The sequence below is a fragment of the Pleurodeles waltl genome, chromosome 12 (assembly GCF_031143425.1).
Source record: "Pleurodeles waltl isolate 20211129_DDA chromosome 12, aPleWal1.hap1.20221129, whole genome shotgun sequence".
Taxonomy (NCBI): domain Eukaryota; kingdom Metazoa; phylum Chordata; class Amphibia; order Caudata; family Salamandridae; genus Pleurodeles; species Pleurodeles waltl.
The window spans coordinates 15,850,246-15,922,334 of NC_090451.1; the positions used below are offsets into that span (position 1 = coordinate 15,850,246).

At 47.6% G+C, this 72,089-nt stretch overlaps 1 protein-coding gene across 2 annotated transcripts; it reads right to left on the reverse strand.

Moving 5' to 3' along the window:
* Window positions 1-8,474: 8,474 nt before the first annotated feature.
* Window positions 8,475-40,402, reverse strand: LOC138267777 (cold-inducible RNA-binding protein B-like). 2 transcript variants are annotated; one of them, XM_069216976.1, is made up of 7 exons: window positions 40,251-40,402; window positions 32,748-32,858; window positions 32,378-32,484; window positions 31,638-31,761; window positions 31,337-31,436; window positions 11,521-11,580; window positions 8,475-9,040 (listed from the first exon to the last, which is right to left on the reverse strand). In XM_069216976.1, exons 2-6 carry the CDS (start codon window positions 32,848-32,850, stop codon window positions 11,523-11,525), a joined length of 492 nt encoding a protein of 163 aa, XP_069073077.1. In that variant the 5' UTR covers window positions 32,851-32,858; window positions 40,251-40,402; the 3' UTR covers window positions 8,475-9,040; window positions 11,521-11,522. The 2 variants fall into 2 exon arrangements, with proteins under 2 accessions (XP_069073077.1, XP_069073078.1); XM_069216977.1 differs by lacking the exon at window positions 40,251-40,402 and adding an exon at window positions 39,877-40,076.
* Between the last annotated feature and the right edge of the window lie 31,687 nt (window positions 40,403-72,089).

A 72,089-nucleotide genomic window follows, 5' to 3' on the forward strand; every position in this document is an offset into this window, starting at 1 on the left:
AGGAGTCCCTCTCCCTTGCCCAAGTGGAGGTTTCCCCGAGGAATCCCCCCCTTGCCTGCCTGCAGCGCTGAAGAGATCCCGAGATCTCTCATAGACTAACATTGCGAACCCGACGTTTGTCTCTACACTGCACCCGGCCGCCCCCGCGCCGCTGAGGGTGAGATTTCTGTGTGGACTTGTGTCCCCCCCGGTGCCCTACAAAACCCCCCTGGTCTGCCCTCCGAAGACGCGGGTACTTACCTGCAAGCAGACCGGAACCGGGGCACCCCCTTCTCTCCATTATAGCCTATGCGTTTTGGGCACCACTTTGAACTCTGCACCTGACCGGCCCTGAGCTGCTGGTGTGGTGACTTTGGGGTTGCTCTGAACCCCCAACGGTGGGCTACCTTGGACCAAGAACTAAGCCCTGTAAGTGTCTTACTTACCTGGTTAACCTAACAAATACTTACCTCCCCTAGGAACTGTGAAAATTGCACTAAGTGTCCACTTTTAAAACAGCTATTTGTGAATAACTTGAAAAGTATACATGCAATTTTGATGATTTGAAGTTCCTAAAGTACTTACCTGCAATACCTTTCGAATGAGATATTACATGTAGAATTTGAACCTGTGGTTCTTAAAATAAACTAAGAAAATATATTTTTCTATATAAAAACCTATTGGCTGGATTTGTCTCTGAGTGTGTGTACCTCATTTATTGTCTATGTGTATGTACAACAAATGCTTAACACTACTCCTTGGATAAGCCTACTGCTCGACCACACTACCACAAAATAGAGCATTAGTATTATCTCTTTTTGCCACTATCGTACCTCTAAGGGGAACCCTTGGACTCTGTGCATGCTATTCCTTACTTTGAAATAGCACATACAGAGCCAACGTTCTACAACTTGTCTCTGTTAGAAAGCCGCCGAACTTGCCATCTTCCATACTGTGCAGGAATAAGAGGCCAGCAGGCATTAGCTTTTAGTAGACCCTCCAGACCCAAAAGCCTGATACAAACACTTTCCAACCAAGGCTGTCCAGCTTCTGCCCATTTCGGGGGCACCAACAAGAAGGCCTCTGTTTTTATCCCAACAGGACTGGACAGCCATGTTCTCTGGGATGGGCACTTGGGAGCTTCAACACAAGTATGCCACTATGTGCTATCTAAACCCCACCATCCAGAGCGGCTTCAGCTGCACTGATAAAGCTGAGGTCTAATCAGGAGATCTTGAAAGGGAGTATTGTATGCCAGATGCTTGGAAAGCGCAAATATCTCCAAAAGCAGATATTGGTTCTTCTCTGTGGAAAGCAAAGAGAAAAAAAGTTTCCAAAGCTTAAAAATGAAAATGTCACTTACCCAGTACACATCTGTTAGTGGCATTAGTTGCTGCAGATTCACATGTTTAGCACAGTCCGCTGCCTGGTGTTGGGGTCGGAGTATTACAAGTTGTTTTTCTTCGAAGAAGTCTTTTTTGGTCACGGGACCGAAGGACTCCTCCCTCTTCGGCTCCATTGCGCATGGGCGTCGACTCCATCTTAGATTGTTTTCCCCGCAGAGGGTGAGGATGGAGTTGTTTGCTATAAATAGTGCCCATGCAATGGAGTGAATACGTATGTACATAAAAAGTTTATAATAATTATTTACAAATGTTTAAGATTTAAGATCTACTTCTAAACGGCTACAGGCTTCCCGGGGAGGCGGGAGGGCACATGTGAATCTGCAGCGACTAATGCCACGAACAGATGTACACTGGGTAAGTGACATTTTCAGTTCGATGGCATATGTTGCTGCAGATACACATGTTTAGCATAGACTATAAAGCAGTTACCTCCCCTAAAAGCGGTGGTTTAGCCTGTAGGAGTTGAAGTAGTTTGGAATAATGTTCTTAGTACAGCTTGGCCCACTGTAGCTTGTTGTGCATTTAGTACGTCTACACAGTAGTGTTTAGTAAATGTATGAGGCGTAGACCAGGTTGCAGCCTTACATATTTCACTCATAGGAATGTTTCCTAGAAAGGCCATTGTAGCACCTTTCTTTCTGGTTGAGTGTGCCTTTGGTGTAATAGGCAATTCTCTCTTGGCTTTAAGATAGCATGTTTGAATACATCTGACTATCCATCTAGCAATGCCTTGTTTAGAGATTGGATTTCCTATGTGTGGTTTTTGAAAAGCTATGAACAGTTGTTTTGTTTTCCTGATTAGCTTTGTTCTGTCAATGTAGTACATTAGTGCTCTTTTGATGTCTAATGTATGTAGTGCCCTTTCATCCACGGAATCTGGTTGTGGGAAGAACACTGGCAATTCTACTGTTTGATTTAAATGGAATGGTGAGATTACTTTTGGTAGAAATTTTGGATTTGTTCTTAGAACTATTTTATTTTTGTGTATTTGAATAAATGGTTCTTGTATGGTAAATGCCTGTATTTCACTTACTCTTCTGAGGGATGTGATTGCAATGAGAAATGCGACTTTCCACGTTAGATATTGCATTTCACAGGAATGCATGGGTTCGAAAGGTGGACCCATGAGTCTTGTTAAGACGATGTTAAGGTTCCATGAAGGAACTGGTGGTGTTCTTGGTGGTATAATTCTTTTTAGCCCTTCCATGAATGCTTTAATAACTGGTATTCTAAATAGAGACGATGAATGAGTAGTTTGTAGGTAAGCAGATATTGCTGCGAGGTGTATTTTTATAGATGAAAAAGCGAGGTTCGCTTTTTGCAAATGTAGTAAGTATCCCACTATGTCCTTTGTAGAGGCATGCAATGGTTGGATTTGATTGGTATGGCAGTAGCAAACAAATCTTTTCCACTTAGATGCATAGCAGTGTCTAGTGGAAGCTTTTCTAGCTTGTTTTATGACCTCCATACATTCTTGTGTGAGGTCTAAGTGCCCGAATTCTAGGATTTCAGGAGCCAAATTGCTAGATTCAATGATGCTGGGTTTGGATGCCTGATCTGTTGTTTGTGTTGTGTTAACAGATCTGGTCTGTTGGGTAGTTTGACATGCGGTACTAGTGAAAGGTCTAGTAGAGTTGTATACCAAGGTTGTCTTGCCCATGTGGGTGCTATCAGTATGAGTTTGAGTTGGTTTTGACTCAACTTGTTTACTAGATATGGAAGGAGAGGGAGAGGGGGAGGGGGAAAAGCGTATGCAAATATCCCTGACCAACTCATCCATAGAGCATTGCCTTGTGATTCGCGGTGTGGGTACCTGGATGCGAAGTTTTGGCATTTTGCGTTTTCTTTTGTTGCGAACAAATCTATCTGGGGTGTTCCCCAAATTTGAAAGTACTTGTTCAGAACTTGGGGGTGAATTTCCCATTCGTGGACTTGTTGGTGATCTCGCGAAAGGTTGTCTGCTAGTTGGTTTTGGATCCCTGGAATAAATTGTGCTATTAGGCGACTGTGGTTGTGAATCGCCCACTGCCATATTTTTTGTGTTAGGAGACACAATTGTGTTGAGTGTGTTCCTCCTTGTTTGTTTAAATAATACATTGTTGTCATGTTGTCTGTTTTGACAAGAATGTATTTGTGTGTTATTATGGGTTGAAAGGCTTTTAACGCTAGAAATACTGCTAACAGTTCTAGGTAATTTATATGAAATTTTGTTTGGTGTACGTCCCATTGTCCTTGAATGCTGTGGTGATTGAGGTGTGCTCCCCACCCGGTCATGGAAGCATCTGTTGTTATAACGTATTGAGGCACTGGGTCCTGAAATGTCCGCCCTTTGTTTAAATTGTTGCTGTTCCACCATAGAAGCGAGAGGTATGTTTGGCGGTCTACCAACACCAGATCTAGAAGTTGACCCTGTGCTTGTGACCATTGTGATGCTAGGCACTGTTGTAAGGGTCGCATGTGTAGTCTTGCGTTTGGGACAATGGCTATGCATGATGACATCATGCCTAGAAGTTTTAGCACAAATTTTGCTTGTATCTTTTGGTTTGGAAACATAGCACTTATTACCTTGTGGAATGCTTGAACTCTTTGTGGACTTGGAGTGGCAATTCCTTTTGATGTGTTGATGGTTGCCCCTAGATATTGTTGTGTCTGACACGGTTCGAGGTGTGACTTTGTATAGTTGATGGAGAAACCCAGTTTGTGAAGGGTTTGTATGACATGTGGTGTTGTTTGTGCACTTTCTTACTGTGTTGGTCTTGATTAGCCAATCGTCTAGGTAAGGAAACACATGTATTTGTTGTCTTCTGATATGTGCTGCTACTACTGCTAGACATTTTGTGAATACTCTTGGTGCAGTTGTTATTCCGAATGGCAACACCTTGAATTGGTAATGTATTCCTTTGAATACGAACCTTAGGTACTTTCTGTGAGAAGGGTGTATCGGTATATGAAAGTACGCATCTTTTAGGTCTAATGTGGTCATGTAATCTTGCTGTTTGAGCAGTGGAATGATGTCTTGTAGTGTGACCATGTGAAAGTGGTCCGATATGATGTAGGTATTTAGTGTCCCGAGATCTAATATTGGTCTTAATGTTTTGTCTTTTTTTGGAATTAGAAAGTACAGGGAGTAAACTCCTGTGTTTTTTTGTTGTACTGGTACTAACTCTATTGCATCCTTTTGCAGTAGTGCTTGAACTTCTAGTCCTAAAAGTTCTAAATGTTGTGGTGACATTTTGCGTGTTTTTGGAGGGATGTTTGGTGGGAATTTGTGGAATTCTATGCAATAGCCATGTTGGATTATTGCTAATACCCAATTGTCTGTTGTAATCTGCTGCCAAGATTGGTAGAATTGGCTTAGTCTTCCCCCCCACTGGTGTTGAGTGAAGGGGTTGTGTGACTTGAAAGTCACTGTTTAGGTGGAGGTGTTTTTGGAGTCTGGAATCTTCCCCTACTCCTTGGGAATTGACCCCCTCTATATCCCCTGAAACCTCCCCTTTGGAATGAGCCCTGATATGGTGTGGTTCTTGTTTGTTGGCTGGTGGTGTCTGTGGGTTGGCCACGAAACCCCCCTCTAAATGGAGTTTTTCTAAAAGAGCCTCTGCTCTCCGGGGAGTAGAGTGCGCCCATGGCTTTGGCCGTGTCTGTGTCCTTTTTAAGTTTTTCAATGGCTGTGTCCACTTCAGGGCCAAAAAGTTGTTTCTCGTTGAAGGGCATATTAAGGACAGCCTGCTGGATTTCAGGTTTGAAGCCTGAAGTGCGGAGCCAAGCGTGTCTCCTTATGGTGACAGCAGTGTTGACTGTTCTCGCTGCAGTATCGGCTGCGTCCATTGAAGAGCGGATTTGATTGTTTGAGATAGTTTGTCCCTCTTCAACTATTTGCTGCGCCCTTTTTTGGTATTCCTGGGGAAGATGGTCTATGAGAAGTTGCATCTCATCCCAGTGTGCGCAGTCATATCGGGCCAGCAGCGCTTGAGAATTTGCGATGCGCCACTGGTTGGCTGCCTGTGATGCTACTCTTTTTCCTGCCGCATCAAATTTTCGGCTTTCTTTGTCCGGAGGTGGGGCGTCGCCAGATGTATGGGAATTTGCTCTTTTGCGAGCTGCCCCTACTACTACGGAGTCAGGTGGTAACTGCGAAGTAATAAACACTGGGTCTGTGGGTGGTGGTTTGTATTTCTTATCCACCCTTGGGGTGATGGCTCTTGATTTTACGGGCTCTTCAAAAATTTGTTTTGCGTGCCGTAACATCCTTGGTAGCATTGGGAGACATTGATATTGGCTATGTGTAGCCGAGAGGGTGTTAAATAAAAAATCATCCTCTATAGGATCAGAATGCAGTTGGACATTGTGGAATTCTGCTGCCCTAGCCACCAGTTGCGAGTATGAGGTACTGTCCTCTGGCGGTGACGGCTTTGTGGGGTATGAATCGGGATCATTGTCCGGCACTGGGGTGTCATATAGGTCCCAAGCGTCTTGATCCTGATTATCTTGACTTATGGTAGTTTGCGCTGGTGAGTGCATTTGTGGCGGTGTTTGTGCCGGCGATGCCTGTTGTGGTGGAGAGGGCGGAGGCGTGACTTTTTTTAACCACTTTGGCTTGTGGTTGTGCGTCATCCTTGAGAAATCCGATCCTTCTTTTTCTCATTATTGGGGGAAGGGTTGATATCTTCCCTGTGTCTTGCTGGATGTACAGTCTCTTTTGTGTGTAGTCTGATTCTACACTTTGGAGCTCTTGTCCAAATCTGTGCATCTGGCCACTTATTCCTTGTTCCTCTGTGTAGGAAGGAGGTGTGGAACTTTTCGGCGCCGAGAGAGAATCTTTTTTCGGTTTCGGTACCGACAGAATTTTTGTGGCTTTCGGCAGTGTGTCTCAGTGCCGATGTTTTTCGGTGCCAGCATCTTGTTTTTGCTTCTCGGAGCCGCTATCTTGGCTCCGAGGTTGCTCCATGGCGGTCCCTCGACCGGAGTCGGGTGTCTTCGCTATGGGTGTGCCCTTTTTCGGCGCCTTCGACGGGTCGCCGGTTTTATGGGTCGAGCCATGGCCTGTCGGCAGTGGCGTCCCCGGGGCTTTTGTTTTTTCGATGGTTTTTATTTTCGACGTCTTACTCACTGTTTGTTGTTCGACGTCGGAGTCTCCGGATTCTGAGTCCGGAACCGAGAAGGTTTCCTCTTCGTCGTCGAAACGTTGTTTTGTCGGCGTGGACGCCATTTGTAGACGCCTGGCTCTTCGGTCCCGGAGTGTTTTTCTGGACCGGAAGGCTCGACAGGCCTCACAGGTATCCTCCTTGTGCTCGGGGGACAAGCACAAGTTACAGACCAAGTGCTGATCTGTATAAGGATACTTACTGTGACATTTTGGGCAGAAACGGAACGGGGTCCGTTCCATCGGCTTCGATGTCGCACGCGGTCGGGCCGACCAGGCCCCGATGGGGGATCGAAGCTACCCCAAAGTCTTCCGATGATCGGTGTCGATGTACCTAACTATCCCGATACCGAACGGAACAATACCGACGCTTTCTTCCGAGATTCTGACTAACTTTCCGAACCGAAACACGGAGCGAAAAGGAATACGTCCGAACCTGACAGCGGAAAAAAACAATCTAAGATGGAGTCGACGCCCATGCGCAATGGAGCCGAAGAGGGAGGAGTCCTTCGGTCCCGTGACCAAAAAAGACTTCTTCGAAGAAAAACAACTTGTAATACTCCGAGCCCAACACCAGGCAGCGGACTGTGCTAAACATGTGTATCTGCAGCAACATATGCCATCGAACAATATACACCTCCAACTACAAGTAGTATTCTTTGAAAGCCCCTTCAGACAAAGTAATACTACCAGAATATTTGAAATCCTCAGTCAATAAGACCAAAGTCCCACCCATCAGACTGCAGGGTCACTGAACGCTAACCTGAGATGCGAATGTACAACTACAATAACTTTGACAACTATGTAAAGGTCTCCCTCGTGCACCATAGAATTTTCGTATGGTGCCAACATTTACAGCAGTCTTCACCACTTTGAGGTTCATTTAATGCTTAAATGGGCAAATATAAACAAACAGTAATTGAGAGGACGGAGGGCCCCTAGCTGACAGCATCAGCAGCACAGAAGCCAGGAGAGTGGAGCAAGTGACCACCCCAAAGCTTCCAGTGTTCAGAGTATGCCTCACAGGCTCCTGTTCTATTTCACAGAAGGACCCAAGTACAGCAGCCAAACACAGAAGTTGGACATCGTGAGAAGCGAAAAGGTCAAGAAGCAGAACTCAGAATGGGAAATAGAAAACCCAGCCGAACAAGCCTTCCATCAAAGATACTTTATAGTGTGCAATACATTCATTTACTGCATAACCTATACAGCAGGGTCCTATGTTGCTTTTAATTGCCTAGATTCAGTGTACTTTGATTTGTGCCTTTGGCATTAAATCACTACTGCAGAGGTCCTTTGTAAAGTTAACATAACACATTGTGCTATTCGGAATCCTGGACCTGCCCACCACCGTAAACAGGTGTGGTAGTAACTGCTCACGAGCCCTTACTAGCAGGGTAGAGAAACTAGCAGTAGCAGTTTGAACTTGTACACCAAGTGCGATGAAACTCAGTTTTGATCACCGTTTCCTGTAGAATTTAAGCCAGTGGAAAGTGAAGGGCGATGCAAACTTCCAGGAATGGCGTCTAGGCAGGGTGAATGCTAAACCTGGTGTTGTAAACAGCTTGACTGAGTCAACGAAATGAAGGCATCTGCCAAACATTCCCAGTCAAGTGCTTACTCTACTAGGGGCTTCTACTGCAAGTTACTAGGAATCTGTTACCCGTCAGAGGCAGGCCTGATTTAAGAAACACCACAAAGCTGGATGCAGCAATCAAACAGCGCAGTTTCAACTCAACAACAAAAAGCAAGGCTTTTAAGACGGTCACCATCCCCCACAGAAAGGTGGTGAGGCAGAGCAACAAATGACACCACTGTTGCGGCCCGTACGCCTATCAGTCTGCATCTTGTTGAAGTACATTACCACAAAGCGGTAATGAGGTGCACTCCTAAGCTCCCCCTTAAAATACTTTGTAGCTGATATGGAACAAAGGCATCAAACAGAGTTCATTTGAAACTTATTTTAATGAGGCTTCAGAAAATTAAGCAATTTTTTGTAAAAACAATTTAAAAATTGAAACAAAAAATACAGGCTCCTTTTAGCACTTCCAATACAATTCGATAATATACCCATGTAAAGGGAAAAATTATTGACATTTGCACATACGCTTCGGGGTTGGTGTTTTTAAGAAAAAAATGAGCATTAAAAATAAAGATCTCTTTAGATATACCAATGAGGTTGTCCTTTCTTATGTATAAGCACCCAGGACTCTTTCCTGCCTTGGCACACTAAAGGAAGCTTATAAAATGAGTTTAAAATGTTTTCCACTGAAAAGCAATGAGGCACAATGATTTTGAGAAACGATTAAGTGTTCATCAATAAACAAAGTCGAACACTACCTACTGCGAACAGGCCAGATTCACACTAGAGGCCAGCCTGCTCTACAAGGTTTCACACAACCATGTTAAAGGTATTCAGGAGGACTACTCGGCGAGGCTCCAAGAATCTTTTTAAATTCGGCCATTGGAAGGATGATCTTGAGTCGAGAAGGACTGTAACTCGTGAGGTGAGCTGAGAACAAGAAGCAGGCAACATATTGTAAAGGCACTTGAGAAAACAGATCCTACAAGCATTCAGTCCTAATATGTCGAAGGTAGAATACCCCCGTGAGAGGGCTTTCAGTGCACCGCTATCTAGCAGAATTCACTCAGTGAGGCGGAGCACAGGTCTGAATTGTGCACCATTGTCGAACAACATTCACTCTTGGTAAGGTGTCACACAGAGGTCTGCGTGGTGGATCATTGTCCAATAGCATTCACTCTTGGCAAGGTGTCACACAGCGGTCTGCATTGTACATCATTGTCCAATAGCATTCATTCCTATTAAAGTGCCAGGCAGAAAGCCCACAGTGCATGGGGTGTTGGCTGCACCATTATCCAACAGCATTCAATCCTAGTAAGGTGCAGGGCAGTGCAATGGCTGTAAGGTGCACCAGTAGCATTCACTATTAATAAGATGCAGGGCAGTGCGATGGGGGTAGAGTGCACCAGTATCATTCACTCCTAGTAAGGTGCAGGGCAGTGGTGTGGCTGTACGGTGCGCAGGACCATTCACTCCTAGTAAGGTGCAGGGCAGTGCGCTGGCTGTACGGTGCACCAGTATCATTCACTCCTATTATGGTGCAGGGCAGTGCGCTGACTGTATGGTGCACCAGTATCATTCACTCCTATTATGGTGCAGGGCAGTGCGCTTACTGTATGGTGCACCAGTATCATTCACTCCTAGTAAGGTGCAGGGTAGGACACTGTCTTTACGGTGCACTAATATCCAATGACATTCACTCCTAGTAAGGTGCAGGGCAGTGGTGTGGCTGTACGGTGCGCAGGACCATTCACTCCTAGTAAGGTGCAGGGCAGTGCGCTGGCTGTACGGTGCACCAGTATCATTCACTCCTATTATGGTGCAGGGCAGTGTGCTGACTGTATGGTGCACCAGTATCATTCATTCCTATTATGGTGCAGGGCAGTGCGCTGGCTGTATGGTGCACCAGTATCATTCACTCCTAAGTAAGGCGCAGGGCAGAAGGCCCAAGGTGCTGTGGCTGTACAATGCTCCAGTCTCCAATAAGGTTCACTTCTAGTAAGGGACAGTGCAGAAGGTCCGCAGTACGCTGACTGTACGGTGCACTAATATCCAATGGCATTCACTCCTAGTAAGGTGCACGGCAGACGGCTCACAGTGCGCTTGTCCGGTGGCTGAATATCAACGGCTTCAAGTAAAGCAGAAGGCCCTCAGTGTACAGGCTGTTCACCAGCATTCACTCTTGGCAATGCACTATCCATTAGCATTCAATCGTGGTGCAGTGTAAAGCCTAGTATACGGTGCACCAGTGCATAGCACTCTTCTACTAAGAAGCATGTTGTATGCTCAATCAACACCCATTCGCATTTACGTCTTGCAAGCTGTAGGGCAGAAAGCCACGAGCGTGCAGGTTCTCGGGTCCACAATAGCAGGACCACTTTTGGTCGGGCATATTTCAGGGTGCACTAAGGGTCAGTAGGTTTCACTTCTAGGAAGAAGAAGGCGGAAAGCCCCGACTATGGGGGTTGGGCACTGCACCAAGAGCATTCCCATCTAGTGTTGTGCAGGCAGGGCCTACAGCACTCTGGTCTAGTCTTGGTTTCAAGTGAGAGGCGAGCAGAAGGCCACAGCATGCATGTGCTACAAGGCACCAGGAGAATTTCCTAGTGATAAGGATTAGATCTGGGGCCACTGCACAGAGCACCAGCACCTTCTAGAAGGCAGGAAGCAGAAAGGCCGCACGGTGTTATCTGCAGCAGCGCAGGAACAGCATTCAGTCCTGGGTAAGGTATGGAGCAGAATGCCTACAACATGCGCATGGTGCGGTGCGTTAACATCCAATGGAATCGGTCAATGGAACAAGTTTGGCTGTTTGAGGAGCCTTCACCTTAATGCAACAGTAACTGAGACAGCTCCAGTCCCCCTCTCCCTTACAATCCAAACGTTATTACTTAAGAGACGTTTGGAGAAAAAAAAAAAGGGGGGGGTTGGGGGGGAGAGTCATCCAGTTACTTGAAGGATGACCAGAATTGCAAATTAAGAGCTTTAATACGCTTTAGGAGCTGCAGCCTGGGAACAAATGGATGAATGAGGTTTTTTCTTTTCACCAGAGTAGGACTGACAAGACACCCAAAGGCGGCAATGCATACACAAATATGGCTCCCTCAGTCCCTGCCAGAAGGGGCCCGCATACACTGATCAGGTCTTTGTCCAGCATGGGGGCTCTCTCAGATCACAACCACCAGAGGACTTGCATACTATGAAGGAGATTTCCCCCCCCCCCCCCCCCGTCCATGAAAAGCGCCCTACGTACACGGGCATAGCTGGGTCTCACATGAGGGTGCTGTGTACATGAAAAGCCCATGAGGGGGGCCTCCACACACATTTGGAAGAATGTAAAGGCTTCAACTAAATATATCTAAAGCCCCCCCCCACATTCACAATACCCAGATGATTATGCTTTCACTTACCATTAGTTGTAACTGTCTCTGTAGGATCCCCCTGAGTGCTCATAGCCTCCGCTCCTGCCACTGATACAAAAACAAAATACACAAGTTGTGTAATGAAAACAGACCACAAACATCAGCACATCAAAGCAACACACTTACATTACACTTATCGTCATACCCACTCCCACCCTCAGGCCCACACAAAGAATACAAATTCCATCCTATCTCCACCCCTACTTTCTCACTCTTCACAAACACCTACCACAAGCACCCCAACCCAGCAACTTTCATTCACTCACCTCTCCCCCATTGCACAATTTAGAGCCTTACATCATGATCCACATGCTCCTCCACCACCCCTAACCCATACTCCATCCACACTGAACGCAAACAAAATAAAAACATGCCACTCATAGCAATCTCGCATACCCTTGTCTATTACATAATAACACTACCCTACAAAAAACACTACACTCCTCATGGCTCTCTCAGCCACCAAGTCCATCACCCACACACACAGACCCAACAAAATGCCTCCTTAACCTGCTGGACGAGGAACACTATATTGAAAAGCAAGACTATTGTGAGCCTCAAACAGTTATCACAACTAGCAACACTCCTGCTTCAAGCTCACATTACACTACTTACACTTCTACTAAACAAAACAACATTACCACTAACACACCTTATCTAAACTGCCAGCTCATAAATGCTCGATCACTCTAAAAACACAAGCACCACATCTACGACCTGCTCACAGACACACAACCTGACTTACTATTCATTACAGAATCCTGGTTGGGAGATGACATGGCACCAGTGTTGCACGAAGCCCTTTCTCCGGGCTATCAAGCCATCACACAAAACCGTATAGGCAAGAGAGGAGGTGGACTAGCTATTACATTCAAACAGGCATTGAACCTCGGTAAAACAGACAACATCTCTATACAAGGTTGTGAAGCCCTCCTTACCAGATGCCACCCTACTCCAACTTCCTCCTGTAACTTTCTCCTCCATTACAGACCTCCACATTCCCAGATGCGTTTCTAGACACAGTCTCCACCCTTATTACACTATACTCCAACCTATGCATTCTTGGGGATCTAAACATTTGGTTTGACAAACCCAATATGCCCTATCCAAAAGCTATCACCACTGGCCTAGTCGCATTGAACCTACATCAGATTGTACACAATCCCACACACATCGCTGGTCACATCCTAGATGTCATTTTTGCTAAGCCTGAACTAGTTACTATTCATAGCATCACACCAATCACTTGGTCAGGCCACCATTTGTTAACTTTCCGACATACAACTCCACAAATCAACACACCCCACAACTACTTACATACACCTATCGACCATGGAGCTAACTCAATTTGGATGGCTTAGAAACACAACTAACAGCAAACACAGATCTAGATACAATTAATTCTGTGCCAAAACTTCGAGTGGCTACAGGAAGCTTTTGATATCCTAATACCACTCAAAAAAACTAAACACGACAAAAGAGAACCAACACCTTGGAGAAACAGAACTTAAAAAGACAAAGCAACAAATCAGAGTTGCAGCGGACCTGGCTCAAAACAAACAGTCAAGACAAACTGCAGCTACACAAACTTAACAGGATATACAAAATCAATCAAAAAAGCTAAAAAACAAAAACAAAAACAAAAAGTACTTGTTAGACAGAATTCAAAATGCTCAATCTACAACCAAGGAATTTTATAAAATTCTCAATGAATTTAGAAAACCTACATGCATGGAAGGAAATCATCCCACCACTCAAGATTTCACAAACAAATTGGCAACTCACTACATAACCAAGGCAGACACATTGGACTCCTATTTAAAAGAGAAGAAAACCATAAGCACCAACCCCTTTCCTAAAAACAAATATCCCAGGATGAATTTATGGATTTGGTCAAAGCAAGCAGACCTTCTGGTTGCCCTTCTGACCCTTGCCCACCACAAATCTTCAATAACATTCTTCTATCTACTTCTTTTGCCACACCTGTAAGAAGAATCATCAACAACTCTAACTTCAGGAACTTTTCCTGTAGACCTGAAAAAGGCATACATACGACTGTTAAAGAAAACAAACCTAGACCCGCAAGACCCCAACAACAACAGACCAATCACAAATGGACCTTTCCTGGGCAAATTGATAGAAAGAGCAGCATTCGCCCAGATGTCACAATTCATTGAAGACAATTCTATACTTTGACTTCCAAACTGGATTCGGCCCAGGATGAAGCACTGAATCGGCACTCATGGCCATCTGGGTCGATCTTAAAAACAGTCGACCGCAATGGAGTTGCTGCACTACTTCTCTTGGACCTCTCAGCTGCCTTTGATACGGTTGAACATGACACCCTAATTCAAAGACTCCACGAAGCCGGCATACAAGGGATTGCTCTTAACTGGATTACTTCCTATCTTCAAAAAAGATCTAATATCATCCACTCGCCCTTCTCGTCCGAACCCTACCTCACAAAAGCAGGGGTCCCCCAAGAATCAATCATCTCACCTTTGCTTTTCAACATCTACATGATATCTTTACCAGAACGGATCAATGATTTCCATCTCACATACTACAACTATGCGGATGACACTCAAATACTATTTAAATTAGAATGCCCCAAAAAACTTTGAAAACTCACAAATCTTCAGTTGCCTCAGAGCCGTTGATCAGTGGATGACCTGGAGACAAACTAAAGACCTCCAAAACAGAAATACTCATATGTGGTGACTGGAACAATTATGACCCTCTGTGCGTCTGGCTGACGATCTCGGACCACCTCCTCAATTAGCCAAGGAAGTTAAAAACCTTGGAATCACCATGGATTCCAAGTTAACTATGAATGCCCAAGTGGACAAATTAGCACAAACAAGCTTCATCACCTTGAAGGCTTCGACGCATCTTCCCCCACCTCTGATTTCCACACAAGGTGCAAGCTACTATCTCGCTTGTACTATCCAAACTGGATTATGCCAATGGCCTCTACCATGGATCATCTCAATCTATTATGAAAAAACTACAACGTATCCAGAATTCCGCAGCCAGGCTACTACTACATATAAAGCCACAAGCCCACATCTCCCGTGCCTTGAGAGCACTATACTGGTTACCCGTTGCCAGAAGAAGCACTTTCAAGCTGCTTTGTATCACCCACAAAGCTATACATGGAACAGTGCCGCTTTTTATCAGAAACAAAATAACCAAATACATCAAAGAAACCTCAGCTCAAGATTGGCACCCGCCTTAGACCACCATATTCAAACAACTATGGACTGCATATGCCTATGTTGATAAATATTTTTTTTCCAGATTATGTGTATATTTCTAGTTATGTATAGTTTCTTTAGAAAATATGTATCGCTACTATGTCATAACAATAAAATACACACACTTAAAATCTGTTTGACTAAGTATATGTTACCCATGGTTCTAATGTATTGTATGTGCGTGTGTATATATATATATATATATATACATATATATATATATATATATATATATACACACACACACACACACACACACACACACACGTGTGTGTTTCTGTGCTTGGCATGTTAGTGGGTCATTGCATGGCTCCTGGGTGGGTTGTTATATACTAGATATCTATGAATTCCTGCTCTCATCTTATCACACTTATCTACCCATCTCCATATGTCATGTCTCCATCAAACTATCCTCCACTCTGACTCATCCCAAATCCTTTCTAACACTTTCATCTCCTAAATAACTCTGCCTAAGCTCTTCCCTCTGAATCCACATCTAACTCACCAAACCACACTCTACTGTGACCTCCCACACAACCCTACTAAATTCTCCTGCATTTCTCACCCTGCTACTATGCTCTCCCTAACCATTCCACATACTCTTCCCTCCTCCATCCCCATTTACTCATCCCAAGCCTTTGGGTTGAGTAAATGAAGGATATACTCCCAATTAACACTTCTGGATTTCTTTCCTCCTCCACCCCTCCATTACTCCAGTCAATCTAACAAACGCTCATATCCGCGGCTCAAATTAACTCATAATACTAAAACTGTACTCAATATTTTCCCAATACTAATCCATCACTAATTCTTGTTGGGTTCCAGAGTAGCGTACTACTCACCAAAAATCGATTTGACGCCTCGTCAGGGGTAGTAAGCGCTATATAATGAAAATGTCACTTACCCAGTGTACATCTGTTCGTGGCATCAGTCGCTGTAGATTCGCATGTTTTGCAATAGCTCGCCATCTGGTGTTGGGCCGGAGTGTTACAAGTTGTTTTTCTTCGAAGAAGTCTTTCGAGTCACGGGACCGAGTGACTCCTCCTTTTGTCTCCATTGCGCATGGGCGTCGACTCCATCTTCGATTGTTTTTCCCCGCAGAGGGTGAGGTAGGAGTTGAATTGTAGTAATAGTGCCCATGCAATGGAGTGACTAAGTATGTACCTATTTAAGGTTGAGATGATACATATACAAATAGTTGAAGGTAACTTCCAAACTGCTACAGGCTCCCGGGGAGGCGGGTGGGCACATGCGAATCTACAGCGACTGATGCCACGAACAGATGTACACTGGGTAAGTGACATTTTCAGTTCGATGGAATCTGTCGCTGTAGATACGCATGTTTTACATAGACTAGTAAGCAGTTATCTCCCCAAAAGCGGTGGCTCAGCCTGTAGGAGTGGAAGTAGTTTGAAATAATGTTCTTAATACGGCTTGACCTACTGTGGCTTGTTGTGCAGATAACACATCTACACAGTAGTGCTTGGTGAATGTGTGAGGCGTAGACCATGTGGCTGCCTTACATATTTCTTGCATTGGGATGTTTCCTAGAAAGGCCATGGTAGCACCCTTCTTTCTGGTTGAGTGTGCCCTGGGTGTAATGGGCAGCTGTCATTTAGCTTTAAGGTAGCAGATTTGGATGCATTTAACTATCCATCTGGCTATACCTTGTTTTGATATTGGGTTTCCTGCATGAGGTTTTTGAAATGCAATAAATAGTTGTTTAGTCTTTCTGATGTTCTTTGTTCTGTCAATGTAATACATTAATGCTCTTTTGACATCTAATGTATGTAGTGCCCTTTCAGCTACGGTATCTGGCTGTGGAAAGAACACTGGAAGTTCCACTGTTTGATTTAGATGGAACGGTGAAATAACCTTTGGCAAAAATTTAGGATTAGTCCTTAGGACGACCTTATTCTTGTGTAGTTGTATAAAAGGTTCTTGTATTGTAAACGCCTGAATCTCGCTTACTCTTCTTAGGGAAGTAATGGCGATGAGAAATGCAACCTTCCAGGTTAGGAACTGTATTTCGCAGGAGTGCATGGGTTCAAAAGGTGGACCCATAAGTCTAGTTAGGACAACATTTAGGTTCCATGAAGGAACAGGTGGTGTTCTTGGTGGTATAATTCTCCTAAGGCCCTCCATGAATGCTTTAATGACTGGTATCTTATATAGGGAAGTTGAATAGGTAGTCTGCAGGTATGCAGATATTGCTGCAAGGTGTATTTTAATGGAAGAGAAAGCCAGGTTAGATTTTTGTAAGTGAAGCAAGTAGCCTACTACATGTTCTGGAGTTGTGTGTAAAGGTTGTATTTGATTAATATGGCAGTAGCAAACAAACCTCTTCCATTTACTTGCATAGCAGTGCCTGGTGGATGGCCTTCTGGCTTGCTTTATGACTTCCATACATTCTTGGGTAAGTTGTAAGTGCCCGAATTCTAGGATCTCAGGAGCCAGATTGCTAGATTCAGCGATGCTGGATCTGGGTGTCTGATCTTTTGGTTGTGTTGTGTCAACAGATCTGGCCTGTTGGGCAATTTGATGTAGGGTACTACTGATAGGTCTAGCAGCGTTGTGTACCAGGGTTGCCTTGCCCAAGTTGGTGCTATCAATAGGAGTTTGAGTTTGTTTTGACTGAGTTTGTTTACCAGGTAAGGAAGGAGAGGGAGAGGAGGAAAAGCGTAAGCAAATATCCCTGACCAGTTCATCCATAGGGCATTGCCTAGGGACTGTTTGTGTGGGTATCTGGATGCAAAGTTTTGGCATTTTGCGTTCTCCTTCGTCGCAAACAAGTCTATTTGAGGTGTTCCCCAGAGTTTGAAATAGTTGTTCAGAATTTGGGGGTGAATTTCCCATTCGTGGACCTGTTGGTGATCTCGAGAGAGGTTGTCTGCGAGTTGATTTTGGATCCCTGGTATAAATTGTGCTATTAGGCGAATTTGGTTGTGAATTGCCCAACGCCAAATTTTTTGTGCTAGCAGGCTTAACTGCGTGGAGTGTGTCCCCCCTTGCTTGTTTGGATAATACATTGTTGTCATGTTGTCTGTCTTGACGAGAATGTATTTGTGAACTATTATTGGTTGGAAAGCTTTTAGTGCTTGAAAAACTGCTAGTAGTTCTAGGTGATTTATATGCAGTTTTGTTTGATGTACGTTCCATTGTCCTTGTATGCTGTGTTGATCGAGGTGTGCTCCCCACCCTGTCATGGAAGCATCTGTTATTACGTATTGTGGCACTGGGTCTTGGAAAGGCCGCCCCTTGTTTAAATTTATGTTGTTGCACCACAGAAGCGAGAGGTAAGTTTGGCGGTCTATTAACACCAGATCTAGAAGATGACCCTGTGCTTTAGACCACTGTGATGCTAGGCACTGTTGTAAGGGCCTCATGTGCAGTCTTGCGTTTGGGACAATGGCTATGCATGAAGACATCATGCCTAGGAGTTGTAATATCATCTTTGCTTGTATCTTTTGTGTTGGATACATGTGTTGTATGATGGTGTTGAAATTTTGAATTCTTTGGGGACTTGGAGTGGCTACTCCTTTTGTTGTGTCTATTATGGCTCCTAGGTATTGTTGTACCTTGCACGGCAGAATGTTGGATTTCGTGAAGTTGACGGTGAACCCTAGTTTGAAGAGGGTTTGTATGATCTGATTTGTGTGATTTGAGCACTCTATTAACGAATGGGCCTTGATTAGCCAGTCGTCTAGGTATGGGAACACATGTATTTGCTGCCTTCTGGTGTGTGCAGCGACTACCGCTAGACATTTGGTAAAGACTCTTGGTGCGGTTGTTAATCCGAAAGGCAGTACCTTGAATTGGTAATGTATTCCTTTGAATACAAACCTTAGGTATTTCCTGTGCGATGGGTGTATTGGTATATGGAAATACGCGTCCTTGAGGTCTAAAGTTGACATGTAGTCGTGTAGTTTTAGCAATGGTAATACTTCTTGTAGTGTGACCATGTGAAAGTGGTCTGATTTGATGAATGTTCACTATTCTGAGGTCTAGGATTGGTCTCAGCGTTTTGTCCTTCTTTGGTATCAGAAAGTACAGTGAGTAAACTCCTGTGTTTATTTGTGTGTTTGGCACTAATTCGATTGCATTCTTTTGCAATAGTGCCTGCACTTCTATCTCCAGGAGATTGGAATGGTGTGTTGTCAAATTTTGTGCTTTTGGTGGTATGTTTGGAGGGAATTGTAGAAATTCTATGCAATAACCATGTTGGATAATTGCTAGAACCCAAGTGTCTGTAGTGATTTCCTCCCATTCTTTGTAATAATGACTTATTCTTCCCCCCACTGGTGTTGTGTGGAGGGGGTGAGTGACATGTGAGTCACTGCTTAGTAGTAGGGGTTTTGGGGCTTTGAAATTTTCCTCTATTCCTAGGGAATTGCCCTCCTCTATATTGTCCCCGAAAACCTCCTCTGTACTGTCCCTGGTAACTGGACGGTGTTGCCTGTGAGGTGCTGGCTTGTGTGCTTTGACCCCGAAACCCCCCTCTAAAGGGTGTTTTACGGAATGTGCTGTAATTCCCTCTGCTCTGCGGGGAGTAGAGGGCGCCCATGGCTTTAGCAGTGTCCGTGTCTTTTTTGAGTTTCTCAATCGCTGTGTCCACTTCTGGACCGAACAGTTCTTTTTCGTTAAAAGGCATATTGAGAACTGCTTGCTGAATCTCTGGTTTAAATCCAGACGTTCGGAGCCATGCATGCCTTCTGATAGTTACGGATGTATTAATTGTCCGTGCAGCTGTATCTGCAGCGTCATTGGAGGAGCGGATTTGGTTGTTGGAAATGGTCTGTCCTTCCTCAACCACTTGTTTTGCCCTATTTTGTAGGTCCTTGGGCAGATGGTCAATGAGATGTTGCATCTCATCCCAATGGGCTCTGTCATAGCGCGCAAGTAGTGCCTGGGAATTAGCGATGCGCCACTGGTTTGCAGCTTGTGCTGCGACTCTAACAGCTGCATCGAACTTGCGGCTTTCTTTATCTGGGGGTGGTGCATCTCCAGATGTGTGGGAGTTGGCCCTTTTCCTAGCTGCTCCTACAACGACAGTCTGGTGGCAGCTGTGTAGTGATGAAAGCCGGGTCTGTAGGAGGCGCCTTATACTTTTTTTCCACTCTTGGTGTGATTGCCCTACTTTTGACCGGCTCCTTAAAGATTTCTTTTGCGTGCCGGAGCATACCAGGGAGCATAGGCAGGCTTTGGTAGGAGCTGTGGGTGGAGGAGAGTGTTGAATAAAAAGTCATCCTCGACCTGTTCTGAGTGGAGGCTTACATTGTGAAATTGTGCTGCTCTAGCCACCACTTGAGAATACGCAGTGCTGTCCTCTGGTGGAGATGGCTTCGTAGGGTATGCCTCCGGACTGTTATCTGACACTGGGGCGTCGTATAAGTCCCATGCGTCTTGATCTTGGTCACCCTGGCTCATGGTGGTGTGAGCTGGGGAATGTGATGGAGTTTGTGCTGGTGAGACGTTAATTACAGGTGGAGGAGAGGGTGGTGGGGTAACTTTTTTCACCACTTTTGTTTGTGGTGTTTGTTCAGTTTGGAACTCCAATCTTCTCTTTCTTCTAATAGGGGGAAGGGTGCTTATTTTTCCTGTCCCCTGCTGTATGAAAATACGCTTTTGCGTATGGTCTACATCCATTGAGTGTAGTTCTTCCCCAAACCTATGCTTTTGCATTTGGGAGGTTAGCGAGTGCTCTTCTGTATAAGAGCCTGAAACTGGGTCGGTTGCAGTTTGTTTCGGCACCGAAACCCTGTCTGCATCTTTTTTCGGCTCCGAGGTGACTTTTTTCTTTTTCGGGGCCGAAACCTCTCGGCGTCGATCTTCTTCGGTGCCGCTGTCTCGGCGTCGAGCCGTGTCTACACTGGTATCTCGGTGTCGATGCTTGTCCCCAGCACTTGCTCGGTCCCGAGAAGGCTGCATGCCGGTGTCTCGACCGGAGTCGGACGATCTCGGCACTGTTTGGGCCTTTTTCGGTGCCGACGGTCGGTCACCGAATTTATGGGTCGAGCCATGGCCTGATGGCAGTGGCGTCCCCTGGGCCTTGTAAATCTTCTTTTGAGTGGTTTTCGACGTCCTACTCACGGTTTGTGTATCGTCGAATCCTTCGGAGTCCGATTCTTGGATCGAAAAGGATCCCTCCTCTTCTTGTTCCTCGAACTCCCGGTGGGCTGTCGGCGCGGACGCCATCTGAAGTCTTCTGGCTCGACGGTCTCGGAGAGTTTTTCGGGACCGGAACGCACGACAGGCCTCGCAGGTGTCTTCGCTGTGCTCAGGTGACAGGCACAGGTTGCAGACCAAGTGTTGGTCTGTATAGGGGTATTTATTGTGGCATTTGGGACAGAAACGGAACGGGGTCCGTTCCATCGGCGTTCTTCTGCACGCGGTCGGGCCGACCAGGCCCCGATGGGGGAATCGAAAAAATTACCCCGAAGGGCACCGGAGCTCTTCGATCTTAGACACGGTGTTGAATCTAACTACGCCGACCCCGAACGCAACAATACCGACGAAAATCTTCTGAAATTAGCTATTTTTCCATTCCGAAACTCGGAGCGACAGGAACACGTCCGAACCCGATGGCGGAAAAAAAACAATCGAAGATGGAGTCGACGCCCATGCGCAATGGAGACAAAAGGAGGAGTCACTCGGTCCTGTGACTCGAAAGACTTCTTCGAAGAAAAACAACTTGTAACACTCCGGCCCAACACCAGATGGCGAGCTATTGCAAAACATGCGTATCTACAGCGACAGATGCCATCGAACATACGATTACAATATCAGGCAGGCCACTCTCTCCAGCCCACCAACACGCAAGACCAGCCTCCAACAAGGACGGTCTACCATCAGCATCTACACTTAGGGCCCCAGAAAAGTATTTTTTCACATATGAAAAAATGTACATGGAGCAATCAACTAAGTGTACAGTGGGTAACAAATATATACTTTGTTGCATTACTCAGGTGACAGCACGTCAGGAAGGTAAAGACAGCACCTGGTACTAGATCGTTTGCTTTTTTTTTTTGTTTAAAGACCCGCAAAAACATTCAATATTTTTGGGAAATACCAATAATACGTGTATTTTGTTATTATTCAAACAAAAATACTTTGTGAGAATGATAGGTGTGACAGTATAAGTTATAGGAAGCTGTCCTATTGTGTGGTGAGCACCTATGGTGTTATTACCTTGTACCAGCTCCAGGTATCCCCTCTTAGTGAAGGGTAGGCAGTGTCTGGAAGCCAGGCTCTCTAGAGGTACCGGTGGATGAGCAGCCAAGGCTTATCTAGGAGACATGCAAAGCTGAGGCAATACCACTGTGCTCACACAGCACTTACACACATGAAAGAAAACTCAGTTGTCCAAACATAAAGGTAGTTTATTATAGTAACAAAGACCAAAATATTATATAGGCTAAAATCCGACTGGATGCAAGTAAAACACATTATTATATGTACATTACAAGTCAGGAATTAGCATAGGATGCAATAGAAAACAGCGAAAGCAGTAGAAAATACTGAAGGCCTGAGAGAGGGGAGGGGACACCAAACCACATACTAAGTGGAAGTCAGGCCACCACGCAAGAAAGTGGAATCAGTAGCGGGAGCTGGAGGAACTAGTAAACCCACAAAGTACCAGAGTGCCCCCCCCCCCCAGAGACCAGAAGAGAGGTACAAAGTACCTGGTTCTCCCACAAACCCACCAAAAGGACTTCAGAAGAGGATAATGCAAGACTCAGACAAGGCTGCAAGAAATCTAATAAAAATAATTTTTTTTAAAAAATCCTAAAGGTGGATCCTGGCAGGGGAAGACCTGGAAAAGAAGGGGACCAAGTCCAGTTCACGTTGGAGTGTCAGGAGCCACTACCCCACCCATCTGTGGATGTAGGACCAGGTAGATGATGGACGAAGACAGTCAGCAGTGTAGCAGCCAAAGAGATCCTGAAGTGATTCAGTCGACATCCCACACCGGAAGAACGACTGCAGTCAGTCAGTGGTGTGGAAAAACCACCAAGCCTTGGCATAGACAAATGTTGAAGGAGAAGTGTGAAGCTGGCGGGGACCAGCAAGCTCCAGGGGGACTCAACCCATAGAGGTGAGTCCCAGGTGACCCTCAGCCGTGAGGAGAGTCAAAGGAAGTGGTGGCAGTCTCCCCGCCCCCCCCCCCCAAGCCCTTCCCCAACCCCCTGGTGACCCACAGGCGGCAAGCGTAGGAGTCAGAGAGGCCCATGCAGCACACCTAGAAAGAAGTCCCACATAGCTGGAGAAGCATGCAGCGAGGTAAGCATTGCAGTGAAGAGTCTTGGTGGCTGGGGCTACATGGAGCCTGAAGATACCTTGGAGGAGATGCCAACAAGCTTTCCTAGCTGCAGAAGTTGCAGTGTACAGGGGTACTGCCCTGCATGGAGAGGCAAAGACTTACTGTCTCCCAAGTTGGACATCTGGTAGAGAGGACCAAGGGGACCACTCCAGACCACCAGCCGTGATGCAGGATCCACACAGCTCTGGAGGAGATCCACGCAGCCGGTGGTCATTGCAGTTGGTGCCTGCGGATGCAGGGGAGTGACTTCTTCACACCAAGGGAGATTACTTCTTGCTCTTGTGCAGGTTGAAGACTTGTCGCCCTCAGAGGATGCACAGTCGGGGAAATGTTGCAGTTGTTGGAAGGAGCTCGAGAAACAATGTTACAGAGCAGAGTTGTCGCTGTAGCCGCAGGTTGTAGGTTCCAGTGAAATCCAGTTGTGGTTCCAGTGGCCAGAAGTCGAACTAAACATTGCAGAGCAGTCCTGCTGGAATATTGCACGTTGAATCTGAGGACCCAACCAAGAGGGAGACCCTAAATAACCCTGGAGGGGGATTGGTCACCTAGCAAGGTGACCACCATCAAGAAGAGGCTGTGACGTCACCTGCATGACCTGGCCACTTAGATGCTCCCAGAGGCCTCTGCCCGCCTAGGATTCAAGATGGCAGAATTAAGGGACCCCCTTGAGGAGTTCTGGGCACCACCCCTGGGGTGGTGATGGACAGGGGAGTAGTTACACAGGGGAGTAGTTACCCCTGTTTCCAATGTCCAGTTTGAACTGGTGTGGACTGGTTTATGAAGGGCATTAAATGTGCCCTTCACAGCATACCAGTGGCTTTTTATTTGGGGGGGGGGGGGGGGGGGGGGGGGGCGCTAGCCCTTCCAAGCCATGTAACACCTATTTCCAAATGTAGAGATGTAGAGAGTGTTGCCTCCCTCTCCCAAAGGAAATCCTTTGCCCTGCCTTTCTGGGCTTGAGCTGGTAAAATAGCAGGAGGGCAGAAACCGGTCTGTAGGATGGCAGCACCATGGACTGCCCGGAAAAACCCTGCCAACTGGTAGGAGCAATGCTGGGGGTCCTCTAAGGAGCCCGAGTGCATGGAATCATGCAACCAATACTGGCAAACAGTATTGGGGTATGATTCCAACATGCTTGATACCAAACATGCCCAGGTTCAGGGTTACCATTATATAGCTGGACATAGATAGTGACCTATGTTTAGTACAAGTGTAAAATAGCCTCTGCTCATAGAGGAGTGCCCTCACACACACAGGTACCTGTACCCTGCCCTCTGGGCTAGCAGGGCCTACCATATGGTGACTTGCAACCTTTCACCTGGTCACTGTATCACCTTTTCATTCTGGCTGCAATGGCAGGCCTGCAGACACATTTTGCATTGGCTCCCATGGGTATAAGCTACTACATGCTGCAGGCCACGGGGAACCCCTGGTGCCCCAATGCCCTGGTTACCATATAGTAGGGACACCAGTATGGCAAATGGTGATTTGGGGGGGAAGGAGGTGGATGCAAGACCCAGAAACAAAATTTAGAGGGAGAGATCAGTCACTGGGGGTCTGGCTAGCAGAATCCCAGTGAACAGTCAAAACATACTGACATCAGACAAAAAGTGGGGGTAACCATGCCAAAAAGAGGGCACTTTCCTACATAAGTTTGATGGCTAGGCAGAGGTCGCTGTCGTGTGCGGGTACTGTGCAGCTTAGCATCTATGAAAGTATCTGAACAGTGTCCTTATTTTATAGCTGGTGTATTACAGGTTTCCAATTCATCTTCAGAGACTCAGATTGTCAAATACACACAGGGCACTGAAGCATGGGAACCACTTTATTTTTGCTTCATACCACTCAAGTGAAACTTCTCTCCAATCTACTCTGGTACAGCCTAAAAAAAACTCTTGATTGCCCTCGCCTTAGGTTCAGTCTGAAGGAAAAAAAAGACCCCTTAACGAGGTTACTCAAAAAGTCAAATGATTATTCCAACCTACATTGCCATTGTACAATCAATGTTGGTCCCACTGACACAACGGGTTCTAGTTACGATGATGACTGGCAGAAAGTGAGGAGATGGATCGAAACAGGACTGATATTTCTTTATGCTGACTGGAATAGGCTCAAAATCAATCAATACATATATACTCTATACACAAATGTCGGCAGGTTACAACTCACCGCATCTGGCCTCTGTTTCCTAATATATAGCCAAATGCAGACTTCTTAAGTGTGCACTCATTACCAACACCTGCAGCCAAGGTGCACTTCTCAACAAAAAGGAACTGCAAACAATTTAATTACCAACGGTGCACCACAAATAACAATATGAAAGTCCCATTTTTTCATGTGGACTTATTTGTGGCTTATCTTTATTCTCCTATCAAGAGAAGACACAAATAACTTCACATGAAAAAATGGGACTATCATATTGTTATTTGTGGTGCACTATTCCCAATTAATTTGTTTGTAGTACATAAATATATGTACTTGCAGTACCGCACGTTGAAAGTGTTTGAAACACAAACTCATGTCCATACTTAAGCTTGTGACAGACATCACTCAACCCAACATGCTGTACTATGTTTAGCCACGTGTGAATGTTGTCAGAATTGCTCACTGTTATTATCTTACAGCACAAATGTGAAGTGATTGTTTTCCAAGTGCACTGTTCCACGTACTACTTTCATTAAACATTTATGCTGTAAATACAAACATACAACATTAATAGTTTCCAAAAACACTGAAAATTTGTGGATTTCAAACTTCACATGATAACTGCATACAGAAGGGCGGCCGCCACTTACCGGGTGGTCATCACACATTCAAACAAAATAAACCATTTTGAGAAACTTACAGCAGACTCCTGACTGTTTCCTGGAGCGCCGAGTGGCTCTACCCTTTACTCTTCTTGTGTGTGGGACATTAGAATGCTTGCATTAACACCTAATGGCCTACCCCGAAACCGGTCCCAGGATGCTTGTTTCCGGTCCAGTGAGGGCCTGGCCTGGCAGCTCGGGCTTGACTGTTCCCGTGGGGAGCCGGGCCTAGACTGGTTTGTATATGGCTAGGTCCAGACTGGGGTGGCATGGTGAGCAAAATAACGATGGATTAAACCCAGATCTGTGACTGGGGGTGAGTGTTTGAAAAGTTCCAACACTCCATCCAGCATTTTATTTTGTGATGCGGCTTTGTTATTTCATTTGCTATGCATGCACCAGGATTCAATGCTGATGGAACAGCAAGGTGCCCCACCGTTACTAGGATAAAACTTTCAGCTATTTAATGGAATGGATTCAATTCTACATGGAAATTCAGGTCCAACACCCATACATGCATGAAACCTTCAGCTGTGCACTGAAATGGATTCAGTTCTCCTGTTACATTGAGGTGGACCACCATTGCTGGCATGAAAACCCTCGGCCGTGCACTGAAATGGATTCAGTTCTCCTGTTACATTGAGGTGGACCACTGGTGCTGGCATGAAAACCTTCAGCCGTGCACTGGAATGGATTCAATCGACACACAGATCTATTTTAAAAGTGGACAGTGCAAAAATCAACAGTTCATGGGGGAGATAAGTATGGTTAAGCTTCTGAGGTAAGTAAAGCACTTCCACGTTCAGTCTCCTGAGCATAGGCAGCCCACCATTGGGGGTTCAAGGCACCCAAAGTCACGGCACCAGCAACACAGGGCCAGTCAGGTGCAGAGGTCTGGTCTGCTGGCAGGTAAGTACTCGCGTCCTTGTGGGGGGAGGGGTCTCAGAGCACCGGGGGCTGGGGACACAATCAGGCACACAAAACAGACCCTCAGTGGCACAGAGGCAACCGGGTGCAATGTGCAAAATTGCCATTGGGTTTGCTATTGAAAGCAATGAAGGGACCCGGGGGTCACTTAGGCGATGCAGGCACAGCACAGGGGGGCTTCTTGGGCCAGCCACCACTGGGATAGGAAGAGGGCCGTCTGCTGGTCACTCCTGCACTGGAGGTTGGTTCCTTTCGGTCCTGGGGGCTGCGGGTGCAATGCTTGGTCCAGCCGTCTGGTTCTGTGTTACCAGGCAGTCGCGTTCAGGGGGAGCCTCTGGATCCTCTCTGCAGGCATCGCTGTGGGGGTGCTGTCGTTTCAGGTTACTCATAGTCGCAGTCGCCCGGGAGTCCTCTCTGCAGTGTTAGTTCTCTGGAGCTCGAGCCGGGGGCGTCGGGTGCAGAGTGTGAAGTCTCACGCTTCCGGTGGGAAGAGTGAGTTCTTTAAAGTTGCTTCTTTGTTGCAGAAAGTTGCAGTTTGTTGAACAGGGCCGCTGTTCTCGGGAGCTTCTTGGTCCTTTAGATGCAGGGCAGTCCCCTGAGGCTTCAGAGGTCGCTGGTCCCTGTTGGATGCGTCGCTGTTGCAGTTTTCTTCGAAGAAGGGAGACAGGCCGCTGGGGCCAAATCAGTTGTCTCCGTCTTCACTGCAGGGCTTCAGGTCAGCAGTCCTTCACGTTGCAGGAATCTATCTTCCTCGGTTCTGGGGGAAGGGAGGGGAGGGGGGCACATCCCTAATCCTATTGGGGGAAGCCTCCTTCTACAAGATGGAGGATTTCTAAAAGTAAGAGTCACCTCAGCTCAGGACACCTTAGGGGCTGTCCTGACACGGGGGGGTGACTCCTTGTTTCTCATTATCACCTCCAGCCTTGCCACCAAAAGTGGGGGCAGTGGCTGGAATCTCCACTAGCTGGGATGCCCTGTGGGCTGTAACAAAGGGGGTGAGCCTTTGAGGCTCACTGCCAGGTGTTAGTCCAGGGGTGTGGAATTTATTAAAATATCTACTTGTCCACGGGACAGGTTGCTTCTCAAATCTACTTGTCCTGTAAAAAGATCTACTTGTCCCTTTGGTGCCATGTAGTGTGGCGCCAAATTATAGCAGCAATCTCATTATGTAAGAGCTCTGATAATAGCCTCTCTGATTATGCCAGGGCTACTACCATAGTAGGGCTTGAATACTAGCAGTTTCAATCCCTACTGTAGCAATTTCCTTATTTCTCCACCTTTCTGCAGATCTGCATACTGGGGCTGGAGGAAGCAGTAAGCAATAGTTCCAGGGCTGGAATGCCTTTGAGTCTGCAAACCTACTAACCTGCATGTTTTAAAGATTTTCACCAGCTTCTCTCTAATATTTTCCCATAATAAGAAAGGTTGGACATTTACTCCTGACAATGGCAGAATTAGAACTTCTTCCATGGTTGGGAAGAAAGTGGCTGGAGGGAAAATGAACTTGCAAATGCTCAATAGATTTTCACATGAGCAAATCTACACATGCGTATTTACCCATGCTAAAATACAGTTCACAAATATTTTATAGGGGTACGACATATACCATGGGTGCACTTTTGTGACTTTCTTTAAGAATTTGGGGCCACATGTAGGTAGGTTCAGATTTGTGACCCGCAAATTGCGAGTCGCAAATCCGAATGTAGGATGGTGTCCCTGACACCATCTGTGATTCGCAAGGGCTTCGCAAATGCTCACCTCATGAATAATCATGAGGTGGGTCGCAATTTGCGACCCCCTTGCGAATGGCGGCCTCACAGGGATGGTGGCCTGCTGGAGACAGCAGACCACCATGTCTGTGACTGCTTTTCAATAAAGCAGTTTTTTTTTTTGTAATGCAGCCCGTTTTCCTTAAAGGAAAACGAGATGCATTACAAAAACGAAAAATGAAACGTTTTCGTTTCATTTTTTCAGAGCAGGCAGTGGTCCGCAGGACCACTGCCTGCTCTGTAAAAATGTTTACAGTGACATTCACAATGGGGAAGGGGTCCCAGAGGGACCCCTTTCCTTTTGTGAAAGTGTTAGCACCCATTTGAAATGGGTGCAAACTGAGATTGGTTTGCGCCCGCATTCGCAAAACAATCCTACATTGCACTGCGAGTCGCAATTAGGAAGGGAACACCCCTTCCTAATTGCGAGTCACAAACCCGTTTTGCGATTCGGTAACCAGGTTACCGAATCGCAAAACTGGGTTTGTGCATCGCAATGTGCTTTTTGCACGTTGCAAACAGCGAAAGTCGCTGTTTGCGACATGCAAAAAGCTACCTACATGTGGGTCTTGGTCCCTAATTAGGTCTGGTGTTAACTTAGACATTTTGTTTTTATTAAACTTCTATTTCTCTCTCTTTCAGCTGGCTTTACTGTGAGTGATCGCATTCTTCTCTTCCACAAGGAGCATATTGGCACACAAAGTAGTTTTGTTCAGTGTCAGGAACTACAGTGGCAATCAGTGACGTAATGAAACTGGAGGGTGCCCCTTTGCAAAGAACATGGAGGAGCCCCCTCTCCAGACTCACTCAGGGCAGGTGCTGTGCTGAAGGGGCCCCCTGGAGGGCGGCTGCGGGCCTTTGTTATGCCACTGGTGGCAACATGTGCTTTTAGAGTTCAAAAACGTTTTGGGGGGTTTTTGCCAGTGTTTGTTACAATGTTGAGGACCTGGTAGCTCCCACAACAATAAAGTGTTACAAAAGCCATGTCAAAAAAAGACACGCATTGATGAAACTAAAAGACTTATAAAAATATGTCAGATCAGTTGGCTTTGTCAGTGTTTGTTTATTTTCATGCTTCCCATAATCGTGTTGAAAATGGTTACACTGATTTTCCATTAGAAATATTTTTGGGAAATACTAGCATGCATCAAAACATTTTACTAAATGACACTTCATTTGCATATAATCAGAGAGCATTCTGGGAGCATTATACTTAGCCTCATAGCCTAAACTTTTCAAACATGTGTATACACGTTTTTTTTTTTTGTACTTGAACCAACGTCAGTAGTGAAGTGTGACATTAAAACATTTATTTACAGCACTCACCCTAATAATGAAGGTTTTCAAATAATGAACCATAAATACAAGTTCGAACAGCATTATCTTCTGGAAACACATTACCTCAACTGCAGAGAGTTCCACTCTCTGTAAACAGGCAGCCAAAGGGTTTGTGCTGCAGAGGGTTGGGTCTACTTGTACCAAGGACAAAGTAAACATAAAATCTTGTTGCCCTTGACCCCAAACAAGATGTCCCGGGCGTCGGGCGATAGGAATTCCACATCCCTGTAGTCCTGCAGAGGGAGGTGAGAAGCACCTCCACCCAGTACAGGCTTTGTTACTAGCCACAGAGTGACAAAGGCACTCTCCCCATGTGGCCAGCAACATGTCTGGTGTGTGGCAGGCTGGCAAAAACTAGTCAGCCCACACTGGAAGTCTGGTATGTTTTCAAGGGGGATATGTCTAAGATGCCCTCTGGGTGTATTTTACAATAAAGTGCACACTGGCATCAGTGTGCATTTATTGTGCTGAGAAATTTGATACCAAACTTCCCAGTTTTCAGTGTAGCCATTATAGTGCTGTGGAGTTGGTGTTTGACAGACTCCCAGACCATATACTCTTATGGCTACCCTGCACTTACAATGTCTAAGGTTTTGCTTAGACACTGTAGGGGCATAGTGCTCATGCACCTATGCCCTCAACTGTAGTATAGTGAACCCTGCCTTAGGGCTGTAAGGCCTGCTAGAGGGGTGACTTACCTATGCCACAGGCAGTGTGAGGTTGGCATGGCACTCTGAGGGGAGTGCCATGTCGACTTAGTCATTTTCTCCCCACCAGCACACACAAGCTGTGAAGCAGTGTGTATGTGCTGAGTGAGGGGTCCCTAGGGTGGCATAAGACATGCTGCAGCCCTTAGAGACCTTCCCTGGCATCAGGGCCCTTGGTGCCAGGGGTACCTGTTGCAAGGGACTTATCTGAGTGCCAGGTTTGTGCCAATTGTGGAGACAAAGGTACAGTTTAGGGAAATAACACTGGTGCTGGGGCCTGGTTAGCAGGTCCCAGCACACTTTCAAATCATAACTTAGCATCAGCAAAGGCAAAAAGTCAGGGGGTAACCATGCCAAGGAGGCATATATTTTTTTTTTATATACACACACACACACGTGTGTGGGTCCTCTAAGGCTTTCCAAGGGGTTAGTGATCAGAGTTTTAAGGTTTTGTTTATTATCAGTTAGATATAAATTGTTACATGAAATACTTGATTAGTTACATTTCAAAGAGAGAATGCACAAGCTAGCTGAGTGTCTTGGTTGGCAATCCTTGATTAGATGGTAGGTCAAATGAAAAACAGGTCTGTGTGTGACAAACATGCAAGATAACAAAAATAAAATTACATTTACAAAGAAAACAACCCAATTAATTCAATAATATCCCACCCTCGCCTACCTGCCGTAAGAGTCCCTCGATCCATATCCACCACCATATCCGCCGCCACCATATCCTCCAGTTCTCGAGTCTGATCGACTGCTGCTGTAGCTATCACCACCTGAAAAAATGTATCACATCCAGTTAAGCAAGAGCGTGCAAAAGACTCAATGTCCATACTTAGAAATAATGTCCTGCATGTTAAACCCCAAGGCCTGAACTCATGCTTCCAACCTGTCAGAAGCACTAGCCAGCTGCTGTACGAGGCCACCCATACATTTCCTGTCGCAGTACACATGCATCACAAATGTAAAAGACTTGCCCCGTCCTCCTCTGCCCCCACGCGAGTACCCTCGGCCGCCACCAGATCCTCCTCTGTAGGCACCTCTGCTTCTGTCTGAAGATTTGCCTGCATGGTCAACTCGAATCTGGCGCCCGTCAATGGTCTGTGGAAAATCAAACACAGGGTGTAAATGAGAACACCAGCAGCATTCATAACCCCCCCCCCACCCCCCCAACGAAGCTTCTGCACACCTCAAACATTAGGCATCATGGGGAGGAAACATTACATGCAAGCTTCACCGTGGTCCACAATTAGGTCAAGCTGCACTGAGCTTCACAGAGAATAAAGCAGTTCAACACGCCCACCCCCGGCAGCACAAAGCTATACTCATGCAGATACAACTGTACAGATTCATAGAAAAAAATCCAATCGGCATCGTTTAAGGGAAACTTTACTTTTAGGAGATTCCCCAGTGTTAACCTGCGCAAATGTGCGAGCCACAATATTCCCCGGTTTACATAAAAGAGTAGGCTTGCAGCCAGTGATCTATTCTAAACGTTATCTGGTCTCAACACAAAGCCATCTCGGCTATCAGCTGCTAGGTTTCTGCTCTTTAAGTTCGGCTGCTCCTCAAACCTTTAACTAGACTGAGCTGATCCACTGTTTCTACACACCAGTAAGTGGCAGCGAGCTCCACTGCTGACAAGCTACCATTTGCAAGTTTTATCAGGACATTACAACCTTTTCATTTTATTTAGAAGAGTGTAAGAAGCACTCACCTTCCCATCCATGGCCTGTAAGGCATCCTTGGCATCATCTTCACTCTCAAATGTGACAAACCCAAACCCTCTGGACTTCTGGGTGTCTCGGTCCCTTACTACCACAACTAGAGGGTGGAAAACAAGGGACATTAGCAGAACACTTGCTTCGCTCAGTCACTGGCAGAACCTCCACTGTTTAATGACACAGTGCTCATTTTAAAAGAGGATAAAAAGGATAACATACACCCTTCGGGATTCATACTTGTGACCTTGTTACTTACAGTAACAATCCTTTTCAGCTCAAAGTCCTACCCTGAGTGCTAAAACTTCTCTCACACATAGTTTGATCTAAACATGCAGAATGAATAAGCATGCCGGGCACACTCACCTGCTGCGATCTGCCCATACTTGCTAAATTCGTCTTCCAAGGACTGCTCATCTGTGTTGTAATTGAGGCCACCAATAAAAAGCTTTCCTTCATCAGAAGACATGGTGAACACTGAAATAAAGCCACATCTCAGTTAGACCAGAAACAATCGAAACCAAGTGACAGTAACACCTCCATGCAGAGACCACCCCAACAAGGCAACAAAGAACATACAACAGCAATAAGCCATAGTTGCAAAGCCTGACAAGCACATTCAAAGCTTATGCTTGGAGTCTTGGGCCAATTAACTGTTAAACAGTAGCTGGAGGTGGGTTCTATAATTTATTATGTAAAGTAGGAAAATATTTATTTATAGGCAGATAAAATGATGACACTCACTAAAAGACACAATGTCCTAGGACCTTTGGGACCAGAGTTACAGCTGTAAATATGATAGCGCTTATGCAATAAGGGGCTCTGAAAGAAATAACTGACTCCTACGTGCGGGGGAATCAGAAGGCTTTGGGCGCTGCTGGCAACACATGCAAAACTCATTGGGCACCACATATTTCTGGATGTGCTGCTGGCAACAAAAAAAAAAAAAAAAAAAAAAAACAGGGCATGCCAGAAAAAGAACAAGAGTGGGATGGCAAAAGGCAAACCCCAAGCCATGTCAAGCATTTGCAATGCAATAGGTCTCCCATTTGTGAGGGTTAGAGCTAGTGGCATTGTAAATGACAGCCTTTTACCTATGTGTTTTGGTTCAGAGTGTAGTGGATGTTTGCTAGGTGCCACAGCATCCCTCCGAGGCCTGTCGCTACAGGAGAGAGGACACAACAAGGCTGCCATCTTGGGAGTGTTTTTGCATCATTCCTACAGACTGGCTAGGATATTACACACAGGAGTCCAGAGGGTGATGGGGAAGCGTTCTGCACCTGTGACAGCGACTGTTGGGGTATAGAGGTGGAGCCTCTAAACGGGAAGCTGTGCTATGCGGGCGATTTTTTAGAAAGCACCTCTGGAAGTGAAAGGTCGCAGTAGCTGTGAGGGGACTGTCAAAGCCAGGATGCCAGTGAATTCTAGAGAAGAGGAACTGATGGCGTTTGCTACACTTCTGTGCCCTGATACGCTGCTCCTCTCACTGTGGCGGCATTGTGTTAGCATCTGGGTTAGGAAAATAGCTGCCTCTACTAACTCAACTATTTGAAGAGGCCCAATTTACGTCCAAAGGCTAGATGGTTTTTGCTATCAAGCTTGAGGCTGTGAAGTGCTTCGGTCTGGAGTCACGTCTCCTTTTTCACCATTTTGGAGACAACACCTTTCACCATCTTTTTGCCTAGATCCAACATATGTGCTTGGTTGGTGGCCCTCCTGAGGTCATCAAGAGCACGTGTTATTAGCTAGTGTTAAGCTCTACTCAAGTCAGATGGTTAAAGCACCCACTCTGCAGAGGTCTTGACAGAACGAGAATGTCACAGATTACAATCCTGACTTACTTTTTCACCTCTTCTTCTCTGCAAGGTCGATGCAAATAAATTATAGCAATTTTGTTACAAATGGCACCTGCTCTGCAGTGCTATAAAATGGCACAACCTGTATTACCAAGCACTACATATATATTTAAAAAAAAAGCGTTATTCCCAGACTGCCCTAACACTCACCAGACAAAGAACCCTAGGAGAGATGATGTGGCCCGAGGGCCAGAGCTGTCAACTTTGGAGCTAAGGAACACGGTTCGAGTATCGGTGATGGCTCAACATCCTGTGATTCTGGGCAAATCACTTAATATCCCCTTGCTACCAAAAATGAATGTGTTCTTGTGTAATGTAACCGGTGCTCATGTAAAGTGATGTAATACCTTTGTATTGAATTTGCGCAATATAAAACAGCAAAAACAATAAAGTGGTCTAATACCTGTGTGTCCTGTTTGCAGTACATTAAACTGCAAAATAAAAAAAATAACAGTACTCCAATAGCTTCATGTCGAGTTCACGCTACATAAAACTTTAAAAAAAAAATAATAAACAAAAAAGACCTTGCAGGCATTGCAAAGAAACAGCAAGATGCCCAAAAACAAGGAAGAGGAAGAAACAACATACGGCCACGCAATACGAAGTGGTGAGGTAAAAGAAAAATAGTGCACCACACTAAGGTACATGGCAAAATGTGCAATAATCCATGTAACAGAGTCAGTCTCCAAGACGATAACAAACTAGCCTCAAGGCGGGACAAATGTAAAGCATTTACCAACAACATCAATGGATTTTTGAAAGGCAGGCCGAGGAACCAATGAAAGTGATGGGCATGAGATGGGAGTGGTTAAAGCCCACAGAATATGTTACATGTCGAGAAGAGCAGCGCTTGCACGCTATGCTCAACCTAAAAAAAAAAAAAAAAAAAACATGACTTTGTATTTCACACACCGCGACACGATAGGACTACTCTGTACAAAAACATAATAATTGCTTATCTCTAAACTCCAGTCCATGCCGTTACTGTGCTTATCTTCAATTTCTGTTATTTGTGAAACACTATTATACATTTGGCTAGGTCTTCTCTATATAAATATGTTTTATAAATAAATTACTTGACTCAATTAGCGGCAGGCCTATGTCCCCCAGCGGTCAGTGACTAATGGCTGCCTTCTATGATCAACCAGGATTTTGCCTGGACCCCCCAGCAACCTGTCATATGGTTTATCTGAAGACCAAGTTATCAAACGTAGGTCCAGTGATGAAATGGCCCGACATGTAGGGTGCACTTCATGGGTGCCAGGTAGGCCTTGGGGCGTTAGCCAGCAGAACTTTACCACAATCAAGAGGTGGCACTGCTTCAGTCGGCTAGTGACACACAGTCTTTGACAGTTTTAGCTCAAGGACGAACGTCGCACAAAATCTAGAAGCCCAATTGCTGCCATTAGTCAGTAATGGGCTAATGTTCATCTCACAAGAGCTTGTCATGATCTGCTGTTCGCATCTTCTGGAAATCAGTACAGACTTTGTGTTGGTGGGGTTCAGCTTGAGTTAGCCGATGGGACATCCAAGCTTAAAAAGGCAAGAAGCCAACTCTTCAGATGGTCGATGCTGAGGATTAAAGTCGCCTTTTGCCCAATAAATAACTGATGCCCATGCTAAGCAGCAGAACTTTCCAGAGCTCCATATGAAGATTGAGGCTTACTGATTTTGATTCTTAGGGTACCGCAGGGGATAGATTCTCAGGCCTGGAAGACCACAAGTGGAACAAGTGAACTGTGTTCTTCAGATATGATGTGAATCACTGCAGATCAATTCCCTCAAAGTTGATCCTCAGTTTGACAGCATGTATTAGAGTGAAGTGGCCAAAAGTATGAAATGATCTCTCCTAGAAATGACTGAGGATTGAGACAGCTGCAGGTTCATCCAATAACTGAGTAGCAGAATTTGAGTTGTAATTACATGATGCTCAATTGCCCCCAGGAGTGATCTGTTTCTATAGATGGCATTGTAGATTTGTGAGTTTTATGGTCAACGTCCTTGCCCTGATTGCAACCCTACTTTTGTCTGATAGCACACTCGCTGGTCACACTGGGGAGTGTTTGACTTTCATAGAGAAAACTTGAAGGAGCATGGACATCTGATGTCCCCCTGTAAGGAAGTTTCTGAGTAGAGTCACCATTAGTGTTGGGGTAGCTGTGCAGAGATTATTTTCCTGTGGAGTGCACCTATTGGTAAGCGTTTGAAACATCTCACTTGTTTAGTTATGTAGTCTTCTATAGCACCATTAGAACTGAAGGTATTTGAGCGATTTACACATAACTGTAGTTAAATGAGCAAGATAGGTTTACAGAAAGTACTTTAAATTAAGCAACAGCAAAAGAGGGTGTGAAAGCAGGGTGCTAGAAAAGGAAGGAGTATGTGGCAAGAGAGATGCATTACTAAGCAGAAGGGAAAGTGGACGAAGAAGCAGAGAGATTGTAGGAAGAACAAGAGATTTACAACAAAGGGGCAAGAAACAAAGGGGACGAACAAATGGCTAAACAGCAGATTATTAAAAAAAAAAGAAGTTATTAGTCATCTCTAAGAGGAGAAGTATCAGAGTCGGATGTCAGAAGCCACCTTTGGTTTGGTTGGTTGAGAGCTACACAAGAGTGCAGAACCAGCGAAGGTGTGCTGTTGGACACAAGGACATCTCAAATAAGAGTATAGGGCCGGGTGAGATGAAAGCATGTAGTATAAAGAGCACAATACAGGGGTGTGAGCGATCTCCGTAAAGAAGTATTCAAGAAAATTTCAAGGCACGCTGCATTTGATAGGTTAACCCATCTGAATGATCGGATATTCATTATTTAGCTTTTACAGTTTGCCTGCTTGGTTGCCAAACCTTCACCAAGTCCTCCAAAAACATGTTGGTTGTTCCATATACCAGTATGCGTTGTCGTCTAAGGATGACGAACTGCACACACAAACATCAGGGAGTTTCTTACAAACTGTTTGAGATGTGAAGTTTCTAATGAGAACCTGAACATAGTTGCCAATGGCTTCTTGAGACAGTGTCACACCTACCACCTTGACAGACCTGAAAAGACTTGTGCGATCGTGGATACCAGCCTCTCACTCCAAACCCAACTCAGCGCGACTCGGGCCTCTTATCATGCGATGAGCACTTGAAAGGCTTACTTTCCTATTCTTGGAGTTTATCTAAAAGGATGTAAGCACAAACATGGCCATGTCTGCCACATCTTGATTACGCCAGTTGACTGTATCCTTGTCTCTTGAACCAAATTAACAAGGTACAATAAATCGAGAATGCTGGGACCAGACATTCTAAACATGGGCGGAGATTAACATTAACATTTCCCGTGCCCTGGTTACGACCGGCAGGATGAATCTCATGATTAATGTTACAATTAACCAAGTAGCTAGCAGCAGCAGGTTTGTATTCTGCCTCTCCCAAAACATCTAGTAGAACCTGTGTAACTGCTTAACATGCAGCAACTTAAATTCTGGTACTTGGCCAACTTTTGTGGTAAAGGCAGTAAATGTTCCTTATTAAAACATAACAGCGTTTTGACTTTCGTTAATGACACCATGTATAGGCTTAGTACCACATAGTTCTTTTTAGTCAAACATTATTAAAAGGCATAGAAACTTTAGGTTGGGACCAAAAAGTGCGAGAGCTAAATTTTCAAGTAATGATTGAAGTTATGACTACTAACTTGCAGGTGTAGAAAGCGCCTGGTGCGTGGTGAGCACCTACGGTGTTAACACTAGTGAAGTGTAGGCAGAGTCTAGGAAGCCAGGGGTCTGTATAAGTAACTATGGATGAGCAGCCAAAGCTTATCTAGTATATATACAAGGCTTACGCAAACCACTGTAGTCACACAGCACTATCATACATGAAAGAACAGTGTTACAAAAAAAAAAAAAAAAAAAAAAAAAAAAAAAAGGTACTTTATTATAGTAACACTAGTATACTTCTAGGCAGTTCCTCTCAACTGGCAGTATGTACACACTAATTATATACACAATAAGAATCAGAAAATACCATAGAAACAACAAGCATTGGCAATACTTAGTAACAATAGTAAGGGCCCTAGGGGAGAGCCACATCATATACTAAGAACGTGGAATGCAAGATTCAGTCCCCCACCCAATGATATACAGTTGTTTGAGGGGAGCTGGAGGAACTGGGAACCCCAAGAGGTGAGCACAGGTAAGCACCTGGTTTTCCCAAGGACTGGGGAAAAGATTGTACAAGAATGGGACCAGACAGGAAGAAACCAAAAGGTGGATTCTGGTAGAAGAGGACCTGCAAAAGAAGGGGACAGAGCCAGGCCACGATGGAGTGTCCAGTGGGGCAGGAGACCCTACCCACCCTTGTTTAGATGCAGAACCATGTCCACGAGGGAAGAAAGCCCAGAAGTGGAGTCCAGGAGCTGAAGAGGAGTGCTTGGAGCGGTGCAAAGTCCTAGGCAACCAAATTTAGAGGAAGCGAGCAAAATCACTGGGGTCCTGGTTAGCAGGCTCCCAGTGAAAGTTGTCCATGCACACTGACAGCAGACAAAAAGTGGGGGTTTTCATGCCAAAGGAGGGTACTTTCCTACATCAGGTCACATGCAAATGACCTACACGCACCGGTTTAAAATGGTTGAACCTGTCTTGGGGGCTCTGCTCCTGATAAGAGGCTTATTTTCCACAACTGATTGTGAGCTGAAAGTACATCCTTCTACAAGTAAACACTACAATAGATCTCCGTGCGGTTGGTTGGGACTGGGGCAGTAACGGTCTTGTCGAGCATGTTCTTTTTAGCAGTTACGCTTCCCAGCGCCTTCCTTCCGGGCTAGGTCTCGGAGGCTCCCGGTCCCGGAAGCTCCCGGAGGCTCCCGGAGGCTCCCGGTCCCGGAAGCTCCCGGTCTCGGTCTCAGAGGCTCCCGGTCTCGGGGGCTCCCGGTCCCGGAGGCTCCCGGTCTCGGGGGCTGCCGGTCTCGGGGGCTGCCGGTCTCGGGGGCTCCCGGTCTCGGGCGCTCCCGGTCCCGGAAGCTCCCGGTCTCGGGGGCTGCCGCTCTCGGGGGGCCCCGGTCTCGAGCTCCCGGTCTCGGAGGCTCCCGGTCTCGGTGGCTCCCGGTCCCGGTGGCTCCCGGTCCCGGAAGCTCCCGGTCTCGGTCTCAGAGGCTCCCGGTCTCGGTGGCTCCCGGTCCCGGAGGCTCCCGGTCTCGGTCTCAGAGGCTCCCGGTCTCGGTGGCTCCCGGTCTCGGGGGCTCCCGGTCTCGGGGGCTGCCGGTCTCGGGGGCTGCCGGTCTCGGGGGCTGCCGGTCTCGAGCTCCCGGTCCCGGAGGCTCCCGGTCTCGGGGGCTCCCGGAGCTGCTCCTCGTGCGCGCTCTACGGGGGTTGCGTCAGGGCAGGTAGCATTTCCATGAAGTTGCGCGGCGGTGCCGAGTTCGCACATGAACCCTCTGGCTGCCGGTCTCTGGAGCAGCCCTGCGGGCTGGGAGCAGGTCCGGCGGTGCTCAGAGAGGGCAGGGGCCGCGGCCCGCTCTCCCGGGGTCCGAGCGCAGGACACCCCCAGCCCGCCCGGGCTCTCGCCGGAGCGCCCCCGCCGACAGTTACACGGGAACCGCAGGGGGGCCGCAGATACCGTCCGAAGCCCCGCGAGACACACGTCGGATACCAACCTTCCGCTCGAGAGGCGCCGCGGCCGGGGAGGCCTATAGCGGCATCGCCGCACGGAGTAACACGGCGGGCGGCGCCCCGGCAGCGCCCGCTTCGCCGCAGACGCCTGCGGGGGTCGCGTCACGCGCGGCGGGTCTCCGGCTGCGCCCTTCGCTCCGGCCGCCCTAAAATGGCCGCCGCGCGCCGCCATTTTAGGAGCCGCGCGCCAGGGTAAAGACCCCCGTCTCGGTGGGAAACGGCGATATGACGTCACTTCGCAAGCGAGCCCACCGCGCTCCCTCTGATGTCATAAAACCTCGACCGCCGCGAGCGGCGGGGCCGCGCGTCAAACCTTCTAGAGCGGCTGCGAACATACCTCTAGGCCAGCGGCCCTTACCTAGCAGCGGACAGCACGGCCTCGGCGACTCACGGGCGCCCAGAGCTCGCTCTAGTTTATACCTTGCCTCTTCTCATGAATATTAATATATGACCTCACGATGAGACGGCACGCGCCTGCTCGTCCGTGTCAAAGTCAGGCAAACGTCTCCGCTCCCATAATCCGTATAGGAGCGATGACGATGCCTGGCCACAAGATGGCGGAGAGTGAGTAAATAAGCTCTTAACCCCTTCGCTGCCAGGCCTTTTCCCCCTCCTGTGCCAGGCCTTTTTTTGCCTATTTGGGGCAGTTCGCGCTTAGGCCCTCATAACTTTTTGTCAACATAAGCTAACCAAGCCAAATTTGCGTCCTTTTTTTCCAACATCCTAGGGATTCTAGAGGTACCCAGACTTTGTGGGTTCCCCAGAAGGAGGCCAAGAAATTGGGCAAAATACAGTGAAAATTTCGTTTTTTTAAAAAAAATTGGAAAAAAGGGCTGCAGAAGAAGGCTTGTGCTTTTCCCCCTGAAAATGGCATCAACAAAGGGTTTGCAGTGCTAAACTCAGCAGCTTCCTAGCTTTCAGGAACAGGCAGACTTGAATCAGAAAACCCAATTTTTCAACACAATTTTGGCATTTTACTGGGACATACCCCATTTTTGCAATTTTTTGTGCTTTCAGCCTCCTTCCAGTCAGTGACAGGAATGGGCATGAAACCAATGCTGGATCCCAGAAAACTAACCATTTCTGAAAAGTAGACAAAATTCTGAATTCAGCAAGGGGTCATTTGTGTAGATCCTACAAGGGTTTCCTACAGAAAATAACAGCTGAAAAAGAAAAATATTGAAATTGAGGTGAAAAAAACATCCATTTTTCTCTACGTTTTACTCTGTAACTTTTCCCTGCAATGTCAGATTATGGAAAGCAATATACCGTTACGTCTGGTGGACTCCTCTGGTTGCGGGGATATATAGGGCTTGTAGGTTCATCAAGAACCCGAGGAACCCAGAGCCAATAAATGAGCTGCACCCTGCAGTGCGTTTTCATTCTATACCGGGTATACAGCAATTAATTTGCTGAAATATAAAGAGTAAAAAATTGCTATCAAGAAAACCTTTGTATTTCCAAAAAGGGCACAAGATAAGGTGCTGAGGAGCAGTGGTTATTTTCACATCTCTGAATTCCGGGGTGACCATACTAGCATGTGAATTATAGGGAATTTCTCAAATAGATGTCTTTTTTACACACTCTCCTATATTTGGAAGGAAAAAATGTAGAGAAAGACAAGGGGCAATAGCACTTGTTTTGCTAATCTATGTTCCCCCAAGTCTCCCGATAAAAATGATACCTCACTTGTGTGGGTAGGCCTAGGGCCCGCGACAGGAAACGCCCCAAAATGCGAAAGAAAACAGAGGTGTTTTTTGCGAAGTGCCTACCTGCAGATTTTGGCCTCTAGCTCAGCCGGCACCTAAGGAAACCTACCAAACCTGTGCATTTCTGAAAACTAGAGACCTAGGGGAATCCAAGGAGGGGTGACTTGCGGGGCTCGGACCAGGTTCTGTTACCCAGAATCCTTTGCAAACCTCAAAATTTGGCTAAAAAAACACATGTTTCTCACATTTCTGTGGCAGAAAGTTCTGGAATCTGAGAGGAGCCACAAATTTCCTTCCACCCAGCGTTCCCCCAAGTCTCCCGATAAAAATGATACCTCACTTGCGTGGGTAGGCCTAGCGCCCGCGACAGGAAACACCCCAAAGCGCAACGTGGACACATCCAAAATTTTGGAAGAAAACAGAGGTGTTTTTTGCGAAGTGCCTAACTGTAGATTTCGGCCTCTAGCTCAGCCGGCACCTAGGGAAACCTACCAAACCTGTGCATTTCTGAAAACTAGAGACCTAGGAGAATCCAAGGAGGGGTGACTTGCGGGGCTCGGACCAGGTTCTGTTACCCAGAATCCTTTGCAAACCTCAAAATTTGGCTAAAAAAACACATGTTCCTCACATTTCTGTGGCAGAAAGTTCTGGAATCTGAGAGGAGCCACAAATTTCCTTCCACCCAGCTCCAGATAAAAATGATACCTCACTTGCGTGCGTAGGTAGGCCTAGCGCCCGTGACAGGAAACACCCCAAAGCGCAACGTGGACACATCAAAAATTTTGGAAGAAAACAGAGGTGTTTTTTGCGAAGTGCCTACCTGTAGATTTTGGCCTCTAGCTCAGCCGGCCCCAGGGGGGGCAGAAATGGCCTAAATACAATTTGCCCCCCAAGGGGAGCGACCCTTGCCTGATGGGTCGCTCCCCATCTCTAAAAAAACAACCAAACAAAAAAAAAAAAATTGGCCCTGGCGCCTAGAGGTTTCTGCGTCCCCCCCCCCCCCCCGGGAGCGACCCTTGCCTATGGGGTCGCTCCCCCTGCGTGACATTGGCGCCAAAAAACAAATCCCGGTGCCTAGTGGTTTCTGCCCCCTGGCAGATTGACCTAAAATCGGCCAATCTGCCCCCAGGGGGGCAGAAATGGTCTAAATACAATTTGCCCCCCAGGGGAGCGACCCTTGCCTGATGGGTCGCTCCCCATCTCTAAAAAAAGAAACAACAAAAAAAAAAAAATTGCCCTGGCGCCTAGAGGGTTCTGCCCCCACCCCTGGGGGCAGTTCAGCCTAATAATAGGCCGAACTGCCCCCAGGGGGGGCAGAAATGGCCTAAAATAAATTGCCCTCCCCCCCCAGGGAGCGACCCTTGCCTAAGGGGTCACTCCCTTTGCGTGAAATTCACGCAAAGAAAAAACTCCCTGGTGTCTAGTGGTTTCTACCCCCCTTGGGGGCAGATTGGCCTCATCAAAATAGGCCAATCTGCCCCCAAGGGGGGCAGAAATGGCCAAAATATAATTTTCCCCCAAGGGGAGCGACCCTTGCCTAAGGGGTCGCTCCCCACCAAAAAAAAAAAAAAATGAAACATAAAAAAAAAAAATAAAAAAAAATGGTCCCTGGTGCCTAGAGGTTTCTGCCCCCCCTGGGGGCAGAAAAGGCCTTCCCGAAAAGATGCCCTCCCTGGGAGCGACCCTTGCCCAAGGGGTCGCTCCCTTTTGTCAATAACAGAAAAAAAAAAAAAAATCCCTGGTGTCTAGTGGGATTTCAAAAGCCGGATTGCAAGCAATCCGGCTTTTGAAACCCTCGGAGGGACTTCAAAGGGAAGGAAATACTTTTCCTTCCCTTTGAAGCCCCTCCGGGCCTCCCAGTGATTGAAAGAGAAATGCTTTTGCATTTCTTTTTCAATCGCGCTGGAAGCAGAGCTTCCAGCGCGACTAGGGAGGCCCCTGTGACAAATCAGCGTGCGCGCGCGCGCTGACGTCATAGGGGGGGGGGTCGGGGTGGAAGGGGAAGGTCTTCCCCTTCCATCCCCGACTTGGGTGGAGAGGGGGGTGCACGGGGGGCGCGCTAGCGCGCCCCCAAGTTCCCCTGTGCCATGGACGAGATGATCTCGTCCAAGGCACAGGGGAACTGTAGCCTTGGACGAGATCATCTCGTCCAAGGCACAGAACCGGTTAAAATGTGACAGCGCTGTCGTGTGACGCAGCCCGGTAGCGTATGACGCGCGCAGGAACCTTGTGACGCACACGAGCCCTGCAGCTCGGTGGGTTCATGCGTGGCGCAGCCCAAGAGTAACACAGGCCCAATGTTGGCTTTAACTGTATAAATGACGCAGTGTGTGCGTGTAGGTATCCAGACACGCATATAAACACGAATGCATGCACTGCGGAGTAACATCCAAACACTGAAGTCTATATATGCGAGTGTGAAGTGAACCCCATGTAAGCACCCAACCGCGCGCGGCCTCCGCCCGTGCGCAGGGGAGGTTGCCCACAAGACCTGCCTGCAGCCAGACCGCGTGGCCAACACCACCCAGACCCAGGCCGCGCACAGCCCTAGGGCCGTGCGCGCAGGAGGTGGCCGTGCGCGGCCTCCGCCCGTGCGCAGGGGAGGTTGCCCACAAGACCTGTCTGCAGCCAGACCGCGTGGCCAACACCACCCAGACCCAGGCCACGCACAGCCCTAGGGCCGTGTGCGCAGGAGGTGGCCGCGGCCTCTCTGGGCGTCAGAGGGTGTATCGGGGCGAGTGGCGTCAGGTTGGGTGTGAGTGTCTGTCCTTACTCGCTCTTTTATTGTTAGGTTTATTAGGAGTCGTGTTAGCGGTTCATAGACCTTTTGACTACGCTTAGAGTGATTCCATCATAAGTCCTCAATTCACTACAATTTCAACCTCATACTCAATAAAACATCATCAAAACACCTTTGAATCAATAATGTTTACGCACTATGACCCATTTGGCCATTAAAAACCACACCTTTATGTAAAAGGTGAAAAGTTTATTTCCCCATATTAACAATACTAATGTCACTTAAATTAGTCTCAAAACCAAATGGTAGACATACATAAACAACATCGGTTGACCAAATCTCCTAAAGCAGTGGTTCCCAACAAAAAAAAAAGATGAAAATGTGTCCAGCTGGACTCGAACGCCCAAACCTCAGACCTTCACACTGAGCTTTGGGTTTGTGATTTTTTTAAGCCCATTATGCGCTATCCGAGACCGTGTGGGAGCCCTCAAGGGCTCCCCTGCAGTCCCTACATAATTAAAAATATTTTTTTTGTTAAAAAATGTTTTATTAATTTTACCAAAACACCCTATCTGGCACTGCAGGGAAAGCCTTAAGGCTTCCCTCGTGGTGCCTTTTCCTTCAGCAAGTAACCATGTGTGTGCAGGGAACAGAGATGAAAGCTTCAGATTTTGACAGCGGGATCTGCTTTACAGGTCCCGCTGTAAAAACCCAAAGTGCTTGCTGTGGCTAGGCTGCAGCCAACCCACAGCTATATCTCGGGTTGGCCCCCCAGGGCATAGCAGGGGCCGACCCTGGAGGGTGGCGGTCCCCAGGGCCATCTGTGGCTCCACAAGTGCGGTCGCGTGGCCCCCCCTCCAACATTGAGATAGCCCTGGGGAGGTGTAATAGGTCTCGCATTTGCTTGAGTTAGAGCTATGGCATTGTGAATTCATAACTGGAGTTTTCTTGCCGCATAAATTGGTCAGCCCTACCTGATAATTTTGTCTTTTCCAGCCATATAATTCCAGTGGCCCTGCATGTAACTTCCATTTATCCTCTTCCTCTACCTGCAGCAAAAATGCAAATGTTGCCATTTAGCATCTAATTTAAATCTGACACACTAATTTTAATAGAATACCACTTTCACCACCTCACCATCAGAGCTGCTGGCTGGCTAACACAATTCCCCAAAAAAGACACAAGACAGCCCCAAAGGAGAAATAAACTAGAAACGTCACACAAACACATCAAGTGTTCCAACTGTCAAAGTGTTATAAGGATGTCAAGTCGCCCTGAATCATGGTCATAATTGTAATAAGGAGAAATTATTAAATCATATACAATTATCACATGAACCATTATCAGAAATACACTTTTGACATTAGACCTTAATCTTGAAAACAACCCCTAGAGAGCACCATAACAAAAATATAATTTGTAAGAAACATTGTCACGTGACCATATTGTTCACCCCTAGAGAGCATAACCCAATGAAAAAAAACAGGAGAAAAAATGCAGTTTAACCATATATTTAGCCACTAGAGAGCATTTTTAGGACTAGCGGGTCTACTGCAATGATATTACAAACAAGGTCTTTAAAACAAAACTTCTCTCAGCTGTAAAAGTTCTAGCCTTGAAAAAGCATAAAAGACACTGCATGGTGGGAGGGGTTATTATTTTGTGGTCCCCACCAACCTAGTGTGGGACCTAGAGATGATGTAGCCAGAAAGAGCATTTTGATGGGGGTCTTATTGTCCAAGGGCCACAACAGGGAGAATTATGAGCAACAATCTTTTGTAAAAGTAATGCCCTGCAAAGCATTATGGGGCAAGTTTATATGTTGAGAATATTATAGTATATTGACTGAGATGCTCAGGACAGCCCCTTGAGGGCACCACAATGAAAAGAGCATTTGGAAGAAACATGGTAATGTAACCATGCAGTCAGCGCTTATAGAACATAACCACATGAAAAAAAGGTGAAAATAATGCAGCATAACCATATATTTAGGCCCTAGAGGGCATAGTGCATTACACATTGTCAAGGGTAGCAGGCCTGTTGCAATATTACAAACAAGGGCCAAACAAAACTTCTCCGAGCTGTAAAACAAAAGTTCCAAGCATGAAAGAACTTACAAAGATAATGAATGAAGGTAGGGATTATTTTTTTGGTAAGAGAAAGAGAACCAGGGGGTGCCACATAGTGGACCTCTTCCTATTTAAGTGAGGACGCACTGAAAACACACCGAAAACAAGCAATGACATGGGAGGAGCAGTGGGGACGGGCAGACACAAACACGAAACAGGGGCAGGTGGGAGGTGCTGGGGGTCTACGGTGTGAGCCAATTCAAAGCGCCATATCTGCCATGAGCGTGAAGGACAGACCCCAAAGAAAAAAAAAGAAGTTCACCCAGACTGAAGTATATTGGCAATCTTGTAATTATCCATGTAACAGGGTCAGTCTCCAAGGCGTTAACTAAATCACCCCGAGGCGGGACATACGTAAAGCATTTACCAATGACATCAAGGGTTTTTTGAAAGGCAGGCCAACAAATGAGTGAAAGTGATGGGCGTGGTTAAAAGCCAACAGGTCAGAAGCGCTCGACCTAGCAAACTGACCAGGCTGGTAAAAACCGTCCAAGGTGGCATCCCTAGGTGCTGACCCCTGGGAACAGAGAGGAGGGAGGTTTACGGAAAGTATTGAGGAAATTCATTAAATTCTTCGTAGACCTGCACTGGAGTGGAGTTTTTTTCTAAGCAGAAAACAGCTGAAATGAAGCAATTTTTTACTTAACTAATTGGGGGTGTCCTGCCCTAATCGTGACCATCAGCACGTAGGCGTCAGCAAGGACGCAGAGCTCCCACTCGGAAGTCTGTGCAAAGCATGAAGATTCTGCCAACGAAGGAACACACGCAGTTTTTGTGTGTAACATATAAACGGTGTCTTAAGAAATTAAAAGCATGCATGTTAACAACTAAGCTTTAGCAATAGCTGAATATCTGGGTGTGCCATTAAAGCGTTCTTGGATTGTGAGAGGCCCCTGCGCTGGTGTCTCCTGGGCCCTTCACTGCACACATCTGCCCATCTACGGCACACCCTAACGCTGCTACATACCAGCTGTGTTTCGGAGTTGCAGCCTATTTAGGACAGATGGTACATGCACACACCCAGTAGGTGGATAAAGGGAGGATCCCATGCTGCTGCACTCCTTACCACAGAACCAGTCTGACAAGATCCCTTTGTGCTTCTGCACTACCCCCTTGCACTCCCAACCTGGCATATGGCCCATTCCATTGGCACACATGCACCAGCACAGGGCTACGCGCCTGCAGATTACACAGAAGGCTGAATGCAAAGCACACCTCCAAACCCATCATTATATCTGTGTAGGGACTTGAGCTTAAAGCAAGACAGTTTGCCTAGTGGGAACTTTAAATATGGCGTCCACTCAGCACGCCTGTAGTGCTGTGAGGGGAGGCGTTGCAGCCTCTTCAAAGCACATAGATCCCTGCTCTCTTTAAATATGGCAGATGGTCCTTACCCAGGGTACCCGAGAACAATACCTCCGCCCCTTAGGGGACTGGCAGGCTGGTTTTGTGGGTCCAAGTTACCCCTTAAGTCCTCTTGAAATGTACTTTATTACTGTTACTTTGTTTACTCTCCTGAGGTCCACTAGATTTGAGATGCAGCTAAATTCCTGGTATTAACTGGGCCATAACCAGTCTATGCATATCACTAGTGTACTAAACCCACCAGAATCGAGATTTAATGAACCCCCATGACTGGAGGAGACTACGCATGTTCTCTACTCAATAACGCTGTATCAGTATTCTTAGGTTATAATATCAGAGCCTATGTATCTGCTCATATGACAGATTGCATGGCCACATCACAGCATCAATCCCTCAGTCCATCTGTGCCAAGCTCATCCATAGGCACATCAAAAACAAGGTAAGAGCTCATCTCTCGTCCTCATGCACAGAACCTGCACTGCCCCACTTCAGCCACATAACACATGCGTGCTTCCATTGTGGAACCACCACAGAGCAGAGTGCAGGTACAATCCCTTCTACTACCTAACAAGGACCTGTCAGTGAATTCAAGGCCCCTCAACAGCATCTGTGTTCCAGCCAGAATGATAAGCAACGCTGGTGAAACATGCTGATCTTAAGCAGTGAACCAGACATGCAGAGGTCAGAGTGTCCCCATGTAGGGAGCTGGCTATCTGTGCAGCTCCCCAGTGTAGGGGTACACTATGCAGATAGTCCAGGCGACTCTTATTGGTTGACAGGGTTACAAATAACAATCCCAAAAGCTCTCTATTGTAGTAGTGTGGTCGAACAGTCAGGATCACCAGAGGGTAGTGCTAAGCATTTGTTGTAAATGACACACACTCAAAAAGGAACAGAAGGTCAATTGTTCGAAAAATAGTTACTTTTCTTTACATTATGTTTCAACACCAGAATACAGTTAAAAGAATAAATACTGATGCACTTTTGAAGAACACAGGCAATATACTTTAAATGTCTCTAATACAGTAATGCAGTCCTATGGAAACAAACACATATATTGCATATGGGTACTCAGCAGCGACTTACAGGACTAAATGGCTGGAGTTGAGCTAAGTATGGGGCAAGGTCCAAAGCAGCATTAACAGGTCACCTCGGGGGGGCTTAGGGGCGTCCGTGTGTAGAATTACTTTTCGGCGTGAGCTGCCCCAGGGGTGTCCTGAGGGGTCGGGTCTTTGTCACCGGAGGTGGTCACGGTAGAGGGAGCCTGCATAAGGAGGCTGCAGGCTTCGCCAGGGCGGCCATAGTTGAGACACTCAAGGTGGGCTTAGGACCTGGACGACATTGGGACCACGCTGGCACAGCTTGCCCACCTCAACTCGGGCTAAGGGGCATGGTGTAGTGGAGCTTTCCGGTGTCAGGTTTTTTTGCGGTACAAAGCCCTCAAGATTATTCTTTGGTACCTGCAGAATGCAGGGAAACAGCTCCTCTATGCCACCGGAGATCCTGGTTCCTTCTTGAACTGCTGGCAGTCCTCCCAGTCTTTTTGGAGGCACAACAGCGGCAGGACGAGTCATCTTTGGTGGTATTGTCGAGGACAGCAGGCAGGCGGGCCGGCGGGGTTGGGGCTAAGTCAGTTGCTGCTTCTCAGTTAATGCTTTTTGCTTTAGTGTTGGGTAGTAGCCACTGGGCTACTTACCCTTGGGGTGCCTACAACCCCTATTTGACCACTTCCTCTGGTGACTGGGCATATCCCTTTGCCAGAAGACCTGGTTCCAACCATAAACAAGATGGTGGAACCCTTCCTCGAGTGTCCACTTCAGGTAGCCCACCATAGGGATGTGGCTAGCCCAAAGGTGGTACACACCTACTGACTAATTTTCCTGCTTGTACGGGTGCCGAATAAGCCTCAGGACATGGGGTGGCAACACCCAGGTCTGAGAAGCTGAGGGTTTGCATTCCAAAGGCAGCAAGGCCTTTGAAACCCCTGGCCTTAGTATGTAGATCTGCTAGCTTTCCTGCTGGAGTAGGTGACAACAGCCCCTCTCCAGAGCAGGCTTTGTATCTGACTTCTGAGAGCATGGGCTCTCACCTCCAGGCAATCAGCAACCTGTTTGTGGTGGCAGGCTGGGTGAGACCAGTCAGCCAACACACTTAGAGACTAGTAGAGTTCAAGGCGCACCTCTAAGGTGCCCTCTGGGTACATGTCACAATACATCCAAGGCAGGCATCAGCCTGGGTTTATTAAGACAAGGTGTTTGATACCAGACACCATAGGGTTCAGCAAAGTTATTATGTGACTGGGTCACTCCGGATGACCGAGTGTCCAGCATGTACCTTAACATGGCTTCCTTGTCCATTTGCAATGCCCGGCAATGGGGCTGCACATCGCAGGGTCGTATCTGCTCATGCAGATAGGACCACACATTGGATATAATACACCCTGCCTTAGGGCTCCAAGGCCTACTGTAGGGGTGACACCTATATTTAGATTCAGTATGGGTGACATGGCACACAATAGGTGTGCCATGTTGTGTTTTGCCTGGCTTGCATCAGGACACGCAGACTGCAAAGGCAGCTGTGTACAGCTTGTTTTAGAGGGGTCCAGGATGGCGGGAAGGGGGTCGGAATCCCCATGGCGGTGCTGCGAGCAGCGCCGCCATGGAGGATTCTTTGGGGCAGGGGTAAACCGTCGGGAAACCGCTGGTTGCCCTTTTCTGACCGCGGCTTTACCGCCACGGTCAGAATTGCCCATGAACACCGCCAGCCTGTTGGCGGTGCTTCCGCGGCACTCTGCCCTGGCGGTTTTCAACCGCCAGGGTCAGAATGACCGCCTTTGTCTTTTATTTCAGTTTCTGTGCCAGCTTCTTCCTATATGGTCTGAGGACTTTGTGCAGAGAAGGGCGAACCCCTTGCAATAGTAGGCCTTGCTGAGGCTTACTTCAACACTCTCTCCTGCCCATGTCCTAGCTACCAGGGCTACCACTTACTAGGGACTTACACAGGTAGAGGAGTGTGCCAATTGTAATTGAGAAAGTGCACTGACACTGGGGACCGGTTTAGCAGGGACCCAATGCACCTCAGTCAAAAAACCTCAGTAACAGTGTGCAAAAAGGGGGGGGGGTAACTGTGTCAAAAGGGGTCCTTTCCTACACCCTATATAACTTACTGTTGATTAGTTTTGTTTTGGGTGTATCATCACCTCTGCATGACACCACTTTCTAGATTAAGGCCCTCATTATGACTTTGGTGGTCAGCTGACCACCACGCCGACAATGGCAGTAGTACCGCCGCCAGGCAGTGATCCCTCCTACTTACAGCCAATGCACCGCTTGAACCACCAGTGCAGTCCGGCCACCGACCACAGCAGTTGCCATCTTCAGGCCGGCGAAACTCCATTTGGGTGAATTGGCCAGTCCAAGTGTCCATGCCAATACACAGGGCAACGTTATTGGCCCAACTTAACTCCTGACAGCCCAAGTGACTCCACTGGGCAGAGACATCAATGTGGAAGGCAGGCACTTCATGGGGCAGTGGGTGGGGGAGTGGGTGAGATGGTGTTTCCTCTTGGATGGGGGTGTTTGAACTTTGGTTTGGGAGGGGGTGGGGTCTTGCTCTTCTGTTTAGGGGGCAGGGGAGTGGGTATGGAGCAGGAGGTAGGAGTGGCTGCCTTGTGCTCCGTAGTGGAAGGTTTCTTAGCAGGGGAGGGACATTCAAAACATTAGGGGAGCCATGGGAGGACTTGGAGCTGAAAGGACTGGGCTGGGGAAGCAGGACCTTACGTTTAGGGAGAACACAGGGTGGGTCAGGAGGAGAGAAGAGGTCAAGGCGGGCAAGGAGAGGTTGATTAGGTACAGTGGGGCGGACTGTGGGAGCAGGTTTGGGAGTGGAGGTAGAGGGAATGGTTCTAGGAGGTGTAGGTGTGCTGGGCTGGGTTATAGGCGCATACAAAATGGGCTTGTATGAGGCGGATGACTTGGGTGTCTGAGTGGGAGCATTTATGTGTTTTGGGAGGAGGGAGGAAGAGAGGGAGGGAGAGGACAAACAGGTCGTGTGAATGTATGTTGGGGTGGTGTCTGCAAGTTAGGTGGGTGTGCTGCATGTGGTCGTGATGGTGGCGGTGGAGACTGCACATGTGGTGGATGGGGTGCTAGTCTGTATGTCTGCTGTTGTGGTGACTGCGGGCAAGGCTGAACTGGTGGAAGGATCTGGGACTGAAAATGCAGTGCTTGCAGGTGTGAGTGCTGATGTGACTGTGAGGGAGGAGGGGGAGACAGTGGACACAGTGGCTGTTGTTGTGTGTGCTTCTGTGTGTTGGATGTGTGTATGCTTGTGGTGTGATCTTTGGGCCTTTTGCTTGACTTTGGAAGCCCTCTCTGTTGTCTTAAGTGCATGTTTGTCTGATTGTGTGCTTGGGATGGGTGGGGGGAGAGGGGTCTGGGACTAGGTATAGGTAATTGGAGGGTGTACGGAAGAACTAGGGACTCTGTCTGCTGTTAAAGAGGAGTCCAGAGCCTGAAACGATATATGTAGGCCAGCCAAGCCAAGCCAACGTGAATGCCCTCCAGGTAGGCATTGCATTGCAGCATCTAGGATTCCAACCCCTGGATGGCATTCACTATGGTTGCCTGCCCTACAGAGGTGGCTCTCAGGAGGTCAATAACCTCCTCAGTGAGGGCAGCAGGGCTGACTGAGGCAGGGGCTGAGGTGCCTGTGGCCAAGCAGATGCCCACTCTCCTGGGTGAGCGGGCACGGGCAACTGGGTGGGGGGCTACTGGGAGGGTGGTGCTGGATCATGAGTAGTAAGAAAATTATGATGCCGGGGTAGTCCCAGAGGGGTCCGCCACCACCAGGGAGCTCCCATCGGAGGAGGAATCAGAGTCAGTAGTATCAGCTCCTGTCCCCTCCTTATGCTCCCCTCACCCTCCAACCCACTGGTCCCCTTGGTGTCGGTGGACACTGCCTCCTGGGTCCGGTGAGCTGTAGCTCCCCCACTTGCCGATGCCCCTGCTCCTTTGCCAGATGATGCTAATGCACACAAGGACAGGGAGGGTGGGGGAGAAAGAAAGGGAGCACAGGGTCAATAACAGCAAGAACAGGCACATATGGCATACACATCACAATGACTCACTGGTAATTTACACTATGCAGTGACAACCACAGTACCACACCGTTGCCTGGGAACAACAGCTGAAATGAACTCTGATGAAACTAACATCTGCACACCTACTGAGACTCACTAATCCATGTCTGCCGATTGACAAAGGCACAGCTACACTTTCTCTGTTACAGAGTCTGCACAACATGCAATTGTCATGTCACACCACCTAGGCAGCGGACATCGGACCATCACTCCAACGCTGGTGACTCAGGATGTAGGCCCTTACTAGAGCAGAAATCTCAGCAAATGACTAATACCAATTGTACATACCACTCATAATAGCAATGCAGAACTATACAACATTACCTACAAGGGCATACTGAGGCATACACTGACTATTACCTTGGCATCCAAAGACCATGCCAGGCACTAGGGAACAAAAGTGCACAGTACTCACCCCCTTGTAGCTGCTGTGCTGCCCTCAAGCACCCATCCAACTCTGAGCTGGCCACTGCCAGTATGCAGGCCATTAGGCGCTCAGGGACTGACAGGCATCCTTCCCTCGCTGGGAGAACTTCCCCAGCTGGGTCTCCATGGTCTTCTGGGCCCAGCATCTCAGGTCCTCCCACTGCTTTCTGCAGAGGGTGCTCCACCGGCTATGGACCCCCAAGGTCCGCACGTCCTTGGCACACCATAACCCTTTCTTCTGATGGGCGCTGACACAGACAGAAGGACACCATTAACTACACACTATAGTCAGTTACAGCAATGGACTACATACTACATAGAAACCACAATCATCATACACATCACTCGTACCTCTGTGTACATATTGCATGCAGCAGACAACACTCCCTAAAGGACACACTGCATGCACAAACATACATCAACATACAGCCATGTCGCATCGAAAATACCTAAAAGGTGATCACTTGTTGATCTGGAGGCTCATACAACTGTCCATACAAAGGTAGGGCACCATCCACAAGCTTCTCCAGCTCTTCGGATGTGAAGGTTGAGGCCCTATCCCCTGTAGTATGGACCATTGTGGCTTCCAGACACAGGACACAGCAGCTCACGCAGTGGAGTTTTTGATAGGGTGAAAGTCAGGAGTCACATGACATGAGCTTCTGAAAATGGCGGTCAGGTCCGGGCCGGTAATCATTGTCACCACCAGTGGTGATCATCATTGGCCCCTGTGCTCCATAGACTTCAATGTTAACCAATGAGGATTTGCACAGCGGTTCAGACCGCCCTCCGCCATGACGTCAACCGCCGGCTGAGTGAGGTCACTTCCACCTGTCCTCTGCATGCAGGACAGGCGGGGGCCCTTTTCTGATGATTGTTATCATGGTAGTCAATTAAATGTGCGTCATAGGTACTTATGGTACACACCAAGGCTATTCCTACACGTTTACATTATACGTTTGGTGGGAGAATCTGTCTCTTCAATAAGAGCTCACACCAGTGCACTGCTTGCAGAAGAGTAGTTGACAAAAATGTTAAATGTGATGGTACAAATCACATCTCACAACTTAGACTGCATGTGTGAAGCAGTATGACCATATAATGAAATTGTATAGTATCAGAAGTCCGTTTGCATGTTGACGCAACCAGAGCAGGTTCCAAACACTGGTTGCCTGAAATGTGTGAGACAGCTCTATTTACTGTGATTTTGTGTGTTTCTATCATTCCTTCTTTCTCACACTTGTGATGTCTGGTTTGTTCAGATACCAACCACTGCGGAGGAGGAGGAATGCACCCGTGTACAGAGCCCTAGTTGAGTTGGCTACAATGGAGGAACGCCATATAGTTCTCACCTATCGTCTGGACAGGGCCGTAGCCAGGTCTCACTCCTGCTCTTCGTAGTCCGACTGCGATACCTCCTACAGTACAGGTGCTGTCAGTGCTCCACTTCCTGGCCGGTGGGTCATTTCAGGTGACAGCGGGCTTGGCTGCAGGTGTGTCTCAGCCAATGTTTACTAAAGTGCTGAGAAGAGTTTTGACTGCCTTGCTGAAACACATGAGCAGCTATATCACATTCCCCCAAAGTGATGATTTGCCCACTGTTAAGGCTGCTTTCTATACAATGGGACATATTCCACATGCGATTGGGGCCATTGATGGGGCCCATATTGCTTTGGTTCCTCCCAGGATAAATGAGCAGTTGTTTAGAAATAGGAAATGTTACCATTCCATTAATGTGCAGATGGTGTGCTTTGCTGATCAGTATATTTCCCACGTTACTGCCATGTTTCCAGGATCTGTGCATGATGCCTATGTACTGAGGAACAGCAGAGTCCCACAGATGATGGCACAACTACAGAGGGCGAGAGAGTCTGGCTCATTGGTGAGCATGATGTTTCATACTGTGTATGTCACTGTATGCCACCTGGCATTGTCCTCTGTGCTATTGTACGGATGTAATGTGAGTTTCTCACTATTTCCAGGTGACACCGGCTACCCAAACCTATCCTGACTGTTGACACCAGTGAGGATACAGAGGACAGAGGCAAAGAATCAATATAATGAGGCACATGGACGGACCAGAAGAGTCATCGAAAGAACATTTGGCCTACTGAAAGCCGGGTTCAGGTGCCTACATGTTTCTGGTGGATCCCTACTCTACTCCCCTGTAAAGCTCTGCCAGATAGCCGTGGCCTGCTGCATGCTTCACAATTTGGTCCTCAGAAGACGTGTGCCATTCCTGCAGGAGGAGGGGGGAGAGAGTGCACCTGTGGCAGCAGAGGAACCTGAGGACAGTGATGAAGATGAGAAGGAGGGCGATGTGGACAACAGGACACATCTGATACACCAGTACTCCCAAAGACTCTCAGGTAAGACTGTAGTTCTGTTCCTACCAACAGTTGAATGAAGAGCTGTGTGGCAGCAATGATGTACCAAGCTCTAATGTGCGCATGATGAAACCTGACACTGTTCCATCTGTGGTTAGCGTTGCCAGTGGTATGATGATTGGTTAGAAATATAATTCTGGCTATGCAATCTATCAGCTGCTTTGCAGTTTCACATACATGTCCGTGTCCAACTGTGTCCTCAGTCCATACAGTACTCAGCATTTGTTGCTGGAAAAGTAGTGTGAGTTTGAATGTGCTTACACACCGCTCTGTGATTTCATTGCCCCTGACAGTTTGGCTTGGACTAGGTGTTATAGAGGGATTGTCTTACTGAGAACATGGCATAGCTCATACTGTGGTATCTTGTCTTCTCTAAGGCCCTTACAAAAGTTGTGTATTGTCACAACTAGTGTTTGGAGTTAATTGCAGTTCAAAATAATAAGTTGCTGTGACCAGATGTATGTAGGCTGTCATGTTACAGGGGTCGATGTTGCTTTACTTCCCTTTACTGCTAATTTGAATGTCACTGAAAATTTACCTTTTTTCAGATGTTGGTGTGGTCGCTACTGTGTACTCATGGAATGCCTACAGACTGCTTGCACACAGTTTGGTGGATGGTGAATTCTGGCAAGCACTTACACTGGTAATGTGTACCCCAAGCTGACTGTACATTGGATGGATTCATACTTCACATGATATTTTCACATGAAACAAAGGTCACGATATTGCAATAAATGCACAAATCCTTCTGTTGTGTTAAAGAGTGTTGATTACAATTACAAAAATGAAGGGATAGTGGAATCGAGTGGGGTGATGGTGGATGAAATCTTCAGTATAGTGGCCCAGTTAGTTTGTAGCACAGGTCCAGTTTCCATGGGGTCATAGGACAAAGGGGCAATGACAGTCCAAAGTTAATAAGGTGTCTCAGCAGCACACAAGGGAGACATGTTGGTGAGACTCACTTCCTGGCAGTGGTTTTGGTCTTATCTACAGTCTCTGGAGGATGTCTGGCTCACAGGGAACGTTTGCGGGGCAGTTCCTCTACTACAGAGGGAGGGATGCTGGTGGGCTGTGAGTCCTGTGGCAGGTCCTTCAGTCCACTAGCTGCAGCAGATGTAGAGGGCAGGTCAGTACTCTTGTCTCGCTGATGTGTTGTGGACTCATGCAGATGGTGGCAATTTTACGCCAGCAAACACGTCTTCTTCAGCCACGCCTCCGCCCTACCCTGGACCGACCACAGCTACGTCCACTTCACATTCCGACGCGAGACCCGCCACCTCCGCACTCAACCCATCCCTCGTCGACAGTGGAACAAGATCCCCGAAGAGCAACTCTTCTCCGCACTCGCCGCCAACCAACCCACCCTCACCACCGACCCCAACGACGCAGCCCTCAGCCTCACAAACTGGATCTCCAACTGCGCAGACAACCTTGCTCCCCTCAAACGCACGCATCGACAGACCAACACCAAAAAACCTCTCTGGTTCTCTGACACCCTCAAAGAATCAAAGAAAACTTGTCGCGCCCTTGAGAAAGCCTGGCGCAAGGACCACACTGCTGACAACATGACCGCCCTCAAGAACGCTACCCGCGAACACCACCACCTGATCCGCGCTGCCAAAAGGAACTTTTTCACCGACAGACTGGACAAAAACAGCCACAACAGCAGAGAACTCTTCAGCATCGTCAAGGAGTTCTCCAACCCCAGCGCCAACGCCGTCACGCCCTCACAGGATTTGTGCGAATCCCTCGCCACTTTCTACCATCGCAAGATCAGCGACCTCCACGACAGCTTCGGACACCAGACCCAACCAAACACCACCGAACCCGCATCCCCGGCCATCACCCTCAACAACTGGACCCACATCAACACGGAAGAAACCAAATCCATCATGAACTCTATCCACTCCGGCGCCCCTTCGGACCCCTGCCCGCACTTCATCTTTAACAAAGCCGACGACATCATCGCCTCGCACCTCCAGACCGTCATCAACTCTTCTTTTTCTTCTGCTACCTTCCCCGAATGCTGGAAACACGCCGAAGTCAACGCCCTACTAAAGAAACCTACGGCTGACCCGAGTGACCTGAAAAACGTCCGCCCCATCTCTCTTCTGCCTTTCCCAGCCAAAGTAATAGAGAAGACCGTCAACAAACAGCTGACCACCTTCCTGGAAGACAACAACCTGCTCGACCCCTCACAAACCGGATTCCGAACCAACCACAGCACTGAAACCGCCCTCATCTCAGTCACAGACGACATCAGAACCCTGATGGACAATGGTGAAACAGTCGCCCTCATTCTTCTCGACCTCTCGGCTGCCTTTGACACCATCTGTCACCGCACCCTAATCACCCGCCTCCGCTCCACCGGGATCCAAGGCCAGGCCCTGGACTGGATCGCCTCCTTCCTCGCAAACCGTTCCCAAAGAGTTTACCTCCCTCCGTTTCGCTCAGAACCCACTGAGATCATCTGCGGCGTACCTCAAGGCTCATCACTCAGCCCGACACTCTTCAATGTCTACATGAGCCCCCTCGCCAACATCGTACGCAAGCACGACATCATCATCTCCTCCTACGACGACGACACCCAACTTATACTCTCCCTCACCAAGGACCCCGCCAGCGCCAAGACCAACCTACAAGAGGGTATGAAGGACGTCGCAGATTGGATGAGGCTCAGCCGCCTAAAGCTGAACTCTGAAAAAACGGAAGTCCTCATCCTCGGCAACACCCTGTCCGCCTGGGACGACTCCTGGTGGCCCACGGCCCTCGGCACCGCACCGACCCCCACAGACCACGCCCGCAACCTCGGCTTCATCTTGGACCCTCTTCTCACCATGACCAAGCAAGTCAACGCCGTGTCCTCCGCCTGCTTCCTCACCCTCCGCATGCTCCGCAAGATCTTCCGCTGGATCCCCGCCGACACCAGAACCGTGACCCACGCCCTCGTCACGAGCCGCCTGGACTACGGCATCACCCTCTACGCCGGGACCACAGCCAAACTCCAAAATCGCCTGCAACGCATTCAAAACGCCTCGGCCCGCCTCATCCTCGACGTACCCCGCAGCAGCCACATCTCCGCACACCTGAGACACCTGCATTGGCTCCCAGTCAGCAAAAGGATCACCTTCCGACTTCTCACCCACGCACACAAAGCCCTCCACGACAAGGGACCGGAATACCTCAACAGACGCCTCAGCTTCTACGTACCCACCCGCCTCCTCCGCTCCTCTGGCCTCGCTGCTGTCCCTCGCATCCGCCGCTCCACGGCGGGTGGGAGATCTTTCTCCTTCCTGGCGGCCAAGACCTGGAACTCCCTCCCCACCAGCCTCAGGACCACCCAGGACCACTCCGCTTTCCGGAGACTCCTAAAGACCTGGCTGTTCGAGCAGCGATAACACCCCCTTTTCCCCTAGCGCCTTGAGACCCGCACGGGTGAGTAGCGCGCTTTATAAACGTTAATGATTTGATTTGATTTAGCACCCCTGCAATAGAGGCCATGTTGGCTGTGGGCCTGCAACTGCTGCATGACCTCCTGGTTGTGTCCCCTCTGCAGCCTCTGGTTCTCCCGCAAGGTGGTAAGTACCTGGTCCATCCTGTCCTGGGATTTCTGGTATGCTTCCAGGACTTGTGATAGTGCCTCCTGAGCAGTCGGTTCCCTGGGTTGGGCCACCCCTTAGTGCACAGATATCCTCCCACTGGCCCTGGCCCACTGTGCCGGTGGCCTCAGAACTGTGTGCCCACTCCCACTGACACCAGGACCTTCTTTGTCTTGCCTGAGAGGTGTTGACTCCAGTCCCTGTACAGGTAGGCATACTGTTGATTGATGTGTCATGGCGACGTTGGGTGGCTGCTGTTGTCGTGGAGTCCAATGTGGGCTGCTCTGGGGTGGACTGGGTGTTGCTTGTGGTGTCTGACTGACCAATGGTACCAGATGGGCCACGGAGATCTTCCAGATGCAGACATCCAGAGTAGCTGTCATCACTGGGGCCTTCTTCTGGTGGAGGACTGGGTAGATGTGGTACATTCTGCCGGCCTACATTAGCTGGGGTACCTATGTATGATAGTTGTTAATTTCACACTCAGATACATGTTCAGCATTGATGGGTTTCCATATGGGTTGGGTGTCTTTTTTTCTACATTTGGTTTGTGTATGGTGATGCATTGTGGGATTGGTAGTGCTTCATGCTAACCATGCCTTACTTACGTGTGTGAATGGTGATGTTGGAGAGGTGTAATTTTAGTGGTTTGGGCATGCAGGGGAAAATTGTTGAAGGTGCTTATGGGGGTGGGTATAAGTTTAAGATGGAGTGGGTTGAAGGGAGATAGGGTGACGGGAAGACATGACATGCACGTGTACGTGGTGGTAGAGAAGTATGGTGCTTTACCAGTGTCCAATCCCCCCATGATTCCAGTGAGGCCCTCGGGATGCAGGATAGCCAAGACTTTCTCCTCCCATGTTGTCAACTGTGGGGGAGGAGGTGGAGAGCCACCGCCAGTCTTCATGACGGCAATGTGGTGCCTGGATGCCATTGCACGCACCTTCCCCCATGGGTCGTTCCACCTCCTCGTCCGTTGTGCGTGGATAGCATCCCACAAAGTTCACCTTGTCCACGATTCTCCGCCATAGCTCCATCTTGCTGGCAATGGATATCTGCTGGACCAGTGCACCAAACAGCTGTGGCTCTACTCTGGCGATTTTGTCTACCATGACCTGTAACTCCTCATCAGTGAAACAGGGGTTCTTTTGTGGGGACATGCTGACTGTGTGGTGGGTGTTAGGCAGAGGGTGGTATGTCTGGTGGGGGTGCAGATTGTGTGAGTATGTGGGATGCTGTGAAGTAGTGATTAAGTGCAGTGGTGTGTGTGTTTGGTGTAGAGGTATGATGTGTGATGTGTGATGCGTGACAGGTGTATAGGTGGCTGTGGTTTGTGTGTGCAGTTCTAGTGATATGTGGGCTTGCAACATGTAGCAGAACTTGGGATTTTGCAAAGAACTGTGGGTTGTGTGGGGGGTGTTTTATAGTGCTGTTGGTGGGTGTGTATGGTATGTGTATCAAGTGTGTGTGTGTGTATATGTATCAGGTGTGGGGAATTCATTCTGGCCAATGTTGAGTTCTGTTGTTGTGGAGTGGCAAAATCGACTGTGGCAGTCTGCACTGCCAATGGGTTACCGCAGTAGATGGACTGTTGTGGTGATTCATTGGTCGTAATTTGGAGGGCGGTTTGTTGTTGGTGTGGTGATAAGGTTGGTGGGACCGACTCTCTCCCGCCTTCATTGGATCTGGTGGTTTTAAATCTATGGCTTCTTTCTGGTGGTTTGTGTTTGTGACTCATGATACGGTGGCCGGATTACCGCCCTGCGGCAGTCTTTTGGCGGCCGTAACCATGGTGGTCTTCAGTATAGACCGCTAACGTCGTAATGAGGGGCTAAGTGCCATATTTATCCTGGGCTGGTCTGCCACCGAAGTACCACTGTTGTGGAGGCAGCATCTCTGCAGTGCTCGCAGTGGTTTGGCTGCCAAAGCTGAACTTTTCTGCCACGCAAGCAGACTGCTTTTGTTGAATAACAGTCTGTGGTGACAGGCATCATGCCAGCTTGACCATCCTATAAGTTCTGTAACGCCCAAAGGTAGGCCCCCGAAGCAGGAATCCATATTCAAGATTAAAACATAAAAAATATCCCCAAGTGCTTGAAGTTTGCTTCCACCTTGTGGGGGACATGTAAAGAATTTTAACGCTGAAACCATCTTTTGCTTTATAAGGCACTTACGGACAAACAAGATACCAGTGGAAATGGCATAGAGGGTATTCCTATACTTAGCAACCCCTCTGATACTCTTTCCACTAGCACGGGTTTGACGAAAAGTGGGGTTCCCTTGAGGCAGACCTGATGGCAGCTCACTTATTGTGAACTGTGAATTCACTGACTGTCTAAATGATGTGGGGCATAAAGAGGGGGGAGATAGGATATTCGTCCTATTTGCCCCGCGCCATCTGATTAAGGTTCTAAGCTGTAACTGTTGGCGCTTGTTCCTCCGAAAGGGAAACCTGTTAAAAGGAGCTACCTGGCTCACATGAGCTCACAGTATCTGTTTCCTGAGGTTCTAGGGACGACAGGAAACCACTGTCACAAGAATTGACTACCCTAGAAGGTACTAAGTTCCAGAGAACCTGGGCCACAAGTATAATAGTCTACTGTGTCGAAACAGCATGATTCAAGTGGCGCAGTGTTAGAGAAATGACTCAAGATCTGTTCTGGGCACCTTGCAGTAGACGAAACATCTTGACCAATAATCAATGGACGTATCAATAGTTTTCCCACATGTCTCTTGTATGTCTTTTTAAATCTCGAAGGGTCAATCAGACTAAAGGTGAACTATGTCAGCCTTCAGGTCATTTTATTTTCATTCTTTCTGGATCCCTTTTACATGCATATTGAAAAGCACCTCTTTCCAATGGACCACTGTTATTAACAGTTCATGACAAGCTCTGTTGGAGCCCGTTCGGATGGATAAAATGCCAGTTCTGACTGAGGAAGGATCCAGTGATGAAGCATGCCACCAATGGTCAGTGAGGATTCCTCAGCCTAAGAAAAGGAGGTTGAGTGTAGTAGATTTCCTGATTCTCTCTTTCAGGAAGAATCGTTTTACGTCTGCTTTGTTTGTCTACTATAGATTCCCCTGAAGGAGAACTAAGACTACAGGTAAGTAACTATTCCTTCTTCTCTGGTCGATCTTCCTTTTTGGTCATAAGCACGGAACAGAATGGTACGCCCATGCCTATGTGGAAAAAGAGGCAGAGACAAAGAGCCAAGACTACACTGACCAAAGAGATTCTGCAGAGACGTTTGAACCTCTTGGCTATCTGCTCCTGAATCTGTGGTGAGACAATAAACTCTTCTAAAAGTATGGGCAGACTTCCTTGTAAATGAAATAAAAAGCAATTTGTACAGTGCACATATACCTAAAGGCGTCAAGGCGCTGAGCCTAACAAACCCACTATACCCCGGGGTAAAAAAACAAATCCAACCTTAAAGATCCTAGTTCCGGTCAAAGGTGAAAAGACATGTTTTCAGGTATTCCCTAAACGTCTGATGAATTTTGGTTCCTAAAATATGGCAAGGTGGTGAGTTCCACAGTGTTGCTGTGGAAACTGAGAAATTTCTGCCACCCCATCTGGCGCGGTAGATTCTCAGTACCGCCACTAGTCTGCACTTAGATGATGCAGCCTGGCGGGAACACACCAATAACATTTGGGTCTGACCTGCTACGCCTAGCACCCAGACTACAGAGGGCTTTATGAGCGACACAAAGACTTGAAAATGTTTCTTTTTCTCACTGGAAGTCAATGAAATTTAGAAAGTCTGCAGAACCCGATTAAAATTTGGGAACAACCAAAATAAGCAGATGCATATGGACACTCTGAAGTTTTATTAAAGAGGCTTTGTTAATATTAAGATAGAGACCATTGCAGTAGTCAAGCCATGATGAAACCAGGGTGACTCTTTGTCCTTAGGGCTCTAATAATGCTGAAACATGAGGACGTTGTGCGGCTCAGCTGCAAGTCAAATGAAAGTTGCTGGTCAAAGATAACCTCAGATTTTTCCTGACCTCAAAAGGGAAAGGAGGAAAGACCAGCACATCAGGCCACCTGTTGTTTCACACAGAGGAATGGCAGCTAAAGATGAGTACCTCTGTCCTATCAACATGTAAGTTAAGACAGATTTTGGACCTGCCAGCTCTTGGCGTGGTTACCCCTCTCTTTTTGCTTCTGACCATCTCTTTTTGATCCTGTGCTGAATTTAATTTTTGTTGGCTTTAGGACTCTGGACACTTTACCACTGCTGACCAGTGCTCTCTGTCTAAATGGTATTGGAGTTTGGTTTATTCATGATTGGCATATTTGATTTACTAGTAAGTCCCTAGCACGGTGCACTATGTGTGCTTGTAAGTCAAATGCTACTAGTGGGCCTGCAGCACTGCTTGTACTTGTGAGAAAGGACCTCTTTTTGACTTGATTAGCCCCCACTTTTTGCCTGATGCTGATGTGTCCTAGAAATTGTAGTGCCCAGGTCCCCTGCTAACCAGGTTCCCTGGGCCACAGCTCTTTCCCTAAATCTGTTGTGATGCATTGGCACAATTGGATACACAGTTAATGATCACTATAAGTCCCTAGTAAGTGGGCACCTATGTGCCCATTGCATGGGGTACTATGGGTAGGCCCCTGAGGGCAGTAGCACTGATTGTCTCACCCTCTAGGGCCCTGCATCCAGACACACCCAGCACTGCCATTGCAAGCTGAGTGTTCTGCTGCACACCTAAAACTCAAACTCGACATGGCACACTGTCTGTGCGCCTGTCCAACATACACTGCATTTACTGTGGGTAAGACACCCCTCTGGCAGGCCTTAAGCCCTAGGGTAAGGTGCTCCATATTATATGGGAGGGCATAGCTGCATGAGAAATATGCCCCCACTGTGTCCATGCCAAACCTGGGACATAGTGTGTGAACAGAGCAGCCATTTTAATGTATGTGCTGGACACTGGTCAACACGAGTTTCTCAGCTACATGATGGCCACTCTGCACCCTGGGTTGTTTGGTATCAAACAACTCAGGATGATAAATCCAAACTGGTGCCAATATTCGATTTAACCCTAAATGTACCCAGGGGTCACCTCATAGGTGCCCCCTGCAAAAGCTAACTATCCTGGTGTGGTTGCTGACTGGTCTTATACAGCTGCCACCTCAGACAGCCTATATGAAAACCTTGGGGGAGAGGCCTGCCTCTCCGGTATGTAAGACAAAGCCCTTCCTGGGTGGAGGAGCTAACACCTCCTCCCTCAGGAATGTGCACTGTCCTGGCGGTGAGCTTCAAAGGGCTTACCGCCCTTGCAACTATAGCCCCCAGACATGCTGCTAGCAGCAGAAGGCCTCCCCATATCTAAACCCCCATTTTTGGCAGGAGTAAAGGTGGGAAACGTAACAAAGGGTAGGAGGAATGGCCTCACCTGACATGCACAACCCCTAAGTTATTGCCTGTGAGGTGGACCCTCTCTTAAATGTTCCTCCATCTTGCATGGAGAAAAAATAGCCAATGAGGTTTAGGGAAGTGACCCTTCCCCACAGGAAGTGGTCACTATATTGGGTGTAGCGCCCGAAGGGTAAGTGTCCCATTGGACACTACCGGGTTCTCCTTAAAATGCCCACTAAATTCAGTATTTAGGGGCACCCCTAGACCAAGATTTCAGATTCAAAAGGAAGAAGAGAAGACAGCACCAAGAAGAACCAGAGCCCAAGAATTGTGGTCCTGCTGCACAAGAAAAGGTGCCAAACCCTGCCTGCTGCACCTAGGACCCGACAATCGCTGCTGCGAAGGAGCTGACCACTGGACTGACCTTGACCAACCCTGAGGACCTCCAGGCTTCGCCAATAGCCCGAGATCTCCCTTCAGAGTGAAGGTATCACTCTACAAGCAAGCAAGAACCAACAAGCCAGTGAAGGTCACTTCACTGACCGGCCGATATCTCCCGAACCAGAAGTCACGGCTGTACCTGACGACACACCGATGACCACCAGGACAAACCCCGCAAGTCTGTCAAGTTTGGTGGCACTGCACCCTCCAGTGGCTGAGTTGTGCCAATACCCCAGCTACTGGTCAGTGGACGTTGGACACCAAGAAAACCAGCTCCCCAGAGCTGAAAAAGGATCCGTGGACCAGGCCGGTGGAACCCAGGGTAGGATTCCAGACATGGAGGAACTGAAAAAGAAGAGGGCAGAGTCCAGCACCCTCGGTGGTGCCCAGGTGGTGCTGGTGGCAATGCCTACCCTCTATAGATGAAGTTCCTGCAAGTTGGTGAAGGAAGAAGTCCAGCTGTGGGGTCCAGAAGCTACAGAAGATCCTAGAAGTTGCCTACTAGCTGTCTCTCAATGGTCACCGGATTGCAGTAGGGTCAGTGAGCGGTCAGATTACCAACAAGCACTGGCAAATGGAAGCAGGAGATGAAGAGGTAAATTTTGGGCACCAGTAAGATCCAGGAGACTCTACCCTTGAGGGGGAGTCAGGGTGGGCCCTCAGCATGCAGGCAGGCCAGCATAAGTCATTGGAGCCCCCACGACTGACCAACAGGCGATGAACACAGGGAGTCACACAGAGGCTATAGCAGCACAACAAAACAGAAGCCCCACGTCGCAGGAGTTGTAGGACAGGGGCTGATCTTCGAGTTGATGAATGCTGGAGGCCGAGGCTTCTTGGCGCCTAAAGATCTCCTATGGGGAGAGTCAACAAGCCTTGGCAAGTGCAACAGTTGTGGTGCAGGTTCTAGTCCATTGGCATGAACAGGGGCGGACGGTCTTCCAAGTTAGTCAGAAGTCAAGTAGGACCCAGAGGAAGCCACAGACTCACCAACTATGAAGCAGAGCCTTTCGATGTCTGTGGAACATCAGACCCCACCAGCTGGTCGTTGTCTTGAGGTGCTTGCGGATTCAGGGGAATGACTCCTTCAGTCCAAGGGAGATTCTTTCCTGTTTCCAGGTGCAAACAGAGTCCATGTGACCCAGGAGGATGCACTGCCTTGGATGTTGCAGAATTATTTCAGGATCCAGAGAAACAATGTTGCAATGGGAGCCTTCCCACCAGAAGCAGAAGTGTTTTGGTTCCAAAGCGGACCAGCAGCAGCTCACGGATACCAGGGGCAAAAGATGTCTTGCAGAGAGTTCCTTTGAGAGTCTTGCTCAACAAATCTGAGGATCCGCACACTGGGAAGCCCTCAAATAACCCTAAAAGAGGGATGGTCAATCTCTGAAGTGACCTACCTATCTGAAGGGGTCAGGAACAGGTTCTACCTGGCCTAACCAGTCAGTTGCTCCCAGGGGCCTCTGCCCGTTTTGTGTCCAAGATGGCAATCAAGTGGCTACCTGGAAGAGCTCTGTTCACCTCCCTAGGGAAGGAGCTGGACGGAGGGGTGGTCACTCCCCTGTCATTTGTGCAGTTTCGCACCAGAGCGGGAACCAGTGGTGTTCCTGAACTGGTGCAAACCGGATTATGCAAGGAGGGCACCAAATGTGCCCTTTAAAGCAGTCTAGTGGTGCTTAGAGGCCACCCACTCCAGCCATTAGACACCTAATACACAGGGGAGGTGGTCACCACTCTCCCTTGCAGGAAATCCTTTGTTCTGCCTCTCTGGCCTGAGCCAGGCTCTCCAGCAGGAGGGCAGAATAGTGTTTGGGGTCAGCATCAGGGCAGGCTGGCAGCTGTACCCGGTAAGGCTGCACAGGCAGAACTGGGGGATGCTCTAATGAACCCCCAGAGTACATGGTATCATGCAATTAACAATGGAATCGGCGTAGTTGTACGATTCCAACATGTTTGATACCAAACATGCCTAGCTTCGGAGAAGCGATTATGTAGTTGGACCACTCGTGTTGACCAGTGTACACTACTTACCTTAAGATGGCTTCCCCGCACTTACAGAGTCCAGGAAATGGGGCCTGGGGTCTGTAGGGGTACCCTGCCCATGCTGGGGTACCCTCACACTTAGGGACATGCACCCAGCCCTTGGGCTAAAGGGCCTACCAGATGGGTGACTTACAGTGTCTAAGTGCAGTGACTAGGATATAAGGCAAGCCTTATATCTGTGGTAAAAGGGTGCATGCAGCATTTCACGCAGGCTGTAATGGCAGACCTGCAGACACATTCTGCACAGGCCCCATGGGTGGCATAATACATGCTGCAGCCCATGGGGGACCCCTGGTGTACCAATGCCTTGGGTACCTAGGTACCATTTACTAGGGACTTATAATGGCAGCTAAAGGTGTTGCCAATTGTGCTAATGCACCACAACAGTTTTAGGGAAAGAGATCCGGCCCAGGGAACCTGGTTAGCAGGGGCCCTGGGTACTAACAACTTTGAGGCTACATCAAATACCAGGCAAAGTGGGTTTAACCATGACAAAAGTGGCCTTTTCTCACACTAACCCCCTCCCCACAAACAAAAGAGGAAGAAACTACCTTTTCCCTAGTAAGTCTTCATCATCTAAGTGGAAGAACCTGGAAAGGCCATCTGCATTGGCATGGGCAGTCCCAGGTTTGTGTTCCACTTGAAAGTCCATACCCTATAGGGAGATGGACCACCTAAGCAGTTTGGGGTTTTCACCCTTCATTGGTCGTACCCATCTGAGAGGCCTGTGGTCAGTCTGAACTATGAAGTGAGAGCCAAACAGGTATGGCCTCAACTTCTTCAGGGCCCAAACCGCAGAAAAGACTTCACTCTCTATGACACTCCATTTTTGTTCCCTAGGGAGTAGTCTTTTGCTTATAAAAGCAACAGGCTGGTCAGGTCCCTCATCATGTTTCTTGGCTGGGACTGCAACCACCCCCAGTTCAGAGGCATCTGTTTGGACAATGAACTGCCTGTTGTAATCTGGAGCTTGTAGGACTAGAGCAGACCACATATCGTTCTGCAGATGGTCAAAGGCCCTTTGATACCTCACTGTCCTGTGAACTTTTTTGGGGCATCTTCTTGGAGGTTAACTCTATGAGGGGGGCAACTAATGTGCCATAATCCTTCACAAATCTTGTATAGTACCCACTCAGCCAAGGAATGCCCTGACTTGTTTCTAGGCTGTGGGAGCTTCCCGAGCCAGAATGGTCTGAATCTTGGGTTGTAGAGGTTGCACTTGGCCTCCACCAACCAGCTGGCCCAAGTAAACAACTTTACTCTGCCCTATCTGGCACTTACTGACCTTGATAGTGAGGCCTGCCTTTTGTAGAGCCTCAAGGACCTTCCCTAGGTGGACCAGATAATCCTGCCATGTAGAACTGTAGACAGCTATGTCATTAAGGTAAGCAGCACTAGAAGATTTTAGTCCAGCAAGGACCTGGTTTACCAACCTCTGGAAGGAGGCAGGTGCATTATTTTATCCAAAGGGCATAACAGTGAACTGATAATGCCCACTGGGAGTAGAAAATGCTGACCTCTCTTTAGCTCTTGGGGTCAGGCCAATCTGCCGGTGCCCAGATGTTAAATCAAAAGTACTCAGATATGTGGCTGCCCGTAGTCTGTCAATGAGCTCATCGGCTCTTGGGATTGGGTGTACATCAGTTTTTGTTACAGAATTGAGGCCCCTGTAATCCACATAAAACCTCATTTCTTTACTGTCACCCTTGGAGTAAGGTTTGGGGACTAACACTACTGGGCTATCCAAGGGGCTCCCTGGGGGTTCAATGACACCCAAATCCAACATTTCCTTGACTTTAGCTTGTATGCTCTCCCTGACATAGTCTGACTGTCTGTAAATTTTGTTTTTGACAGGGCAGTTGTCACCACTGTCCACATCATGGGTACACCAATCAGTCTTTCCAGGGGTCAGGGAGAATAACTCAGCATACTGGTTGAGGAAATGCCTGCAATCAGCCTGCTGTTTTCATATGAGGGTGTCTGACAAGACCACTCTATGCACAGAACCATCTTGTGGGTTGCTGGAGAGGAGATCAGGGAGAGGTTCACTCTCATCCTCCTGTCCCTCATCTGTGACCATGAGCACGGTCACATCAGCTCTCTCATGCTCTCTCATAATAGGGTTTTAGGAGGATGACATGGATTGTAATTCTAATTGTATTTATATAGCGCTTACTACCCCTGATAAGACGTGAAAGAGCAGACGATATGTGAGTTTGTTAGTTGGAATGACTAGAGTAATGTAGGGCTAGAGGAGGGAAGAATCCAGAAGTGTTAATTGGAAGTTTATAGTAATAGGATGAGGCTTGGGATGAGTAAAGGAGAGATGGAGGAGGGAAGAGTCTGTGGAAAGGGTTAGGGAGATCATAGTAGCAGGAGGGGTTTTGGATGAGTCAAGGTGAGATAAATGAGGGAGAATTTAGTAGGGTTGTTTGGGAGATCATGGCAGTAAAGTGAGGTTTGGGTGAGCTAGATGTGGAAGAGGAGGGAAGAGCTTAGTCAGGGTTATTTTGGAGAAGAAAGTAGTAGAATGGGTTTGGGATGAGCAGAGTGGGGATGGAGGATATATTGATAGAGACATAGGGTGATGGGGAGACAGAGTAAAGCTTACAAGAGAGTACATTTATTTTAGTTGTATTTATTTATTATATTATTTTCATATATAACTTTTTAATTTTTTTATTCTATTTATTAATTTATGATTATTATTGTTTCAATTAATAATTTATCATGTGAATTTTATTTATAGATTTTATTTTATTTATTTTTATTTTATTTTTCTCTAGTACAGTAGGAGTATAGTAATAAATAGATATGGAAATGCATAGTCAGGGAATATATGTTCAAGGAATATAATAATGGTGTAGGAGAGGGTCAGAAATCGAGGACCACGCTTGTCTTTATTATAATGATTTATTAAAGTAGAGTTTTACAGTTTCATAATAGTTTTATTCTTGGTGTGTCTTGGCTCTTTGTGGTCTTTGCCTTCTCTTTTAATCTTCAAGATTTCTCATCTTGTTGTTCTTCTCTTGTCCAGGGCCAACTCAGGAGGAGCATGTAAAGGAAAAGGGAGAACACAGGGGTTGGTAAGTATGTTCTCTTTTTGTTATATGTTCCCTCTCTTTCCTATTCATTTCTTTATTTTTTCTCTCTACCTTTTCCTTTCTGGTGCTGGTCTTTCTTTGTTTTCCTCTCTGCTCCCCTTCTATTTTTATGCTTTTCTTAACTTCCTGTTGTGTTTCTTCGCTTTCTCTTCTTCTCCGCTTATCTTTCTGTCTCGCTTTTGTTGTCCTGTCTTTACTATCTTTTCCTGTTCTGCTTGTTATTGTTTGTCTTCTTTAACCGTCTCCAATACTCACAAAACTGATTTGTGTCTCTGAATAAATAAAGATAGTAACCCACTGTTTCTGTTGATTTCTGAATTATTTCCTGCCATTCTGTTGTGGGCTGCTCTATGAATATATACTAAACCTCAATCCAACTAAGCACAACCGTCTGGTTAAACAAAACACAAACAAATAAACAAAACCAATTCAGATCCTGTTCCGGTCTCTATTCTCTGAGGCCGGTTGGAGCGGTAAAATAATGAAAGGAAAAAAAAATAAAGCGCAAGAAAACTAAATGTTCCCTTTTACGCCCGCCCCCTTCCCGTACCTGGTTTAGGCCACGCTCTCCTAGACTGTGGCCGGCTTCAGCGTTTTGCTGCTGCTGTGCCTCGCTCGTGAGGAATCTTCGTTGTCGCGGCCGGCTCATCCTTCGTCTTCGGCTCTATTGGTGACGACTTTTAACCTGTTCTGTGCCCAGGACGTCATGGTTACGTCCTGAGGCACAGTGCTGCTGTGCCCAGGACGTAACCATTACGTCCTGGTCACAGAGCCCAAAGGGAGCGCTGGCGCTCCCTTTGTGGGGGTCCCCCCCACCCCCCCAAGTCAGGGATGGAAGGGGAAGCCCTTCCCCTTCCACCCGACCCCCCCCACCCCCCCTGTGACATCAGCTAAATTAGCGTGCTGATTAGTCACAAGGTCTCCCCCATAGCACGATTGAAAGAGAAATGCTCAGCATTTCTCTTTCAATCGCGTGGGGGAGGCCCGGAGGTGCTTCAAAGGGAAGGAAATGTATTTCCTTCCCTTTGAAGTCTCTCCCAGGGTTTCAAAAGCCGGATTGCTTGCAATCCGGCTTTTGAAACCCCACTAGACACCAGGGATTTGTTTTTTTTTGTTTGAAAGTGACAAAAGGGAGCGACCCCTTGGGCAAGGGTCGCTCCCAGGGGGGACACTTTTTTGGGAAGGCCTTTTCTGCCCCCAGGGGGGGCAGAAACCTCTAGGCACCAGGGATCTTTTTATATTTTTTTATTTTTGTTATGTTTTCTTTTTTTTAGGTGGGGAGCGACCCCTTAGGCAAGGGTCGCTCCCCTAGGGGGCAAATAATTTTTAGGCCATTTCTGCCCCCCTTGGGGGCAGATTGGCCTATTTTGATGAGGCCAATCTGCCCCCAAGGGGGGCAGAAACCATTAGACACCAGGGAGTTTTTTGTTTTTGCGTGAATTTCACGCAAGGGGAGCGACCCCTTGGGCAAGGGTCGCTCCCAGGGGGGGCATTTTTTGGGGAAGGCCTTTTCTGCCCCCCCTGGGGGCAGATCGGCCTATTATTAGGCCGATATGCCCCCAGGGGGGGCAGAAACCTCTAGGCACCAGGGATCTTTTTTTTTTTTAAAACAATTTTGTTATGTTTTCTTTTTTTTTTAGGTGGGGGCGACCCCTTAGGCAAGGGTCGCTCCCCTAGGGGGCAAATTATATTTAGGCCATTTCTGCCCCCCTTGGAGGCAGATTGGTCGATTTTAGGTC

Excerpts from the sequence above, each read along its gene's own strand:
- LOC138267777 (XM_069216976.1), bottom strand. The coding sequence starts at position 32,850 with ATGTCTTCTGATGAAGGAAAGCTTTTTATTGGTGGCCTCAATTACAAC. Across the intron at positions 31,762-32,377 it reads TACAGGCCATGGATGGGAAG|ACCATTGACGGGCGCCAGAT; the intron begins GTGAGTGCTTCT and ends GATTTTCCACAG. Across the intron at positions 11,581-31,336 it reads TCGAGGGACTCTTACGGCAG|TGGCAGGAGCGGAGGCTATG; the intron begins GTAGGCGAGGGT and ends TTTTTGTATCAG.